General features: G+C 39.7%; 3 protein-coding genes across 13 annotated transcripts; 2 read left to right on the top strand and 1 right to left on the bottom strand.

Moving 5' to 3' along the window:
- Positions 1–28634: 28634 nt before the first annotated feature.
- On the bottom strand, positions 28635–44885 carry rpgrip1l (RPGRIP1 like). Of its 6 annotated transcripts, none has more exons than XM_058408091.1 (26): positions 44737–44885; positions 44220–44321; positions 43713–43857; positions 43270–43580; positions 43079–43187; positions 42446–42589; positions 42238–42343; positions 40751–40897; positions 40557–40630; positions 40333–40472; positions 40137–40243; positions 39999–40049; positions 38953–39132; positions 38705–38822; positions 38174–38626; positions 36681–36823; positions 36000–36363; positions 35691–35899; positions 35461–35550; positions 35258–35323; positions 35017–35173; positions 33730–33827; positions 31127–31313; positions 30102–30186; positions 29616–29752; positions 28635–29066 (listed from the first exon to the last, which is right to left on the bottom strand). In XM_058408091.1, exons 2-26 carry the CDS (start codon positions 44311–44313, stop codon positions 28906–28908), a joined length of 3876 nt encoding a protein of 1291 aa, XP_058264074.1. In that variant the 5' UTR covers positions 44314–44321; positions 44737–44885; the 3' UTR covers positions 28635–28905. The 6 variants fall into 6 exon arrangements, 3 of the variants coding, with proteins under 3 accessions (XP_058264074.1, XP_058264073.1, XP_058264072.1); XM_058408090.1 differs by lacking the exon at positions 44737–44885 and adding an exon at positions 44564–44606 and having other exon boundaries at positions 43079–43184; XM_058408089.1 differs by lacking the exon at positions 44737–44885 and adding an exon at positions 44564–44599.
- Positions 44886–45727: 842 nt separating this feature from the next.
- On the top strand, positions 45728–57959 carry rbl2 (retinoblastoma-like 2 (p130)). Of its 6 annotated transcripts, none has more exons than XM_058408094.1 (22): positions 45728–46085; positions 47153–47283; positions 48042–48242; positions 48613–48677; positions 50773–50901; positions 51019–51179; positions 51499–51563; positions 51958–52129; positions 52562–52725; positions 53024–53136; positions 53278–53381; positions 53886–54023; positions 54123–54287; positions 54688–54781; positions 54886–55116; positions 55481–55737; positions 55850–56026; positions 56121–56192; positions 56277–56376; positions 57027–57271; positions 57356–57520; positions 57654–57959. In XM_058408094.1, the coding sequence occupies exons 1-22, from the start codon at positions 45948–45950 to the stop codon at positions 57825–57827; spliced, it is 3261 nt and encodes a 1086-aa protein (XP_058264077.1). In that variant the 5' UTR covers positions 45728–45947; the 3' UTR covers positions 57828–57959. The 6 variants fall into 6 exon arrangements, with proteins under 6 accessions (XP_058264077.1, XP_058264079.1, XP_058264078.1 ...); XM_058408096.1 differs by having other exon boundaries at positions 57027–57262; XM_058408095.1 differs by having other exon boundaries at positions 57030–57271.
- Positions 57960–63575: 5616 nt separating this feature from the next.
- On the top strand, positions 63576–70309 carry sall1b (spalt-like transcription factor 1b). Its single transcript, XM_058407644.1, has 3 exons — positions 63576–63834; positions 65146–68432; positions 69017–70309. The coding sequence occupies exons 1-3, from the start codon at positions 63774–63776 to the stop codon at positions 69422–69424; spliced, it is 3756 nt and encodes a 1251-aa protein (XP_058263627.1). The 5' UTR covers positions 63576–63773; the 3' UTR covers positions 69425–70309.
- Positions 70310–72089: the final 1780 nt, after the last annotated feature.

Here is a 72089-nt window from a genome sequence, read left to right on the forward strand (position 1 = left end):
ATATTACAAAATAATACATAAAAAATAGCAGAATAATTCATAATAAAAACAATTACAAATGAAAATAGATTTGTTTATACAGGAACATCATACCACTCTGTAGGGAATGGGACTGAGGCTCAGTGTGATTTATAAATGTGAATCAGCTCACAGATGCTGTGTGCTTGTGTACAAGAGGCACTGTGGAGTTGCACTGGACCGAACCTCCTGCCTGAGCTGTTAAATAAATGCTTGGACATTTTCACAAGGATCATATTATTTCTAAATATTATTAATATTACAAACACAGTACATAAACATATGTAGCGTGCTGTATGATGAGTCAGAACGAAATTCGGGTTGTTGCTTATCCAGGGATTTCCACAACATTGGTGTATGATTCTGGGGTTAACGCACATGTATTCGGAAAAGGGATAAACCATCATACATCATCCTTCAATCTGCAGAATGCCTTGCTGTTATTGGCTCCCTGCTGCAGCCCCTGCATAAATATGAATGAGTTTAATTTTATTTAGACATATATGAGAGTATACTGAGACATATGACATGGAAATAAGAGACTTTTTCCACGCCACTGAAGCTGATTCATCATTTGTATAGGAATCGTTTAATGAATCATAGGCAGATTCATTCATACGGCCATTCCATGCCCTCTGATATCTGAGCTCTTTTCTACGTAATTTTGATGACTAAGGACCATCTTTGAAATTTTCACTCTGTAATGAGCAAATGTGAGAGCAGAAAAAAGTCCTGAAAAATTATGATGAAGAAACAAAGAAGCCAGAATGAGGAGCCCATCCTCCACGAGGCAGCACTGGATGGTGAAGCTAAACAGCTGTATTTAGATCATACAGAGGATACCAATGTCTGCAAGATCTAAGTCTGTTGATGATATAGGATTATACAGGACATGTTAGATACATCATGTGCAGGATGTGTCTCTGAGGATGAGGATCATGAGGATCTTGAACATATGAGGCTGCATTTGTCCACTAAAGATTAGGAGTTTGATGCAGAGAAATGTGTGACAAAACACTGATTAACAATATTTGTGGTACTGACCTACAAGCGTATTCCCATGGTATGACCTCAATGAGCAAGAAAGAGTAAAACAATAAAAGAGAAGAAATAAGTGAACGATCATTCTTCTGAGTTATAGGTATTCAGTGAGGTATTTTTGTAGAGTTATAATAAGAAGGGGCAGTATAGAGAGGCATGGCAGTAAAAGAAAGGCTCCATCTGCGTTCTGACTGCAGCTTACACCCCGTATGTGACAGCATTGATTTAAAACTTCTGCAAGTACAGAGCTAAAAGCCACCCTGGTTTCATGCTAACTGACTTCAATAGCATGTGACAAAGAAGAAAATGGAGTGAAACTATGAGCTGCACAGACACAAGGTGACAGAAAATCATTACAGGCATCATCTGTATGAATATTTAATGAAAGGACATTTGGTCTACTGCAGGTGGACAGGAGCAATGTCATCCATTAAGAAGTGGATAAAATACGAGCACGCTCTGTAATAGAACCTTCCTGATCAAACACTGTTTTGTTCTAGCCGTCAGTCTTACGCGACATGTTTCACGTTTATAGCTTGAGGATACGTAACATCGTCATTCTGAATGAAATGCCGTTTACAGCAAACTGGGTCTATTACACACCTATTACATAGTTATTATCACACAGAGAACATACGCATCATTTTGAGGCCCAAACGCAGAGCTCTGTCTCAAAGTGTGTCAAAGTTGTGACAGCCTGTGATAGGACTGCTTCCACGCAGCACGGCTGTTTCCAGCAGCAGCCCGAGAGCCCTCTGATCCATAATGACTTAGAAGTGCCGTGAAGACAACGCAAACATCTAAATAGGGAAGAAAAATATGACAGCGTAAGACGGGACTCTGTGCCTGGGAGTCGTCTTCAGGGCTGCCAGTGAGTGATGCTCTGTCACTCACACAAACGACTGCCATCATCGGCGAAGTCCCAGAGAGCCGCATTTCCTTCTTTATCTAATAGAAAGTAATGACACATACAGGCTGCCAGGCCTCTTTGGCAGCAATTGGGCCCTCTGGGGAGACATTTTGCATCTCTTGCCGCAATAAGAATAAACGCATAGGGGAGTCTATTTGGCTGAGTGTGATGGCTAGCGCGTCACTTATCGCAGCTCAATAAATCTCCATGCCTCAGTGAAGAGATGGGAGCAGTTATCGCATCTCGGCAGAGCTCACGTCGCGCGGGCCTCGATGACTGACGGCTGCGCGCATCATCGCAAATTATTTATCAAGGTAGAAGGAGGGGAGGGGTGATGTGATTTAGCCAGACAAGAAATAAAGGAAATCGAAAAATAAAAGAATTACAGAAATGGGGAAATGAAAGGGAAGGGAAGATGGGAAAACAGATGAACATCTAGAAGGAGAATGTAGACTTGGCGAAGAAGTAGGGCAAATTAAAACTGGCAAAATATAAGATCTCAATCAACAGCATGCTGCTGATCATGCTGTTTTGTCTGAAAGCATTACTGAAATTGAAAACCCGAGTTCAATTCTATTGTAGTCCTTTGCTTACCTTACAAGCTTCAGTGGCATAAAATCTTTCTCAGGCTACAAAGAAATATGGAAGGCTGTGAAATTACTATATTATATGATGCAAAGAGGACCAGGCTTATGTCAATTTGTTATTTTAGTGTCCTCAGATGCATTTTATTGAGTATCAAAAAGGTGCGTTTGTGTATCCTTCATATCTACAGCGACATCCAGCTATATGGCATGTGAGAGAGTATGTGCAGTATAGACATCTGCTTAGCAGATAGAAATGATGCATCCAGGCCTCGTGTTCCCCTGAGCCCCCTGCTCCCAAGTCCTCTCATTACAACCAAGCTGTATTCTCCACCGCTGTCACCTCATGAGGCAACATCTCTACACTAACACCGCATTCATCGCGACCAGTGGGACAGCAGATCTATATTTAGGGGAATGAAGTGTAAATATAATCAGTACTGTCACACACCTCACTGCATTCCCAGGCTTCAAGGCCCATTGATCATTAGCTCCCTTCAAATACCAGGTAGCATTTAATGTCGGCGGAGGGGAAATAATAAGGCTAACAAAGATGAATAATTGATGTGTTTGCAGCTACACATGCAGGGCGAGCTTTTTCATCGTTATTGTTGACTGTTAGGAAGAATCTGGTACTGCCTGTGTCAGAAGAAGAGGAAAATGTGTGCACAGTTCATTATGCTCCAAACAAACAACGGAGAGTGAAGTTCAATCTGAGCGGCTCAGCCAGATAAAAGCAAGCTGTCACTTTGTACTAATGAAATTTTTTCATTTGTTTGTTTTTTCACCAACGACACGCCTCAAATGTCATGTCCACCCAAGCAGCAGCCCCTCATTACTGCTGGTAATTAACTCGATATCTGACAGGACCGCCAGCACTAACCAAACTGAAGCTAGCTCGCCGCTGCTAGGACATGCTAATAAATCAGTGGATGACAGACACGCTACATAATGGGAGGCAGATGAAAAAAAAAAGCAAGAAGAAATGTTGATGTGAAATGTGGTTATCGTTGAATGCAGTAGGGGGCAGAGAGAGAGGATGGGAAACTCTCATATTAATGCTCTCTTATTGGTTGATATGAGGAGCTTTTCACAAGGTGTGTGTCCAAGGGTTGAGAGAGAGAGAGAGAGAGAGAGACAGAGAGACAGAGAGAGAGAGAGAGAGAGAGAGAGAGAGAGAGAGACAGAGAGAGAGTGGTATATGGAGAAAAAGACTGAAAGTGGGGGCGGGTGGGGGAGAGGAAATTACCTGGTGTCATGACCTCGCTCTAGTTCACAATCTAATGATGAATACTAGGCCGGTGCAGCATGGCAGATTATCCCAGTGGGGACCTATAAGCCTTTGGCTTGATTTATGGCATATTTATCCCCCTCTATCTGAGGGATGTCACCTCGATGGAGAGGGAAGGAGTCTGCGAGCAGAAATGACAGGGGGAGAATTATGTGGCCATAATTGTCAATCATCGCTGAATATGAGCTCCAACCCCTTCCGTTTTCATATTGGTGCCGCGATAAAGTTGTCGCCAAAACCATGAGGGCTTCTAATGCCACTGAGAAAGGGAATAATATTCACATCATTCTTTCCCTCACTCGCTGAGAGAAAGGACCTGTGTATGGTATAAGCCCAGAGGCAACCTAGAACCCAAAGCTGTGACATTAGTGCTGAGTATATATCTGCAAATGCTCCATTTTTCATTTTTTTTTGTTTTTTTGGAAGAGCTTGATTAGATTAGATTGGGAATCATTTGTATTGCCTGTCTAGGAGGTTATAAAAACATTAGTCAGTCTGCTGCCTTTAGCTGTGGCCCCACAGGAGCAACGGTAAAACAGAATCGTCAGGGGAAGCACGGGTCAGCGCGAGAACACTGCTGCTCTGAAGAATATACAGGCCACCAACTTCAGGCCTGTCCATCTGAAATCCCATTTTGAGCCATTTCAGCTGTTCAGTCTCAAGCAGGAAATGGTCCCAAATCTATCAAGAAGAAATTCGTATGATTTTCAAGCACTCAGTTTAATTGTTTCTTGTGAACTGGAAAACAGGTTGAAGTTTCAGTTGAAATGATTTCATACTGAGGCAGTATTGATTACGTTATGCCTTTCTGAGAGAAGAGTTCAGATCATTCAGTTCCATCACCTGAGTAAAGATTGCAGTGAAAGAGGAATCCCAGGCTGGAAATTATCTCCATTACTCTGTGCACTCAACTGGAAACCTCATTAAGCTATGTATAATCCTCTTAATCAAAGCCATTGCAAAAAAGAAGCTCAAAAGTGATAGCCATTATCGAAACATCCCTGAACTCCCAATGTTTCTTTTCTCATATAATTAGGAATAAGGTACTGGATAAGGTTCCAGACAAAGAACTGCTCACTCCGTACATCAATATGCTGGCTTAAATGTTTCGGAGAAAAAAAAAAGTGTGAAAGAACATTAAATAAAAACTAGAAGTAATGTTGCCTACGGTCTTGCCTCCTCGATGAGAGTCTGCTTGTGATTATTGCATAAGAGTGTCTCGTCACAGCAAGAGCCCGAATTGTATTAATGCAGCCGCACACCTCTGTATATACAGAGGACCCGCCCGCTTCTGCACTGACAGACCGTACGGCTAATTAAAGCAATAGGTGTGCAGATGCAGAGGGCCGCCGTGTTTCTACTGTGACACATGGCGCAAGCACACAAATAACTAGTCATCTGCCTAGTGCATCTAAGTGCCTTCCTTAGTGCAGCGCTTTTCATTTTTTACACCTGACAGCACAACGATCAGAGCTCATCAGTGGCAGCTGGTTGAGGGAGAGAGAAAGGGAGGAAGGGAAGGGCTTCAGAGAGGGCTGCATGCGCCTTTCGGTAATTGAGGGGAGATTACACGGTCTTTCAACCATGTAGTTGGTCATCACAACCCATTAACCATTTATATTAGATGCTGCTCCACAGTGTCAACAATCGTTTAGAGGACAGATGAGGTTCAACAGACAAAAAGGCCGTTTTTGTAATTGTAAAAGCAGCAATTTGTTAATTATTATACAGAATCCATAGCAATCATAAACATATTAATGACCATAAACAGAGAGGTGCTCTCTCTCTCTCTCTCTCTCTCTCTCTCTCTCTATATATATATATATATATATATATATATATATATATATATATATATATATATATATAAGCTGTATTACTTCCAAAAGTGCTAAATTCACCACCTCCAAACACTGGTCCTATTTTGTGCCATAAAGTATCTGTAGTCCTACCTGACTCTGTCTGTAACACTCAATTGAAATACTTATTGCCTCTAATCTAATACATAAAGAACATTACCTTTGAGTACAGCAGTTTAGCAAGCACTCTCACACAACTTAAACACATCAAATATGTGGTGCCATTCGTCTCATGAAACACACGAAACAAGAATCAATGTAAATCAGTCTGCCCAAGTCATTATTAATACTATAAGAAAGTGCTAATTAAGTTACTCTGGTCTAATGCTTTAACCAAGAGGCTGAAGTACTGTAATCGTGTTTCAGGCAAAGCAGAGTTAACCTCTCAGTGGCTTATTTTCCCAGTCAGAGCTAATCGATTGGAGGCGCTTGCTAAGGTCAAAATGGCCACCCTCTTCATTTCCCAAACAACCTGACCCTGAGTCAGTACACTAATGAGCTCATATTACACAGAGATCAATGGCATTGGATTCTCATTGGCAGTGGATCAGACCTGATTCAATAACACTGAGTGTCTGACCTCAGTCAGAGACCATGCAGTAGATATCAGCGCAATGAAAGAGTCAAAAAGTGTTTTGCAAACTCTGGACATGTGTATCTTTAAGGAGGTTACACACTCAAGGCAGTATTTGTATCTGAGTCTTTGCCATGGGAATCAGATGACCAGAATCAACACATCTCTTTCTAAGGAGAAGCATACGAAAAAGTTTATTTTTCAGGAAATATTATAGCTTTTTTTCTCAAATAGATTTCTATCATATGCTGAAATGCTCTTATAATAAATTATTTTCAATTATGATGCTGCTTGATACTGATGTAGTCCATTGCAAGTGTAAGATTTGGAAGTCCACTGTAGTTATTACCTCTAAGGTCATCGGGAAAGGTAATGAGAAACCATTTTAACAGTCTGTCAAACCCCTCTCCTGTGGGGCTCCTTAACATTCATTAATTAACTCACTAACTCTGTGATAATTCCCGTATTTACAGGGCCGGTCTCTCCAGCATGCAAATACATTAAACAGTGCTACTGAAAGCCTTCGTCTTGTCTGCCTTTTACATCAATACATCTGATACCTCCAATTTCAGGTATATTATTTTGTGTTCTCTGAAAGGTCTTAAAAAAAGTCTGTCTCTGTGAAAATGTAAAATCCTAGACATGAAGTCAAAATCATTATATTGCTCAGCACCAGTGGCCACACAAATTCTGTCTATAATGCTTTTTATCCTTTTACTCACATTGTCACAGCACACAAAAGAAGATAAATCTCACAATTACACCATTTTCTCACCGTCTTCCGTCCTCTAATTGCTGTCTCCATTTTAAGCACTAAAACAAGTGTCGATGTGTCTTTACACAGCATGAAGAAAAAAGAGAAAGAACTGTTAATATAATAAAAATCATACAGTGAATAAATGTAAAATATAGTTCAGCAGAAATGGGGCAGATGATGTTTGAAGGAAAAAAAACTTTTTTCTCCCCTCGCTGTATTAACATTATGATTCTCAACGTTAATGACAAGTGCAGGAGAATGTGAAGTGTTTCAGCTATAACTTTTATCACCTAATATTTTCCTATAAGGCAAAGGTGTCTGATGTACATTATTGTTATTTCTGAATCAAACACATTTATTTCCTTTAAAATAGTCAGAGCTGATGGCACAATACTGCACCAAAAATAAATCTGACATAATATCTATGGAAAAATAAATGTGATGGAGGTTTTCAAAAGTGGAGAAACAAAAAAGCAAACATACAAAACAAGTTGAACCAATACTGTTGCAAAAAAAAAAGAAAGGAAGAAAGAAAGAAAGCTAAGAAAGTTGTACTACCCCAGGGCTCACCTGCACCGTGCTGCCTAAATGGGGCTGATGCATTTTTCAGATGATGGAGGGAGACATGCGCACCCTGGGCAGTGGAGCTCCAGTCTGGCCCTGAGTAAATATAGAATTTGTTATTCAGGGTGACAAGCCTCGTCGCACTATCAGTGACATTTCAATCAGAAAGGGATTATCAGGAATACTCAGACTGTTCCCTGCTTCCAATTCTAAGCTCCAGCCGTTGTATTATGGTGTGCTCTAATGGTATGTTATGAGGTGGTTACGTCCATGTCAAATTGAACAGTCATGGTTATATCAGCTACACTGGCATGGGTATTTTTCTGCCTGGAATTAAACACAAATATAATTGTCTGTGACAAAAGTTATTTAGGAATGTCTTCTGGGAGTAACTTGAAAGCTTCTAGAGGACTCAGGCTTGAAACATGAGTTCAGTTTGTTAAGCAGTTTGATATTTTAAAAATATTTCAAACCTCAACAAGAGAACTTTTATACAGGTTAAAACATCACTGCACATTTCTCTATCAGGTTACACAACAAAACACTAACCATCATTACAGTGCGGTTGAGTGTGTGTGTGTGTGTGTGTATATGTGTGTGTGTGTGTGTGACTCATTACCGTTGATGAGTTTGGCACAGCTGTGTAAGGGGATTAGATAGAAATACACAGGAAGTGTCTTTGACCCAATATTTAGAAGTCGCTGGCCTTGGCCAAACTGACAACACTGAATCCCAACAGCATCTAGCATACTAACCCCACCGGGAGGACAGTCTGTTCACCGATTCCTAATTATACTCCATCTGACACCACTGTCCTCTGCCAACACACACATGCACACACACATGCACGCACACACACATACAGTAGTTCTTACATTAATGTACCCAGTGTTTGCATTAGCATTATCAGAATATCCCAAATAAGTACAGAAAAAAAAATAAGATGCTGCATGGTAGATTTCTCAAACATTCGGTGGCCTTCAGCATTACCTGCTAGCCTTTATAAAAACCAGCCAAAATGATGCTAACATTAATTATACACAGTATTTATTACAAATTGTACACATTTATTACAAAAACACATTCTATATGTCCAAATATCTAACAAACAATTTCTAGTTTTTTTTAAATAATTAAACATTTTTATAATAATAATTCAACAATATTTTTATTTGTATAAATATTTTTCTTTTAAAAACATAATTTTGAATTATATTTTAAATAAATCCAAAAAATATTATATTATATTGTATTACAAATCTTTATATAATATTATATTTTTAAAAACATATATTATTAAATATTTATATGATTATTCATTAATTTACTCTCAGGCAGTTTAGGTAATGCATATAAAAATACATAATTATATAAAAATCTAAATAAGCACAATTAGGACAATAACAAAAAATTGATCAGAAATGGGGAAATTTGTTATGAATTGTAAATGGGCTGAGAGAGCACAGCAATAAAGCTGTAGGATTTAGATGTCGGTTTTCCACCTTCCACCAAACATGACCTTCCTGAGAACATCTAAAGAGCAGTGAGTACTGTAAAATAAGGAGGATCAGTGACGCTTTGGGGATTTTGAAGACTTCATTAATTCCAAGTGCCAGTGTATTTTAGCCCAAAGCATGGCTGCCTCTGCCAGGACGCTCAGACATCGCCATAGCGGCTTTTAACAAGATGATGAGCTAAACCTGAGGTCTAAATTAAAGTCCACATGCACAAAGCTAAGAATATAAAGGTGTTTTAAATGATTTGCATTTTGGAGAAATCCCTCTAAAGTCTCTTCAACAATATACAGGAAGTGACTCTATGCTATCCCTCCAGAGCAGGCTTCATACTATATTCATTGTAAAGGTGACAATAATTTTGAAACTAGTGTTTAGTAGCAGAAACGGCTTTAAAAAGAACTTTTACTGTACAACATCCTTACACATTTGCACTTAAATGTCACTTATTGCAGAGTGAGGAGGATAACCAAGCTCACCAAATGACTAGACTTTTCATTTGGTCTACATTTCTATTCATATTCCACACAGTGAAGCACTTGATGGGAAGAGATCACTTCTCTTTGAGAAATTGCTTTGATAACCACCCTGACTTTTTAACATGGGCATCAGATGCATTCTGCCAACACTTGTCCTCTAAATCCAGGGATAACATGCTCATTGCTTGAGATCCATGTATAAGACAGGAATAATATGCATCTGCTGGTGAGGAGGTGAGTGTACATGACTGTTAAGTCATACATACCATGGCACGCTGGTAGAGCATGTTCCTTGAGATCCCATCTGATTAAAGCTAGTTAGCAGAGGCCGTCCAGCCCTGCACTGTTAAAGCCAGAGTAATTAAAGAATAACAGCATGCCACATCGGGAGACAGCAAATGGCATCATATGTTAACCAGTCCAGCAGACCGAATGAGTGTCATTTGGCACAGAGCAGACTAAGCACAAATTAAGTCAGGATAGCCGTCCTTACTGTTCACGCAGCTACAGCCACCTAGCTATTACTGTATCAGGCAAGAGGGATTTCACAGATATAATGAATGAGATGTATAAAACAGGAGATATTTTCTAATTAAAGGAAATCTCAGTGTGCTGCTTATATATGCTCCAAACTGTGCTTTAAAACTGCTTATACATGGAATTGGCTTTGCAGCAGCGGCTCGTCTGTATTTCCTCCACCGTACTGTATATATCAACATCTTACTCTTCATAAAGTCCTCATTCACAGCTTACATTCCATTGAAAAACTAACTAGCTCCTTGGGATTTAAAAGAAAATGCTGCTATTTGACAGATTTAAGCCAGTGTCCCATTGATTTGCTTCCCCTAATAGACTTCTGCACACACAGGGGGCAGAGTGCTCACTTAACTTCATATTGCACCTAATGGTCAAAAATGGGAACTGCAACAAGTGCTAATAAAGACCAAATGGGGAAAGAATCCTGCTGCCCAATACACATTCTATACTCATGAACATTTTCACTGGAGGAGGAGTAGCGGTCAGCAGTTGCTAAACTAGGCTAGTTTAAAAATTGTCAGTGGCTGACGAAATATTGTTTCATAGCAAATATTCAGAATTAAATCTCCACAAACAAAGCCAAAGTGCATCTACGATGTCCATAGCCATTTCTATTGTTAGATATATTGAGAAAATTAGGAGAGGGATATTAGAGCATGGATAATTTCTGCACATCAGTGTTCCATCATGATGACCTTCCAAGCAAAGCTGAGAAAAGAAAGTGTGTGTGCTGTTTTCAGGGCTTTTGTCTGGTTTATGACATGCAGTGAGGCTGGAAATTTAGCGGGTACAAGTCAAAAACACCTGTTGTATAAAATATAGTTATGTCTAAAACCACTGAAACCAAGCTGCTATACAGTATGCTAGATGATGGTACGTTGTTTATCTCTCAACTGCTTATCATTAGGCTGCTCTAAAAAAATTTACTGGACAGTAACATAACGCACAGGTCAAGCGTGTTAGCCCACCGACTCAATTTTGTTTAATGCTATGCCCTTATTAACGTCGTCCTGTCCAGCCAGCATATATGGCATTGAGCAGCTGCTGGGCTTTCATGCGTTTTGGGTAAAAAATTTTGTACTCACTAATGCATAATGCATTTAGCAGGAATTATGCTCATTATTCATTACTGACTGCATTTGGACATTCTCTACAAATAAATCTTTAATAAACTGCCTTAATCAGGCAATGTTTTTAGCAAGCAACTTTATTGTTGTTTTTTAAAGGCCCAATTATAAACACTTAAATATATTTTCGGTGTCATGATGTATCATGGACAAGTACATGGACCCACTGGCCCCTTATTCATCACAGGGGAAAAATCACACACACACACACACACAAACACACCCATTCACACACTGCGGACAGTTTAGAGATGCCAATCAGCCTACAGTGAGTGTGTTTGGACTGGGGGCAAATGTGATCCACCAATCCATCAAACCGGCTGTGTCAAGTCTCAATAGTGATAATTCACGTTACAATAAAAGAGTCAAAACTACCAATGTTGATAATGACACTTTTTTTAAGTTCTAACAGTTCAGTCAACAAGCAAAACCACCTAAACACACCAAATCAGACATGGCATTACAAATGAAAAGTTACATAATAATATGAAAACACACACTTAATGCAAAAAAAAGCAAGGCTAATTACTTCTGAGTGTCTGTTCCTGCCTGGAAAAGAAGTGAGCTCCAGCAAAGCCAACATTCATCTGCAGACGACATGTTCTGGTGTAAAATTAACGATGTTCGAAGCCACGTCCTGGCAGGAGTGAAAGTGCCGCTACAATTAGCCCTAACGCTGAGATAACAGTGCGCCAAATGGTGCCGTCAGCCCACCGTTTAATTGCCTTGGCACTACTGCCACATATAATCACCTGTCATTACTAACAGAGACTGCATCTGTTTACGCGTCTGTCCGAGGTGCCAAAACGTGCCCATCTTAAGGAGAAGACGGCTTTCGTTAAGACCCAGACAGAGCCCCGAACACACAAGGTCATTCGCTAAATCAGGCATCACACATCTCTCAGTGGGAATAATGCAGACGGCTTTCTCTGAGAGAACGCGTTTCAGACCTCATTCTTGCTTGAGACATTAAAGACTAATTTGTGGCAGTGTAGACAAGCCTGCTTTTTTTTTTTCTATTATCACTGAATAAACCCACGTGCTTCCACGTGATCACGTGCTTGTTTGTTTGCTGCGTACATGAAACAGTAAGTCAGGGAGGTAACGTATAAGCCTATTTGTTTTGTACAACTTTGAATAAAAAAGCCTTTGTCAGCATGACAGACTCTAAAATTCTACCCCACGTCTCAGGCCTTAATAAAAGAAAAGACAAAACAGCCATGTCAGCTTTGTTCCACCCTACTCCGCTTAGTGACAGGCCAGCCGGCCAACATCAGAGCTTGTGGAATGTAGCGCACACACATACTTCACTAATTGACAGATTGAGGGATGGAAGAGGATGTACACACCTGACGAGCAAGGCTGGCACACACACCTGAGTGCCCGTCTCGGGCCGAGGGGGAGAGGATGGGCATGGGCGCTGATGTATGACTGCGGATGGGTGGCACAGCTGTTGGCAGAGCGGGGCACCAGAGGGAAGAACTCACGCCTGCTGGCCTCACACTGCTGATCAGAGGAAATGAGGGGTGTGGGGGTGTGCTGGTGTGTGTGTAATGTAACGTAATGTGATGTAGCTGACATCAATGAGAAATGGATTAAGATTTGGAGAGCAGTTCTCTCTTAGCTCCGCTGTATTACGGACTACACAGCTACAGATGGGCATAAAGACCTGGTTATCTACAGACTGGTGTAGCTTCAGAAAAGTGGACGCAAACTTGCTACTACAGTCATGATGATTGCACACTACACTCTCTCTCACACACACACCATATAAAAAGAGAAGGAGCTTGACCACCATGCATGCTGTAAGTAAATTAATAGAAGAGGACAGCCTGAAGATTGCCTCTGTGGCTTTCTGCCCAGTACCCTAGTAACGACTGGTGTGTGTGTGTGCGTGTGTGTGTGTAAGAGAGAGAGAGAGTGTAAGTGCGTTGCTGTGACAGAGAGCAGTCCTGGGATGTGACAGGCCCCCCTGGCCCTGGCAGCCCCCCAGCTTTGACCCCGCGCCCAGCGATACTCTTCCACAATGCGGCCGCTGACAGGAGCAGCTGTGGCGCGCGGCTGAGATTGATGAAATTTTCATAACTGCTTCCCCCGAGTTCTCCTTCACCTTCAGGATAATTTATGACCCACTCGACAGCCTTGAAGAGACAATATGCTTGCCTTGAAATTAACTGTAACAGTCTTGTAGGTTGTAATTAACAGTGGTTCACAGAGTGAAGGAGGCAACCATAACACCAACTGGATCTGCATGAATAATTGATGGTGTTTCCAGGGGAAATTAAGAGCTCCTAATGTTATTGTTTCCACACACATGTCCACTCTGGTTAAAGTCAAGCCTGTGCAATGTAAATGATAACAATCAGTCTGTGGTCCCAGGGTGCTCCATATCTGGTTATGACAAAGAGGCCGTCGGTGCTGTCCTCTGATCTCGCATGTCATGTGAGAAATTTGCTAAAGAGATTGAGAGAGAGAGAGAGAGAGACCTTTAAACTCCATACATCAAAATCTACCAGACAAAGGCAAGATACTGTTAAAAAATACAGGAGATAATCTCTTTCGAAAAATAAACGTGTAACCGACATGAAGGAAAGCAAAAGCCTGAGCAGATGGGCCTCTCTTCTCTGTTCATTTATCAAACCTGGCTCCAGCAGCCATACCCTGCCTTTGCTCTATTTTCCTGCCCCCCTACATGGCCTAAACCCCCCTCATCGTTTAGTTCAAATGGCCATTATCATGTAATAGGCGCTCTTCAATAAGACGACATCGGTCTGAAACTATTAGAACAAAAACCTCTATGGCCTGCTCCTGTAGTTCGCTCACTCACACTCACCACTCCCACCTTCAACTGGCCTATTCACACCCCACCACTGTCAGGCAGGTCAGAGTAGGGTCACTTCCTGGGTGGGTGTGAATATGTCAGATAGGGTCAGAGGTCAAAGGTTACATGCAGTGGTCCTCCTGGTTCAAGTGAGTGTAGTGAAAGGTGCTGTCATCAGACTAAACAATAGGCGCAGTGACAGGGGTCTTACCGTGTAAACACATTCGAATACTTATCTAGAGCGCAAACTCTGCATACACACAACCTGTAGTGTGATAGAAGAAGAAGAAGAAGAAGAAGAAGAAGAAGAAGAAGAAGAAGGAGAAGAAGGAGAAGGAGAAGAAAGAGAAGAAGGAGAAGAAAGAGAAGAAGGAGAAGAAGGAGAAGAAGGAGAAGAAGGAGAAGAAAGAGTAAAAGGAGAAGAAGAATATGACACTGATATTATGCATGTTTCCCTCTGAGAAGTCCACCATGCCAATGGTGTTGTCTAAAACCTTCTCCAAGGTCTAAAGGTCAACTGACTCTCAAAGCTTTGAGCTCTCACAATCACTAACAACATTTTAGTCCTATTCTGTAGGTAGTAACCGAGAGAGAAGTGAGAGCTGGGTGAGAAACCCGATTCGCCAAAAGCCCCAATTTATCTCAAGGCAAGGTGACAAGAGTTTTGAATACAAACACACACATTGTTGCCTTAAAAGTATTGTCAGTGATCCCTTTATACAGCTAACTTAACCTCCAAACAAGGCATAGACCTCTGGTTATAGTAATCAGCTGCTGAGAGACACGTTTCAGCATCACCACCACTCAAAACATTCCATTCAGCTCCAGCCTAAGAATGGCTCTAGTCACAGCCCGTCTCATGGAGGCTATATTTGCCTTATCTGAAGCTCTTTGTGTTGGCTAAGGCTTCTTCTGGTGTGGTGTTTATGGACAGATGACAACTCCTAGCCTCTGATACAGGTAAGAGACCTCCAAACGACTCCGAGCTTGGGGTGAACAAACGGACATTTAAACAAACTTCTTCATAAGACTACAGAAATTCTAACATTTTTTGTAAAGGTTTTGATGACTGTACAAAATGAGCCCTCACCTGTCCGTTAATAAAAAGGGTGTAATTAAACCAGCATGTGAGCCTGCTTTATTTCTAAATCAGCCTGTAGGACTAAGCAATGTGGGAAGACACACTAAAAATACTCTACAGACCAAAAGCTTGGAAACAGACAAGCAGCTTTAATGGTTTCAGAAATAAAAATAACTAGGCCAACAAGCAAAAAAGTACAAGCTAAAATAAGTTAAAAGACATTTTGCTTCCTAAACATTCCACTGGTGTGCAGTAACACACTGTATTCACTCTCAGAACTACATTTAACAAATCTGATGAGTTAATACAGGTGAGTATCAGGTGAGAATGATTTACACTGCAATAAACAAAATCATGTAGCTGTCTCTTCTTGTATCAGAGGACAGGGGATAATTACTTGCAGCAGACATTTAGCTGAACCCTAAGGAACAGGAACCGAACGCTAGTCCTCAGTGTGAGCTCTGAGGAACACCAGAGATAAGCACAGCCAGAGGATATGTGACTTTTTTGTTGTTGTTAAAAATAAAAGTTCTAGTCACCAGTTATATTTATTGTTGCATTGTTATAATTATTAGCCTTCCTGGTTGGTTCCATGTTTTTATTTTTATAATTTATCACAAAGCTCAGTAAATGAAAAAAAGAGGTCAGCTGATATATATATATATATATTCCTAGTTAACTTGGACATGATGTGTTCTGTCACTGGAAAGCTGAGGAATAAAAAGCTCTAATAAAGAGTCAGTACACATGAATAGTAGGCCTAATAGATCTTATTATAATATAATAACAGTTTGTATTAAAGTTATATAATATAATAATAGACTTCTTATAATAAAGCTGTACTGACTAAACTAGTAGGTTTTCTCATCCAGTTAAAGAAATCTGGTTCATTACAGAACTTTTCTTTAATGACTCTTTAAGCATGTTTTTGTCATTGTTGTAATAAACTGATCATTTCCCACTGCAAAGATCTTTCCACATTATTTCTTCAGTCCTCAGGAATTCCATCAATCAAAAAGTTTTTTTTTAAGAAATCAATATAATATTTTCTGGCACCATATTTTTAAGCTTATACAATGGCACCTTAAGGGTCGCCCTGGAGGAATAAAGCAAAGAACCGCTTTGGGTGTTAGATGAAACTTTTTCTGCAGTGTGCCTTTGGTATCAAACCCACTATTTACAATTCTTATACTAGTGTACATTTCAGTAGCTAAGCTATAGATAGCAAAAATAAAATATAAAGTAATAATCACACTGAAGATATAAAACCATGGCATGATTGGAAACACAGCAGAACCCACCCTCGCTCAGGTCACCCCTCACCCATTTCCCACTGAGGAGGCCTGGGCTAGACCAAAATAACCTTCCCTGTTGCGCTGAACTCTTTCAAAAGAGTAACATCACTTACATCTGTGTCAAAGTGTGCCTGACAAATACAAAGTGCTATATGAGGTGTAAAACATTTGAGAACATGCCTCTGAATGCTAGCGGATATGGGAACAAAAGTGGCTCTCTAAGGAAAAGCACCAACATATTGGTCCAATAAAAGAGACTGGGTCTGCCTCCTATTTGGAATGCTAGTGATGTCTGGGCTTTTCTTTGTACAGGTCTGTAGCCCTCCATTTAACCAACTGTTGCACTCCCGCTCTGCCATATGCTCTGTATAGATGTAGTGAGGCAGAATGAGCCACGTTTTTTTGTTCTGCGTTGGTTATAAAAAGAGGAAATCTGTTTCGGCTTAGTTCAAACAGACCCAGGGGAGGGCCTGCGAAAAATATTTTGACAAACGCCTGTCTCAAGAATTACGACACCACTTGCCACCTACAAAGCATTTAAAGTAGAGAGATATCTCAAAGCTGGGGAAAAGGAGTCACTCCAGTGGCTTTTGATTATTTTACTAATTTTTGCTGGATTTTTAAAATATTTTATCAACTTGTATTACTGTGTAAACTCACCGGTGAAATAATGGACATGCTTTTCATGAAACAGACAGATTCGAATACGAAAAACAAGCACAAAAGCTACCCAATGTCCAGCTGCGTGTGCACTACTGACTGTGTGAGGGAGGCTTGTCATCATCAGGCTGTGCAGCCGTATTGTGTTTGGATGTGTCACCAGAGAGGTCGACTAGCAGACACATAGGTCAGGAGAGCTGAATATCATTCTCTCCTCCTGCTGTTGCATTCAACTGTCATGGGAATGAAGCGGAGTTTGTGCTGAGGCCTATAGAAGTTTTTATTGAGCTAGTGTTAGCCCACCAGAGCGCCACCATCAATGAACGCTATTCAGCGCTTGCCACTGCGTGAGGCACCTCAAAGCACATTTCCTACACTTTGTGAAGACAGCATTTATTTGCATCTTGATTATCGCTGTGTTTCTGGCATTTTGCATAATTCTCACAAGCTAAAAGTTAAAAAAACCCTTCGGCTAACGCTAACCCAGTCCGCCATCCAATAGAGTGAGGTAATGTTAAACTAACTACTCTGTGAAGCAGCACACAGCTCCTATCTTACAAAGAGCTGGTGAAAATCATGTTGACCACTTCACTTCACAAAAGCCACAGGTCATCATTCATCACTAGAAGATGACACACACCGGACTCTGCATGGACCAGCACAAATGTCCAGGTCCTACTGATGCCTGTTGGGAGTTCAGGTTGCACAGGCGCCCTGATTTTATTATTGTGAACAAAGAAATAATTATATCAAAAAAAAAAATGAACAGGAACAGAGTCTTTTGCTGCCTTCTGCCTACTCGGAATTGTTGTGTGTGTGAAAGAAAGAGATTTTGTTCCGTTTTTCACACAGCAAATTAATCACCAAATCATAAGTCTCATTATAAACAGAAAAATATAAACTCACAGATAACTCCATGACTAATGTAGAAGAATTTCTCCGAACGTTCTTTCAGATTCAGCCGCATCGCTGTACTCCGAGTAATCAGCCTGTGATCTCTACTACAAGACAAAATAAATAAAACTTAATGCTTAGGCCTGATAACCTGAGAACTTTAGATTATACTTTCAGTCAAAGTCTAGAAACACATACAAGAGTTCTCTTCATTTTATCTATGAACAGATATCATGTATCCTGGTGGCTTCATGGGGGAGCTTCAAGCTTTAAGGGAAAAAACTTTAAAAATGAATACATAATGAATTTAGTTTTAGGCAACTACGTGTTTAACAAACAAATAAATAAATTCCTTTAAATTTAATTTTTTTTTTTTATACAAATTTCAATAAGTTCATTTACCTAAATTACTTTATGACAAAGAAAACTTCATGTATATGTAAAATACTGTGCCCACTACTGGTAGTGTGTTACTGGTAGTGTGTTACTGGTAGTGTGTTACTGGTAGTGTGTTACTGGTAGTGGGTATATAACAGCTTTCTCTGATTTTTATTTCTCACAGCACTAAAGCAGCAATAAGTAATGGATTTTTTTTAAAGAATCAATTTTACTTGCTTTTTAACACACATGCTGCATCTTTTCTAAATCCTCTCATTGTATCAGTGTCATCATTATGGATTAAAATGTAATAAGTCTTGATTTAAGTGATAAACACACATTTCAAAGAGAAGTAGGAGAAGAATTGCAGAAAGAGATGAACAATATTAAACACTTTTAAAACCCTGAGAATAAATGATCATTTTGTTTGAAAACTCTATTATAGCCTTTCAGATTCAGGTCCATCGCATCATCTTGCTGGTCAGTGATTTTCTCCTGATGTTTTGCTGATGAGTTCTGCTGATTATAAATCATGTGGAAAATTTAGCACTTTGTACATTTTAAAAAGACTTTAGTCCATTTTATTCTACTTTTAATAATCATTGTTGCATTTTGCCCTGAGAGCTCAGCGTGTAGCGTGCTACAGCGTGTACTGTTACTTGTTCCCACGCATCGAAAACACTGACTTCTGCATTACCTTGCTTTCTTTAGCAACTTAAAATCTTTCTTAGCATTACATCATCAGATAATGTTTGCCATTTTCGTACAGTCCATACCCCACACCTGCGTCTCTCAGATAACCTTATGCAAGACACACAAACAAAAAACAAAAGCAAATAGAAGAGGCAACAACAAAAGCAGAGATCTTTAAATGCAAAAGACAAGCCTAACACTCTGCAATTAAACTGTCATATCACAACACAAAAGACAGCAGAGCACAATCAGGACTGAAACAAGAGATCAGTCATCCTACTCTGGAGAGTCTTCTGTCAATTATAAATAGCCTTATTACGGCTGACAACACAAATTGTTTATCCTTGTCTCTCTGCACACAGCAATTACAGAGAATATCACCAGATGAGCTTGTTTGTATTTATGACATGCCAATCATATGGTAATGGTTTGATGTACTGTACGTCAACATCTCCATGGGAGAGCTGTCAGAAGTGTCAGTTTGATGGGAGAAACTTGTGCAGCGAACGCGCGCAGTGGCTGCTGATAAACGCTGACTTTGTGCATGGCTTTAGCCTGGAGAACGTCGGCTTGCTAATGGAACATCAGGTAGAGAAGTGCATTGACTCTCACTCTTAATTAGTGCTTAAAGCTGTCAGGGTACAGGGCTGGCACGAATGCCTAATGACACAGGAAATGACCGCTGCCGAGACTTCATTCAGCTTGACCAGTGGGCGCTTGGGTTAATGTCAACCTAAGCTGTCAACTTTACAAACTTGTGTCTGAATAGAGTAAATATTTGAAATATATCAATATGGATTCAACCTGGCAGCAGTGGACCTGAAATTTCACAAAGAAAAATACCTCACAGTAGTGGTCATTAGCTGCTGGATCACTGTGTGGATAGAACCGAGCACTGGAAAACCATCTGGTGGAAAATAACTGATCATAGTTCAGAGACTCTACATAAACCAAAATAGCATATTGTGGATATGCGTTTTTGTAAACTATTTATATGAACGGAACTCACTGACGGTCACTTTTATTTAATTTTCATTGTATTTAATCTTCCTCGTCTGATGTCAATGATAAAAACTCACAGCCTTCTGATCAGGAGCCCAACGCCACACCCATTCACCTCCTCAAGTTCAAACCCGTTCAGGGTCTGTGACGCGAGACAAAAGTGACGACATGAAGCAGCTCGATGAAGCAACAAATATAAACACTTCACATTCATCTTCACTCAGTGCTTTACCCTAGGTGGGGTTTTGATGGATATGGAACCTCTCCTGAGAAAACTGGCAGTAAAGCAGGAACACAACTTTCCAAAATAATGGAGTTCCTGTTTTCTGAGTGCTGGTGTTCAGTATAGAATGTCTTGGTCATATCACACTCTACAGTGGATTTTTATAAATATTTCTGTTGACACCTAGCTGACCGGGGACGGGGTATTCACAGAAAAAAGGACAAACAAAACAAAACGGTTCGATTTTTTCACAAATATGTTTATATCTTTAAAATTAATGATGATATCAAACCCATTTCTGCTCTCTGAGATGCTCCATGTGTTCATAAGGGTCTAAAATTTAACTTCAACCACAACAATTCTGTAAGGTTATTCCAGCACTGAAAGCCAACAGTGTTCTGACTCCTTTATATCAGTCTTGTGGCGATAAAATAATTCATTTATTTATACTGATCAAAACTGCCCTATAATCCATTTCCATACCGCTAAAGTCCAGTGTACTGATATAAAAAAAACAGACGGCAATACATTGCAAGGTAGCACACACACGCACACACACACACACACACACTCACACTAACACACCTGAACCTGATGTGAGGATCAAACCCAGCTGTGAGGCAGTAACACCTACGCATGAACTGACCGCTCACAGACAGATGTCCAGCCATGTTTGTTGCCTGGATCTGGAATCTCCTCTAGCTGGATTAATTTTCTCTATGCAGATCAGCAGAAGCCTGAGATTACAGACAACATTACAATTTACAATTCCTGTTCAGCAGTCTACGAGGAAGCAAATGACTAAAACAGAGTGCTGACCAAGTCAGACCTGACAGATTGTGTAGTTGTTGTAACATTCTCTCAGTAGAGGTAAATGTCCTAAAGGAAGGAAAGTAGCAGTCAGGGCAGGATGGGACCTCACAGCACTAAAGCAGCCATAAATAATGGATATATTGACTCTGCGCCCTCAGGGCCAACTGGAAACAAAAGGTCTAATCAATCATCCGGGCAGATTTGAAATGATGGCCCAAGCTGCCATAACCAAGCGAAACAACAGAAATATTGAAGAACACCAGGGTGTGGTGTGTGTAAATCATCAGTATTTTGTTGGATAGTGAAATAGTGCTGATGGTCTGAGACTCGGGTCTACAATTAACAACTCTGTTTACTAATCCTCCTGAAATTCAGACTCGTACGGAAGTAGATAGAACAGGCAAAGACTCCTAAGTGGGTAAGAGCCATTAAATTGGAGTCAAATTGGAAATTGGAGTCGGAGGATGACGCACGCTCTCTTCATACTGCATGGTGGAGGGAAGAAGCAGGTGGTCATGATCCGTTTCATAAAACCTTTTGCGAGTAATGATTTTTTTATTGACGAGACCATAATGGTAATATTTACAGGTGGACTGTGTGAATGAAATCTTTAAAACTGAGTAATCTAAGAGAAATTTAATAAGGACCTGCTAAACGTATGCCCTGCTGAATTGAAATCTAAGGCTAAGAACTGCACTGTAACAGCTACATTCTTGTAAGGGCAGTAGGGAAAGCGGTACCGGTCAGATATTAAAAAAAAAAGAAGTACTTTTCCTTCCATGAGTAAAGCAGAAACACAACATGGAGAAGGAATGTGATCTTTCTGAAGTTTCATTTAATATGGCAGTAAAAAAATTTCAGAATAAAGTGCTAGGGAGTAGATGAACATGACTCACAACTGCATTTAACATGACTTTGGCTAAAAAAGCTGTCCCCACACACACACACATGCACACACACACACACATACACACACCTGGGCTAAGCTTGCACACTTCTGCTATGCCACTTCACATACATCCTCTGTGTGCATACCAAAGTAAAGAGAAAAGTTGAGGTACGCTTGTCAAATCCATCGAATCATTAACACATTCCACAACAGACCTCAGCACACACACACACACACACGGGATCAACACCATCATGAGAACAATGAGCAAAAAGGAAACTATATTTGATATGAGAGTTTCCATGGCTGAATCATTAACGAGATTAAATATAAATATTAATGAACACATTAACATATTTCAGCAGACGCTCTAAAAAGCATTTGTAGCAGACATGCTTTATAATCCTTTTTTATGGATTATCTCCTCTGTCTGAGATTGGGTGATAACATGTTTGCAATAAAACAGCTTTCATCATGGTGCTCAGTTCATATTTGCACACTGAGAGTAGACCTGAAGTGAAGCAAGTCTTTTGTTCTTTCTCTTGTTTGTTTATTAAAGCAAGGTACCATGTAAAATCTCATTTCTTGTTGTCTCCGCTTTGTCGACAAGAAATCAGGTTATACATAAAGAAATGTTAAATTAGCGTGCTCAGCATTCTTTGTAACAGAATTAACTGTCTGGATAAATACAATCACAATGCAGCCCTCAATTCTGTGTGTGTGTGTGTGTGTGTGTGAGAGAGAGAGAGAGAGAGAGAGAGAGAGAGAGATGACAAGCTCAAGAGAAATCGAGAAAAAAATTTCTCCATTTAAGCTCAGAGCCAGAGGCCCTCCATCACACCAAGGCGCAGACGGCAGTAGATTTAGAGTGTCTCTGGCAGTTTGAAGACAGATCACAGTATTTACTTAGTAAACTTCTCATATACACTACCTGCCTGACACCTGCCCCAGAAACAACCTGATCACATAAAACTGACAGGGCACACAAACACAACGACAAGCACCGGGCTAACGTTACAGCACCTTTGGCAATTCCAGCCCCGCCATCAGACCTCACTGTGCTCTGTTAGAAGTGTGAGGAAAGTGCTACTGAGGCTCAGGAATGTGCAGATGGACAGAGAGGGAGACGTGTGGGTCAGCAGAGAGGAAAATTAAATTGCCAACAGCTAAACAAGCAAACATACCCAGTTCCCAAAACTAGTGATAGAAGAGAAAGCATTACATTATCCCCAAAATGTCTATTTAAAGCAGAAAAAAACAACAACCAAATAACACACTGTCTATAAACATTTCAATGTCCAGTCTACTAAACTACCAGAAACGGCACTGGAAGATTTCCACAGCTTTACAGCTTCATTAAAAATGCCAGGATCTATGAATATACATACGTCATTTAAAACTGCTCCCATGTCTTCCTGGTATCCCAATTATCTAGCTCAGGTGTGTGCATAAAAAACAGCAAAAAAAATATTCTGTACCTGTCATATTAGCAGGTTACCAAAACATCACCTTTTTATATGATGTTTAAATTTGCTAACAAACTGCATGCAGAGCCATAGAGCCGTACCGTCCTCCTGTTTAATGAAAATCCTATATCTAAATTAACACAAAAACTATTGATTAAAAAGAAAGTGTTAACATTTTAAAGTACATTTGGACAGTACTATGTGGGACATAATCGATGTGAGATTTATCCTGTTATGAATGAGTAATTACATTTTGCTCAACCCTACATTACAGCATCGTTTGTTAAACACAGAAACTAAGAATCTTCAAGAAAACCAAAGTACGTTAGCATGAGGACACAAATCGCTGGAGTGTGTGTTTGTGTGTGTATATATATATATATATATGTATATACATATATAGAATTAGCAGATGATGGCCTGTGATGGTGTATGAGTGCTGCTGCTTTGGGCTCTTCAGGCATCATGAAAGGAATCGCCGTGAGCACTGAAACACATAAGATCTATCTACTTGTAAGCAAAATGGATTTTCAAAAAGAGCATAGCTTTAAGGTATGTGGCTCCAGGGGAGCTAAAGCGCCTCGCTCGCTGAAACACCGGTCCTGTAATTTTCCATGTGCTCCTTTTACTCTCCACAAGGTCGTTGGAGCATTAAACACTACTCGAGGTGTACGTCCGCTTCTTTCAATTAATCACTAACAATGTAGAACGGTCCGTCTTACCAATGACATCTAATGTCTAATCCAAAGGGCACCGGACTCCTAAATTTATTCAGCTTATTCTCCCAAGGTGTGAAAAGGAATACTTATTCACCCATGTAAACATCCCAGACACTTCAGAAAACACTTAACTATTAGTCATTCATTCACAAGAGAATTCTGAAAGAGAAAACTAGAAGAGATTTAAGAAAAGAAAATAATTAAGAAACATCTAGTATTGAATAGGATTCAATTTAATTCTTTAATTGCACTTTACTTGAGCTGCACCAAGAAGACACTGATCCACCGTTCTCTTATTTCTCAACCTGCAATAAAGAAACACAATATATCTGTGAAGGAAAGGAGAACATTAACAGGCCCAACATTATACATTATTAAAAAAAAATTATGTTTGTAAGTGCATTTTCAGCTTCATTTTTCTTTATAGTGGTGTTCATTGTCAAATTCAACACCTGACAGGATTTAAGGCAGGATTTTATTTACACAATATTATACTATTATAGCTTTTGGGCCTGACTGATCAGCCTGTGTACTGAAGTTCATGTATGACACTAACAGGCCCTTAAGCTACTATTTCCTACAGAATAGCATACATAGAGGAAAATGTAAACAAATTAACTAAAAATAAATAAATAAATAAATAAATAAATAAATAAAGCTGACTAGACCCAGAACACGTGAGTCTGCTGCCACCACAGCACATGACGGGTCATAAGCTTTGCTCGGTTAGATCCATTTTTAAATATTTACTAATGCAAATCCACTGGCAAAAGAAAATTGCAATGGATTCCCATTCTCATCACACACAAAAACCTCTGGCACATACCAATCACTGAAGAGTAAATCTCAGGTTAAGCAACCCAGGTGGAGCTGGAAAATTATTGCCAGTAGCTACGCGGGTGGAGAAACAATGGGCAGGTAATTTAAGTGTGGATGGGGGCGAAGGTCATCTCTCTGTAAAGCTGTGTCAGGAGGACAGATGATTAATATTAAGATTGATTTGTCCACCTCTTTGTCCAGCCTGTATCTAAAGAGTACATTGAACGAGAAAATTCATACTGATGCAGCCTGAGGGGAGAGAAAGAGAAAGAGAGAGAGAAAGAGAGAAAGAGAGAGAGAGAGAGAGAGAGAGAGAGAGAGAGGTTCAGGGAACTGTACAGTACACAGAGCCCTGCTTACTGGCTAATACATCACTTAAAAGTGGTTACTCACACACACACACACACACACGATCTAAAGGGGATACACGGACGATGGTCCATCGCAGAGAAAAAAGATTTGGCTCCATCTGATAATTCACAATTAAAAACCAGAAATGTAACACTGGATCCAAAATAAATGTGCTTCAGTGTTCTCTTTTTTCTGTGTAGCAAAATACTATCGATTCCATTCCTCTTTGCAAATAAGATTCTCTCAGGTGGAACACGTTATTGGGTGTTAAGGAGGTTATCTTCAGGAGAACAGTACGTGAGTAAGGATATAGAGTGAGAAAAGCATTGATTAAGAGACAGTGCTTCACAGTTTTTAAGCTCAACACACAATGACTCTTAGTAGTCTGACATTATGGAGTGTAAGTGCTATCAGGAAGATGCTAATGCTTTTAACAGCCTCTCAATAAGTGTATTTTTATGTTAGCCGGAATCAATACGCTTAAACGCTGCTCTGAGAAGCGCTGTCCTGGCCAGACTGAAGGTCACAACAAAATCCTCAACAGGAGACAAACTAAATGTAAGCGTGCTTGAGCACACACTCGTACACTCTCAGGAAAATAAATATTCCACGAGGAACCAGATGAGTCAATCTTTGAACAATGGGCCTGTACAGTAGCTTAAAAACTGTAAAAGTTTAACAGTGAAACAGAGCACGACAGCGCCGAATTGAAGGTGTAATTTTGGAAGTGACATGCTGCGCATATATTAAAGTCTTGTTAATGCAGAGCCAGTCAAAAACCGAGGTCAGAAGCCCCGTGACCCAAGAGTCAGTTACTTAACCCAAGGAATGTTAAAGCTGTCACGCAAAGAGACAGTTTAAAAATAAGGGGCAGGCTAAGCTAAAAGGCACCGGTAGTGATCTATTTAGCTAATTATTACGGTATATCAGGGCAGGTAACAGGGCTGACACACAGGGGAGGAAAGCTGACTGGGCAAGAGGTTAAGAGATTACACAGTGCCCTATGACGGAAAAATCTCCCGCTCTAACGCCTCAGGATCAGTGAGTCGTGGAGAGAGAGAGACAGGTCGCAGGCTGCAGTAGGACAAGAGCGATGTTCACACGCCACCTACTGGCTGCTAGCCGTGCTTTCTGTAAGAACTTAAAAGGAGAATTCTCTGTTATTGACGAGACTGACTCGGATCACACTTTATAATACGTTTACTGCGAAGTATTTTTGTTTATTCTTAGCAGTCGGTATTTTTAATCTTTTGGTTCTTGTACATCACTCAGTTAAACTATGGGATATAAGCTTCACCCGAGTTTTACTCTAGACTCCTCAGTGCAGCTTATCCCAGTACATTTTTTTTTCCTGATGCAAGAAAAAATCTGCCTATATTCCAATACGGAAGCGAGAGAGAGAGAGAGAGCGAGGTCACGTCTTCATGCACCCCTGATCATGTGGTTGACAGGCCTGCAGCGAGGAAGCCCTGGCTGGTGGGCAGCGGCGCACACAGCGTAATGAAAGCCCGAGACAGGCGAGAGCTTCATCCAGTCACACTCAGATGAGTGCAACGCTGCGGCCGGTGCGGGAGCAGTCACTCAAAACCGTGGCGGGCACTAAATACAGGACCAGAGGTCAGAGGTGACGGATTAAGGAGACAGGAGTGAAAGGCAAACATCATGCACCATTGCCCGCAGTGGGCCTGTAGGCTGCAGAAACACGGAAAGAGCTCCTATGCTGTCTACTTAGGCACACGTGTCATAGTTTGAAATGAGACCATTACCAATTCATGAAGAGCCAAAAAAAAAAAGTCCTGACACGAAACACTGCCATTCAAAGTGCGCAGCCGAGAAAGACTGCTGGGGTTGATCAGCACGCTCATACATGAGGTGAGATTTGGAAGTTTGAAGCTTCTGTTTGCTTTTTAGATGGAATGAAAACATGTGAAAGAGAGAAAACTTGAGGTTAGTGAAATCAGCTTAAATGCACAGCGACACTCGCTTCAAACTTGTCATTTGTAGGAATAGTCCCAGGCCAGGCTCATTGGGGATCTGGCTGTAGTAAGTGGCCTTGGTGGAATCAGGGGTTATCCCTGTCATGAAAGTGACATTTCCCTCTTGTAGCTAACATGCCTAATTGAGGACTAGTACTGTACAGTTTCCTCTCAATGGCAAAAAAGCTGAGTGCAAAATGACAGATGGGCCAAAAGAGGAGAAGGGGCCATGAGGGCCACCCACCCGCCTGTCACAGCTGTCAAAGGGCTGTGCTCCAATCATCTGCACATGACAACGTGACCCGCCCCACGTCTTAGCTCTGAATGCCTAATGAGACCACTTGGGACACGTCTTCATGTGTTTTTTTTCTTCCCCGTATTCCTTTTCAGGTGGCAGGATCATTTGCATGTGTTCAGGGTGGAGGTGAACGTCTCAGGGGAAGTGCCGGCCAGCAGCAATCGATGCTATTGATCAGCTCCTGAGCAGAGCTAATGATGAGGTCAGACTAAACACATAAAGAACTCACACACCGTGTCAGTCAATATCACGGATCAGTTAGACCACAGAGACCAGAGAACACTCTGACCACACACTTGCTAGTTTAAACATACATGCATATGGAGCAACAGTGACAGACAAGAACAAAACCTTATACAGAACATCTTTAATAAAAGTGCACCATATAAACAGCTAATAAATATCAAATACATTTATAAACACTGACATTTCCAATTCGGTAAAACAATATCTAGTGAAAGAAGGTTTGAATAAATATGACTATTTGTATTTGTGCTGTGTACAAAAATAATGGTCCTGTACAAAAATATAATTCTATTCTCTTAACTAAAATGTCAGAAGTGAAGAATCAGGTGAAGTCCAGATGAATCCAGCAGAGAATCAGTGGAGGGAGGGAGAGCGTGAACACTATGAGGAAACGTGCGTGAAAATGGGCATTAGCATGTTAAAGAGATGGCTTAAATCCCATTAAATTCAGTTAGATTCCATTCCACATCTTCAATATAAAAACAGCCGTGTGGCACACAGTGTCTAATAAGACTTAACAGGCTTTTCATTAAGCGGTTATTAATGTGCTAAACATCATCAGCACATCAAACTGAGCACTAGAGACTGGAGACCCACAGAGAAATGCTCATATCATAATGAATGTCACACTGTAGGAGGAACGAAGCAAAGCCTTTTGATACTGTTCATATGGAAGGGTATTTGCTATGCCTGTTATTATCGTCTTTTGTTGTTTTAGAGGATTATGTCAAACAAATCAGTTCTGTTTCCTCTGCTTGGAAGAGGCATACTTATTTTTTTTTATACGTATTTTTTACTAATTTCCTTACTAGATGAAAAAACAAATATCTCTAAACATGACCATTACACCCTCTCCCTGCTATGCTTTGATAAAAACAACACAGACTGGTGATTCTCGGTGTGTGACAGCTTTGCACCGATTTTCTGCTGGTTTTATTCACGACACATGCGAGATCCACAATTCTGATGTGACCAAACCCACTAAGGTCACCTGATTTATTCACATCAGGCCTTCTGACTGCTTCATCAGGCTGTGTACTTCTGTTTCTTTGCGATTTGCAATCTTTCCGACTGGAGCTCAGAGTGATCATGGTCTGGATCCTCCATAATAGATCTGAAAGCTTCCAGAGCTTCTACAGTCACCTTCAGAGTCCCCACTACCTCAGTGTTGTCCTGCACATCCACAACTACACACACAACAAAGTGGGTGAGACACAATCATGTGACTGTCAGTAAGCAAGTGAGAAAAATGTAAATTGAATAAAAATACTTCAGGGAGTACTGTTACAGGATATACACAATTTCACTGAGTAATGAACGACACCATTGTGCTACCATTTATAGTTAAATTTAACGTCGTGGAACAGGACAAACGAATTCCTGATATCACATGCATTACAGCAATAACTATAAACTGACTCTCTTTTTCCCCTCTAGTGAAAAAAACCCCATAACCCATAGATTTTATTGATGTTGTATTGATTATAAAAAAACACTCCTTTCATAAATATAAAATAAATATCTTCTTACAGAAACCTTCATTAATGCCCACGCATTTTTCTTTGTTAAATAACATGTTTTATGTTTAATACCATGCTTGTTCACACAGAATGCCATGCACATCCATGTGAATGAGCTGTTACTATAGAAACAGTCGAATATTAGAACCGTATCCGGTATAAAACGTAAAGAACTTGTTTATACAGACAGACGCGGCCGAATACAGAAACACTCACCGTCAAGGCCGACGTCCATCACGTCCCTCTGCTTCTTCAGAATGTCAGAGAGCCGAAAATAGGCCACACCCACATCCTCACACTCCTTCTCCTGCTCCTCTTCCTCAGGTGGGTCACTCACTAACGTGAACCTGATGCTGAAACAACCGGTCACATTCTCTGTCACACAACCAGTTACTAAACTCTGGAGACTAAAATGTGAAGAATAATTGTAATGAAAAATGTTTACAAATACTGGTAAATTGTGCAAATGTTTATAAATACTGGTAAATTGTGCAAATGTTTACAAATACTGGTAAATTGTGCAAATGTTTACAAATACTGGTAAATTGTGCAAATGTTTACAAATACTGGTAAATTGTGCAAATGTTTATAAATACTGGTAAATTGTGCAAATGTTTACAAATACTGGTAAATTGTGCAATTTGTAGTAAAACTAGGCCAATTAAGTACAAAAAAAAAGAAAAAAAGGCGAAAGATTTATACTTCTCTAGCTTTTTGTTCCTTCCTTCTAGTACGGCTCTGAGCATGTGGCGCCTGGCCTGGTTATTCTCCACGTCCACATGGATCACTGTCAGCACAAAAACCAGGCTAAATCTGTTACAGAGTCTTATAATAACAACACTCAACATGGTGAAACCTCATATATCAAGTCACAAAACACTAAATGTAAATAAATAGACAGGGTTTTTTGTCTAATATACAAGTAGTCAGGCACAGGGAAGAATTCTAATAATAATAATAATAATAATAATATATTATTATTATTCACAGACTATTAGCAATAATTTAAAGGAAAAATCCATCCTGAATGAGTTGCAGAGCAATATTTTTAATTGTCCTTATACAGTAATTAATATCTTCAATTTTCAAAAGATTTATTTCATGATTAAATGCAGACTTGACTTTTTTGGTTTAAACCTCTTCCACCTACATGTTGGTCTTTTATCAAGTTCCTTACATTACCCACAATGCCGTTGTGTTGTTAGTGGGAATAAGCTTTCATGTTAATACAGTCAGCCTGTAGATCACTAACTAACCAACTGCATCTCTGCTGAACTTTGCATCCAGCGGACCTCTGTACTGAATTTCTCATTAATATGACACTGCTGGACAATGGTGACTGAGTAAAGAAGCTCCTTGCTCTTTTTTCTCCTCTTCAGCAGCAGTACTGCTAAACTCTCACAGGAATTAAGATATACGGAAATACAGCACCAACTAACAAACCTGCATTACAAGTAACTCACAAAAATCTAAAATTATTTTAGATGTTTCAGAATGGAGGTGTCCTTTAAGGTGTTTGGAAGAGACAGTGAAACATTACACAAGCACAGAGCTCTCACTCGCTAGCTCCTTAACTATAAACCTGCCTATAATAAATCAGATAAATAACTAATGAGTGTATTTTATTATCACAGGTCACACACAGACACACTCATCCTCAGAATTTGACAGAATAAATGCTGTGTGTGTGTGTGTGTGTGCGCGTCTGTTCAGCTGTCTTTGCACACCGTGACTGTAGTTGTAGTAGATGCTGTGTCCAGGCAGAGGTTTGGGCAGTGACAGAGGCGTCTCCTCTGAAGGCAGGTCCAGGAAATTATACTCCACAAACAGCCTGACCACACTAGAGTCTGCAGAAACCCTGGAGCCTGGCTTCAGATTCAGAGACACAATCTCCACACGGATCCGCTCAGATGGCTAGAAGAACAAAGCAACAGCACAGTAGATTAGGTCAGTTGCATAAAACACTCTCCTTCTGACAAGCAGACCATCTTGAGGTGCTTACCTGCTAATATTATTTTACACAAAATTAAAAGATTTAAAAGAAAGTTTTAAAAGAGTATCATTTTTATTTTAATTCTACAAAACAAATCTATATAGTATTCCTGCAAACAGCTTAAACTGTAGCAGCATTACCTGGAACAGTTAACAATAAGAATAATGTGTAGTTGTGCCCCAGTTCCATCTCAGTGCAGAGAGATATCTCCATATTGTCCAGGTCAGATCAGCTTCCAGCAGTGTTAGACTATTAAGAATGATGGCCACAATATAGACATTATCTTTTTCACAGAGATGACACATCGTCCACAGGGAATGTCTGAGATGTAATGATGGATTCACCTGCAGCTATTTGTCTCTGACTTGTGTCAGTCCATCAAGTATCCAAGTCCAGTTTTCAGCATTAAGAGACTTCACCATGAAGAGTGTCAGTTAAAAGAGTTCGGTATAAAAGCCTTCTGTCTTTCTGTATCTCTCATCCATCTCATCATATAGATTCCTTCCCCACTCTCTCCATCACCTATCATTCTGTCTCTTGTCCAGTTTTCCAACTGCAGGATGAAGTCAGTGTTGAGAGACTTTATGGCAGTCGGTTGTGTGATCTGAGACCTCTTATGGGATCGGAAAGATGCTGCCAGTATCACTCATATAAAGATGTTCTTACATCTCAGTCAGGATGATCGATCGATCAATCAATCAATCAATCTCATTCCTGTACAGATCTTTGTGTAGGACTATAACTTACAAACAAGTCAAGCTTTAAAATAAAGAAATAAATAACTACAAATAATATTAGACCAATCATTTTCAGTTAATAAAAAACAAGCACTGTGGCTATTATTAGAGTTGTTATTATTTTTTTTATTTTACTATTATTTTTATTGTTATTATTATTATTATTAAAAAGCTTTATTTAGAAGTAACATCTGAAAGCAGTTTTAAATGTTAGAGCTAAAAATAACTATAATAACAGTAACATGTTAAAATAATATTTTTCTCAATTTCTTTTTTACTGTTTTGTATGAGTTGAGATTGAGATCATGAATATTAGAATTAGTTTTAACACAAATGCTTTGACTAATGTTTGATCAGATCTTCACTAAAAACTAATTAGTTAAAGTTAGTGTTAGTGCAGAAGTTTATGCTGTTTTGTTAAATCATGGCAATACATATTTAAAAATAGGTTTACATTTTACATAAACTACATAAACTTTACATAAAGCATCAGCAATATTTTCAATTGATCAGTAATAATTGATCAGCTCAAGCTATTTTTAGTAACTTAGTAAGTGGAGATGACTCTTTATTATTTATAAATGTACTGTATACTGCTGAAATCTTCTTCTTCTTTGGGCTTTTCCCTTCAGGGATCTCCACAGTGAATCATCTCTCTCCACCTATCCCTATCTTCTGCATCCTCAACACTTGCCCCCACTAGCTTCATATCCTCATTTATTACATCCATATACCTCCTCTTTGTCCTCCCTCTTTTCCTCCTGCCTGGCAGCTCCATGTCCAACATTCTCCTACCAATATACTCACTCTCCCTCCTCTGGACATGTCCAAACCATCTTAATCTGGCCTCCTTAACTTTGTCCTCCAAACGTCCAACATGAGCCGTCCCTCTGATGTACTCGTTCCTAATCCTGTCCAACGGTGTCCCTCCCAAAGAGAACCTCAACATCTTCAGCTCTGCTACCTCCAGCTCTGACTCCTGTCTCTGTCTCAGTGATACTGTCTCTAAACCATACAGCATGGCCGGTCTCACCACTGTCCTGTATCACCTTCCCCTTGATTCTCGCTGATATTTTTCTATCACACAGAACTCCTGACACCTTTCTCCACCCATTCCAACCTGCCTGCACTCACTTCTTTACCTCTTCTACTGCTGAATTGTTATTTTTTGCAAACTATTTCACAAGTTACAGAGTTATTCCATAAAACTGACGTTTTTATTTTAAACTATTCACAAACTGAGTAATTATTAATTTATTGTGACCTCCACTTGGAAAAGTACACATCATTTCATCACCATTTTTATAAGAACCATGGTCCATATACAGGAAGAACTTTAAGCAGTGTGCCAAAAAAATGTTAAAAATAAATAAATAAAATTTACGAATCGTTGACAGCCTCCAACTTTACTTCCTATAACTGAAGTTAACTTCAACATTAGTGAAAGTTGTTTCTCTCCTCAGCTGGAGTCTCATTATCTGTGTGAAGGTCAGCATCTTTCAGCCTATTCTGTGTTTAAATCTTTAGGCTTCTGATAAAACAGCCTGGATGTAAGTGAAATAACCTTGATGCTTTAACAGACTCACACAGGAGTACGCACCTGTTTCCGGGCCGGAGTAGACCGAGCGGGCACGATGCAGTCGTCGCTGTCTGAAAGGATCGATTCGCTCAGATCTGAGCATTCTGCTGGCTGCATGTCTGAAGAAAGAAAGAGAGAACACCACAGCTATGTCGGTCAAAAAGCATGAAGAGACAAACAAGTGATTTGGTGAAGGATTGAAAGCATTACAGCAGTCTCCCCCTCTCTCACTCCAATAACAACACTACCCCACAGGCCAACAGAAGATAAGAGTGACATGCTGGACAACATGACTTTTAAAGAAGGCCTCCTTGGCCAAGGTCAACAGCATTAACAATTATATTGTTGGCTGCCAAGAGACAACGTTTCACAGTATCGGAAACAGCTTGTGCAATATTTATGTTTTTTTTTTTTATCTCACATTGCTGTAAGGTCTTCCCTCACCAAGGCCTGGCAAACAACAGGGTAGGGGCTTTTCCACAAAGCCAGAACACAATTGATTTTCCAAGAATGCATGTGGGATCTAATATACAACAATTCAAACAGGAAGTGTACGAGTGTAGAAGCAAACTGCGAGCATTGTGAAAAATTAAAAACATTGAGAAAAACAGGGGAAAAACAACCACACAGTCAGAAACAGAAATAAAATATCCCATTGAGTGTCCTAATAATTCAGATCATTAACTGACTGGAATAAAGAACATACAACATATGATACTACATAGATAACAGGTTCAGTTGAAGCCAGTATTAAATATAAATTGTCATTGTTTTTAATCCATTAAAATGTTGCACCAGTTGCATATACAGTTTTTCTATAACTTTAAGTTATAGCACATCATTTACACCAATCCATTTATAAACCCTATGAACACACACACCCACACATACAGAAACCTACACCCACAGTAGGTGTAGGTGTGATTAGAACACAATTACGACAGGTATAAGACAGTGGGACAGTGTATAAATGCTAATCAGTCTTTTTTACCTATTTATTCATTAATCATCCCCACCATACAAATGCTATGGCTTCTGTGGAACGACAGGTGATTATGCAGATTATCCATTTTAAGTAGATTTTTATGAAGTTGACTCCACATATGTATCTTATGCACATGATATGGTTATGTGAAACGGAAGTTAAAATAGAAGTATAACTGCTGTGAAATATACAAACATCTCATGTGTGTGGATTAATGTTTAATAAACAGGACCTAAAACCAGACAAAAGTCTGAGACAAAGGTCTGAGTGCAGACGGGCGTGTTTTTTTAATTAAACAGATTAGACCACTTAGTAAGACCCACCATCTCCTGGCTCTTCCAGCTCCTCTGAGATCTCAGAGTCATCAGATACAGACTGAGAGCCGACTGCAAACACCTGACCCTCTGATACATGTGACTCTTCATCATCTTCCTCTGTAACTGCAGAGATCTGGCCCACCCGGACCCCTCGGACACTCTCCTACAACACAACAGCACACTTTTTTCTATCAAAACGCACATAGAGGAATCTAAAATCTAAAACTTTATTCCTTCATGCACAAACCTTAGGTGTTGTAACAGTAGAGGGCTTGTTCTCCTGACCGCCACTGGGGGGAGCACTTCCTCCTTTCTGACAATTGCACACACACAAACACGTCCCATATTTTTGATAATAAATAAATAAATAAATAAATAATGATAAAGCACACTTATTAAAGAGAGGGTAAGGAGGAATGTTTTGAACATCCTACTTTTGATTTCTTCTACCTGGATTTCAGGCTCCATCACATTTGAGAATGAAACTTTTTTCGTAGCTGGTTTAGTAAGGGTACGCAACCTGGGCTTCGGCAAAGGAGTCTAAAATATTAAGTCAGATACAAGGTTTATCAGTTATTTACAACTTTCAAACAAACATTATTGCCTTTCACAATGTATACAAGTACACACTTATTATTTATGCAAAAATAGAGATGTTTTTGATGCTCACGACTGCTCACCGTAGCAGAAACACTTTCATTCACTTCGGCTCCACTCATATCTCCATATTCGTCAGTTTCTAGCTTCATTGGAGCCTCTTTGGTGAAAAACTTGGCCTGCTCTGCTGCTGTTGCCAAGCCAGAAGGAGGCAAGTATGTAAACTTCCATTTTAGAGTCACATCTATGTAGCCACTGGGCAGACCGGCTGGGTCTGTTAGCTCGAATGTACCTGGTAAACCACCATCACATGTAAACTTACCAGAATTACAAGCAAAATAAAAGTACCAAGAAATGAAAAACTATATACAAACTATACAGAAAATCCTCACCAGTGATGGCCTTATCATGAGCCAAAGATATAAGCGGCACGTCGGCTTTGCCGAGGTAGAGCTGATTCTCAAAATCCAAATCATCAAACACGTATAGGGTTAAAGCCTCTGCCTTCAAATATGCATCAAGGTCAGAGTTCATGGTCAGAGGAAAGGTCATGTGATCATCAAACTGCGGTTCATTGGTGGAGGAAAGGATTGGTGTGTCATGGTCAGGGAAGATGTGGAATTTGTAAATGACATATGGACTGGGCAGTGTATGAGGTCCTCTGGATTTTAGGTTACTGCAACATCGTATCGTGATGTAGAGATCATTCAGGTTTCCATCCTTAAATGAAGAGCTGGAAGGAGGGGCATTTAAAGTCTGGGAAAACACATGGCAGTGAGCAACAACTAGAGAAATTGTGTAGACAAATCATTTTATAATTGCTTTGGTAAAACTTAATATTTACTTGACATGATGGACAGGTTACAAAAAGTTATTCAGCAACAGTGAGTCACAGGACTACTTCAATATACAGTAACATGGATTAACTGGAACTGTACTAGAGGGATGAACACTATTCTCCAAGGACAGGTGAAGCTTATGCTGGATCTGGAGCATACAGTATACCGGAAACACTGGGCACAACGTAAACACACACAATATTTCTTTAGTAATGTAATGAGTACTGGCAGTACCTGGATCTGGTCTTTAACAGTGGAGTTGATGTAGCCTAGAGCTTTGACTCGCTCTTTATACAGACGAATGGCTTGCTCCATAGGAACCCTCAGTCTCAGCCAGTAGTCCAGAGCGCCGAAAACCTGAATCTCACCACTGACTCCTGTAGGACAATGCAGACCAGTGCATGCAAAATTAAATTCTGTTGGCATAATTAAAAAAGTAAAGAGGTTGGGTTAGCCCTAGCCCTAGCCCTAACCCTAACCCCATGCTGGAATATTGTACATGAATATAATAGCTCATGACAAATTACAATAAACAGTCTAATGTTTTAAAGTCTTTTCATGTAGACTGCAAACTGGAACCAAATTATACACAAGCTAACATTTATGCTTCCTTTAGGTCTCTTTATATATAATTGATACCTTTAAGCAGCACATTTATCATTTTTCTAGTTAAACAGGCGTTCTAGTACATGAGAAACCTATGTATACATGTGTTCAAACCTCCATGTTTACCTTTTTACAGCCATATCTTCTGTTTATCTCAAACATTATACACTGAAACCACTAGAGGGTGAGTCAGAGTCAAAAATCCCTGCTGGCTCTTAATCATAGTACATTTGCAGATTTTGCTCCATTCTATTCTGCAATGTGTATAAACTCACCAGCCAGTTTATTCATAATGAAGTGTAAATGTGTTCACGCATTCAATTATCCAATCATCCAATCATACGGCAGTGGCACGATGCAGAAAATCATGCAGATACAGGTCAAGAGCTTCACTCCACATTCACATCAAATATCAGTACTGGAAAACATGTTATGAAGACGTGACTTCACAAACTGCTGATCTCCTGTGATTCTCACACACACACACAACAGTTTGCAGAGAATGTTGTGAAAAAAATAATCACCCAGTGAGTGACAGCTCTTACACACACATGTTGATGAGGGAGGTTTGCTGCCCAAAGTGGTTTGAGCTTACATGAAGTCTACAGTAACCTGAAATATCCACTTTGTACAACCATAGTGCACAGAAAGGCATCTCAGAGCACACAACACATCGAACCTCGAGGTGGACAGGACATGACAGAAGAGAACCACATTAGAATCTGAGGCTACAGTGGGCACAGACTCACCACAACAAGACAGTTAAAGAAGAAAAAAAATGTCATCTGGTCTAATCACAAGCTTCAGTAGCAGAGTACTGACCATGCCACAATCATGCTGGTGCTGAGTTTATACACTCTGCTGCTGCCACGTGATTGTCTGATTAGAGTTATGCAGCAAATGCAGCATTTCTTCACAACTTTCTGCCACTGTGGCTGTGGAGCTGTTGAACTCGTAATGTACTATACTGGGTGTGACCTTTTGGCCGATAGAGACAAACAACACACTTGGAGTATGCAGACCAGACATCTTACATACATGTATGCATGCATGCTTAAACTCCAGTATAACACCAGGCTCACCGTCACCTCTAACAAAATGCAGAACTCCTCTGAACTTACCGACGAGCTGCAGGGTGCCAAACACTTTCCCATCCCTCTCCAGCACCTGACTCAGCCGTATCTGTCCTGCAGCTATGGTGCGGAAAGTCAGGCACTCGGCCAGCTGTACTTCCACAGTGATAGAGCTGCTGTGGAGATAGTGCAGGAAGAGATCATCCACCTTCACAAGGTACTGGGAGGTGAAATCATAAACTGGTTGCTGCCCTCGCACCACAGCCGTGGACTGCAGCTCAAAGTCATAAAAGGCATAAGTGCAGAAAGTAGAGGGGTCTTTGTCACCCAGACTGTCCAGAGCCTCAGGACTGAAGCGTGCAGTGCCAAGGTGGATCTCCAAAAGGTTCTCTCCTCGAGCCAGGTGTACCGTTTCATCAAACTCATCAGCCACATCATCGTCTGTGATGTCGGGTCGGAAAACGTGGGCCTTGGTACCGTAGGCAATGTCTTTCAATTGGGCTACATAAAAAAGAAGAATGTTAGGACTGACTGTAAGTATTAGCATAAGCACTATAAAGTATTTTGAGTTAGTCAAACCTTCAAGTTTCTTTATTTTTGCAGCTCTCATGTCCAGGAGCTGAGCCAGTTTCTCCTGTTTAAGTTCATTATCCAGCTTCAGATCATTCATCCTTCGTGTAACTGCTTCGACTTCAGCCTGAACAGTGTGATTTTAGACAAAAACTATGAGAGCTGAATGCACTTAGGCCATAAGGGAAGAGGATGAACAACACAGGAAACACTTTAAAGCTGAATATCTACAGTCTCATGCCTTCCTGATGCTCTACCTGGTAGTCTTTATTGATTTTGTGCTGGATGATCAGCATGTTTCTTGTTTTCTCCAGCTCTTGCACAGTTTCAGTGTAAGTGGCCTGGAGTTCTTTCAGTGAGCGTTCCACATCTATATGAACCCCTTCTACTACATTTTCCAGGAAACCCAACTCTCCATTCCTCTGTGTTTTACGCACCTGAAAGATAATAAAAATGTTAAAAATGTTGTAATGTTTTAACATTTTATTAATGATCTTTAACATCTTTTTATATCTCTTCATAAAAACAATAAAATGACCATATCCAGTATAAACTAAGTAAAGATGTTCTGACCTGCATGAGTGCTGTGCTGTCTAGCAACAGGTTACATTTCTATTCATTTTCTGGGTATTTACATATTGCTAGGTGAAGCTAATTACCTCACCTCTTCCAAAATATTATTCTTGTAAACATACTTGAAACATTTCCTACTGTTAGACACCATACAGTTACACCATTATACGATTATAATGGTGTGGTTATAAACACACTCTATAAAGCCTAAAACTTGTGGACACCTGGCCATCACACCAGTTCTTCTCTAAACTGATGGACCAAAGTTGGAAGCACACACTTCACAAGTTATCTACAATTTCTCTTCACTGAAACACTGTCCTGCATTACAATGCCCTGTCCACCAAAACAGATCTTCAACACATGGTTTGCCGAAATTGGAGTGGAACAACTCGAGAAAACCATTAGGATGAGCTACATGCCAGGCCTCCTCACCCAACATCAGTACCTGACCTCACTAATACCCTTGTTGGTGGAATAGAAACAAATCCTGACAGCCAAGCTCTGAAATCTAGCGGAAAGCTAGGTTAGGGTTAAGGTTAGGGATAGGGTTAGGGATAGAGAGGTTATTCAAGATTCAAAGATTTAAGATTTTTATTAATACCAGGGGGAAATGCCTTATTATAATAGCAAAAAGGGAACTAAAGCTTGAATATGATGAACAAAGAAACACACATGACCACGATGGTAAGGTGTCACATATAGTGTATGTCTGTAATATACTACTTACCTTAATGAGCATCAGTGCTTCACTGAGTTCAGCAGCATCTATTTCACTCTCCTACAAAATTAGAAAGGCAAAATATAATTAGACAAAGACCCCACATGCTCAGTTCCACATGGTTTCTTTATTTTTTTTGAGAAATACCTTCGTAAAGAACTTCATGCGATCTTTTATTTCATCCAACTGTTGCTTCTGCTCCAGATAACAGAGTTGAAGTTCTTTATTCTCCTTTATCAGCTTCTCGTTTATATCTTTAAAAATGTGAAAAGATCATTTTTTTTGTTTAAAAGGGCTCAGACAGAAAGTCAGAAGAAAGGTGAAAATGCAGAGTTTGGTATACCTCTCTCAGCCTGAATCTTGTCTAGGATTTGGTTTTTATCAGTGAGGTCAGATTTCAGCGCCATCTCCAGCTGAGCGATCTGCAGTTTGAGCTGCTGCTCTCTTGTCTTCCACTTCTGTTCCTGAGTAACGTCAAAGGCGCTAACGGAATAAGGACAAACATTTACACCAGGGTCTTCATATTTCCGTTCAGTCCTGATATTCTGTTCAAAATCATTTACTCACGTGTTCATTAATTTGTCACAGTTCTCTTTAAGCAACTCTCTCTCTTTCTCCAAATCCCGAATTTGTTCAAGCAGCTGAAGAAAGAAACTTACTCAACTAATGATTGAAAATATATGTAATAAGTTCATCTGTAGACTTCTGTAGTCTTTCATGACCTCAGAGTCCACTAATACATGATTGATTTCCAACAGTACCTCGGAAGTCCTTCTCTCCTGCAATGCTTTAGTGTGTAACTGATTCTCCAGGCCCAGAATCCTCAGCCTTTCTTCTTTCAGCTGCCCAGTCAGCTCATCCACTTTAGCCATCGCTGTGTCGTGGCTAGCCTTCAGGGTCTTCTGGCTCTGAATACATTCGTGATTCAATTACACATATAACTAAATTAACTTCTTACAAGCCTCATCCTGATGCTAATCATTTCTTTGCAAGCTAAATGAAGTATGTATTTCATCTGGTGAGATAAGGCCACAAACTAATATATATATATATATATATATATATATATATATATATATATTACTGATGATATATCATCAGTAAACACATTATCCTGGTCAGGGTCAGAGTATATCAGGAGCCTGTGTTTAGGCAAGAACCCACCATGGAGGGACTCGGTCCTCGTCAGGACACTGTGCACACACTCATTTACACCTAGGTGCAATTTGGCATAGCTAATCCATCTACTGTCATGCATTTAGGAGGTGGGAAAACACTCACATGGGCATGAGGAGAACATGAAAACTTCAAGAGAGTAAACTGTACTCAAAATCAAACCTGGTGATGTGAAAGAGCAGAACTACTGTCCATCACCGGGCCATTAAGTGACATCTAACTGACTTTACATTGGAAATGCTTACTTAAAAAAGCAACCAAGCAAGTACACTGTTTTTAAAATTATTTTTAGTTAAACACTAGTGATGTGTGCTTCTTATCACAAGCATAAATGGTGGACAGAAAGCTTCTATGAAAATGCCGTACATACAAATTTACCAAGTGCCACAAATCAGGAAGTCACAGCCTCTCTACCACATTTGGTGTTTAGACCCCCAAAGCTTACAATCAGCTTACTTAACATTTTCTCTCTATACTTTTTAAATATTTATTTTAATTTTAGGCCATGTCTTAGAAGCAGACCATAGGGTAAAGGGATAAATAAAATAAAACATTTACACACATTTCCAGTTCCAACTGGGCCCACAACAAGCCAAAACATGTTGGTGTCAGACATCTGAATATATTCTTCCTCATGTTCTTCATTTTTTGAGGTGACAAAAGTTTGTAAGTCAAAATTTCCAACCTACAACTAGGAACAAAAACACAGCAAACAGCTGGATCTGCCTTCAATGATCAAAGACATCATTGTACCAGGAATCTGGAGGTCATGTAGGTGATAATAACACAGTCCCTCTTATCTGTGGTTTACTTAAGAGACCAAGATTGTGTTGTTTTAGTAGTTTAAATGAAACACTAGTAAGTTACACTACACATGCAGCTTCAGAAACACCAAACATCTCTCAGCTGATCAGCTGCACTGAGAATAAGCAGAAAATCACATGGACATTTGTTTTTTAGCCAACCAACTGCTTTAAACTCAATTTGTTCATCTATTGTAAAATCTTAATTAAACAATAATACTAACACTATTTACTCGTGCCTATTACTCCTGTTCTGATGTTCCTTTTACCTCTTGTAGTTGAAGGAATCTTCCCTCCAGCGCAGTGAAAGAATTGCCTTTATCGGCCAGCTGTTTCTGCAGCTTTATCATTTCCACATTATCCTTAATGTTTGATCTGAGAATATATTCAGTATGCTGTTAGCAGATCTCATAGTGTACACACAATCACTTTACTATGTCATACTATGTGTATTGGATAAACAATCTATGGAGGTACCTCTGGCCCATGGTCTGCTGCTCTCTTAGCTGCAGGAGAGACTCCTCGTACTCTCTTTCCTTAATCCGGAGCTGCTCTCTCAACATCTCTGCTGATCTCTCCATCTCTTCCATATGAGCCCTCTGCATTTCTATCACATTCTCCCTTCAAAGACAAGAAGAGCATCTGTATATAGAATTCACTAATGTATATATGCATCATTTAACAGAAAATGAAAGAGAAAGAGTGTGTGCGCTTTGCCATGGATCACATGGTCCCACAGGTAACTGTAATAGAATATTAATGGTCTCTGGTCACTGAACGTGTGAACACTGCATTAATCTGCTGTTCTGAGATGTCAATTTTTTTTTTATTTGTGTTCTCTGTAATGAAAACATTGCCATGGTTTAAAGGATCATCAGACCTAGCACTCGTCCGCTGTGCTTACAGCTCACTTTCACAAGTTTTTCACAAACAATTTTATAAATAAAATGTGTGATATAAGTAACATCTCCTGCTGTCTTTTTCAAGGTTCTCCATGCTGTCTGAATGTCCATAAGCAACTTGACATCACACAGGTCTAAAGATGTCACACAATGTCAGAGGTGTGGATATCAACGTGCATTAGTTTTTCGGATAACGTGTAGAACGTACAGATTACGGATCTCTGAGCGAGCCTCGTCCAGAAGACTGTGTCCGTAGCGAGGTAAAAGCCCCTGTGGGGGTCTGTTGCTCATTTCCCCTTCCACATGTCTCGTTCCTGCTGATAAAACATCGCTCATTTTAATCACTTCTGTATAAAATGTCCCATAAATCAGATTAAAGTGAGTGATTCGTTATAGTACCTCCTCTTGGTGTTACTGGCTGCTGAGGTGGTACAGGCGTGTCTTGAAGTCTGCGCAGTCCTGAGTTAATGCGGGACTGAATGTGACTGTAGGGGGTCGGTCTACGACTCTGGGTCTGAATCTGCTGTTTTGCTGTGAGAAGACGCTGCTTGAGTCCTTCGTTTTGCTTCTCCAGTTCATGAATCTTCTCCTGCAGCTCCTCAATCATCTCCTCCATCTCAACATTCCGACCTGCTATTACATGGCCTGATGAAGAGGTCTGCTCCACACGCTTACGGTCTTTCACCAACCGGATCAGTTTGGTAGCCATCCTGAAACGACAACACATACCCACACACATGCACATGCACACACAAATTTGGCTAAGTCAATGGAAAAGCAAATAAGTCAAATCAGCAAGTCCCTGACTATTTAAGTAACAGACTCAGTAAACAAGTGTGTACCTCTTGATCTTGTCCTCCTGTTTGTGTGAGTGCTGTTTAAGTAGGAGGTTTTCCTCCTGCATGCGCAGGTATCGGTCCTCCAGCTCTTCTCGGCTGATCTTCGCCACAGCTTGCCTGGCTCTGGCATTTTGGGAAAACAGTGACTCTGCAGACAGAATTTTGTACAGATGTGGTACTTGCAAACAAAATTAAACAGATATACTGGAGTGTCCAGAGCTTCAGATATAGGGTGGAAAGTGACCAGTTGATAGAAAAAACTAAAAACACCACTGATTATGTCCAGGAAAGAGTTATAATTACAGAAAATCTGATTTGTTTCAAGATGCAGAATAAATTATGACAGTTTCTTTACAGTGCTGAATATGCTCGTCATTAAAAAATAAATCAATAAACCAGTCAGAGGTCTGACTTTTTGTCGAGGTTGTGTGTGTGTGTGTGTTGTCACCTTCTCTTACACACATGTTGACACACATCTGGAGTTATTCTGTGTGATTATTAGATATTTACCTTTCTCTAGAATGCCTGTTCCAGTCAGGTTTAAGGTGATGTCCCGGACAGGAATATCAGCAGCAGTCTCGTCAGCTGTGGTCAGGCCAGACATTGTGAAATCTGAAGGCACAAATGTGTACTGACCTTTAACATGGCGATAGTCTGTCTATCAGTGAACTACCTTAACTAGCTAATATAGTCATACTGTAAGGAAAATACAGCACTAAATAACTAACTGCATTAAATAAACACTTTCAGTGTGAGTCCTGTTTTCCTATAGAACTATAAAAATAACTTTAATACAGAAAGCCCCGTATTCATGAACTTTAATACTGAACTGAATTAAAAGATAAACAGCTCACTCTTTATCAGTAAGATGCTAGCAGTATAAACCCCGCTGTCCTGGCAGTAATATAGAGGATTTTTTAATGACATCCAGCCTCCTGACAAAGAATATAAATACACAGGCCCTTTCACAGAGGTTAAACACAATAAAATGTAAATATTAGAGGTGTATAATAAGTGAAGAACTCACAGACATGGCATCAGGAACCCACAGTGACCGTTGCTAGCAAACAACTGCCCTTCCCCCTCCCCCTAACCCTCTAGCCGAAAGGCCTGATGGGAAAAGAAGTCCGTTAGCGTTCTTACACTGAGCCCTGAGGGAATATGTCTACATTTAAAACAAAATATAAATAAACCTAATTCATATTAATAATATCTAACATAAACATACATCTGGCGATTAATAATCAGGGTGATATCGAAAGCGAACAAACGTCTTATTACTTAAAAATCCTCTATATCGATGTGTTTACAGTACCGTTAATGCTATGGTCAAGTGCTCCTCGGATTGTTTCTCACTCGCGAACTCGTTATTGCACAAGCACTCAAAATACCTAAAGACCTAACCTAGTGTTGGCTCATTTATTTTAATCTATCTCTAACATTGTCTCCTATTGTAAACAAAAAATATATATAATGAAACTAAACCTGTCAGTGGTTTAATTCTTGTAGCCAGTAATAGGAATAAAAACAAACTACTCACTAGGAACTTTTCAAACTGTTATGTTTTATGTTATGATTTAGTGACAACTCTGAAAGTCCGATATCGAAATTATTTCCAAGTCTCGGGCTCGGGACACCCATGTGTTTGTGATTCTAATATCGAGAATCTTTGTTGTAAATTTCGGAGCTCTTGAATGTAGCATGAGGCATTGCAAAACATTGTTATTGTGTGCCGTTTTGGAGGAAAGTATTATTTTGCATAAGAAACATAATAACTGATTTATATTTAAGTGTATATATGGTCGAATGTACAAAACCGTCTTAAACTGCGAAGTAATCTTTTAAGTTCAAGACAAGAATGATATTTAGGAAGTGAGCAGTGGGCGGGGACAGCATTTCCGTGTCTTCAATAAGCTTTTCTACGTATTCTCTATCGCGATACTATTTACGTAAACTCCACAGTGTCTCCGCCGTTGCAGTACGCTAGTGACGTACGTCCTCTACGTAAAGCAGTATCTGTCAGTCAAAGGGCATTTAAATGGCTCCAGTGTGCAGAAGTGTAGCTCCAGTCTGCGGTACTGAACCCAAACACTCCGGTTCGGCTTTAACTCACCTTCCAGCTCTCTAAATGACCCGTTTTACAACTGCGCATTATATTTGCTAGCAGATCGCTGGGTTTAGATAGCCAAAAGCGTTAAGATCCGTGTAGAAGTGTCTGGTTTGATCTTGTGCGTAAAAATGAACGAGGAGGAAGAAGCTGTGCAGAAGAGCAGGCTGGTGTTCGAGGATCTGTGTCGAGCTCTGAACATGGACGAGGAGGCGAGTAACGGGGCATGGAGGAGCTACGAAAATATCAGCAAAAATTACACTCTAGAGGTGAGAGAGGGCTATTTGCTGCTACCTCGGGCCCTCTGCGGTCATCTCGCCGGTATGGTCATGGATCCTGGAGCGCTCATGTGTCTCTATGCACGTTTAAATGCATCTGTAGGGTTTATAACCAAAACAATGCACCGTGTGTGTGTGTGTGTGTGTGTGTGTGTGTGTGTGTGTTTATTAGTTGTTGATTTAGCGCAAGGGGCTGGATTTAGACCTCCCAGTTCCCCCAGGCCTTATCTCTCACAACACACTGAGCTCTGAACTCATCTGCCCTTCACATGAATTACTACTGACCACTGACCACTTTAAAATCCTACAAGGCAAATGATCTTTTTTAGCACAATTCAAATAAATAACTTCACAGGATTTTTATTACACCAAAAATATCATTTTAAATGCATTTCATCAATGTTTGTATTTAAATTTATATAAATTATGTACAAGATATTAAAGTATGTGATTAATAACTGTTTAAATGATGAATTAACCCCTTAAACTCCCAGGACCTACCTGCGGGTCCATATTACACACTTTTTTTACCTTTTATCATAAGTTTCAATGTAGTTACATTATAATTAATAGTAATTACTGAATGTTTATAATTGTTGTTGTTGTTGTTGTTGTTGTTGTTGTTGTTGTTGTTGATGATGATGATGATGATGATAATGAGAGTAATACTACTACTACTACTACTAAAAATAATAATAATAATAATAATAATAATAATAATAATAATGATGTAGGTTATTTCTGTGATTGTTAATGTATATATTCTCACCTGTACTCTCATGGCATTTCTGTAAGGAGACTGAAGCTCTTATATTTTCTTATATTTTTATGTCTCATGTTCTATGTTTTGATTATCGAATTATACCTACATTTTTCTGTACCACTTTTTCTGTATCTACTTTTGTTATGATGAGGGTGTTGATGATAATAATAATAATAATAATAATACCAATAATACCTATTATTATTATTATTAGTAGTAGTAGTAGTAGTAGTAGAGTTATTACTTCTACTACTACTAAGTACTCTCCTTCGTGGTTTCTGTCTGCCTTGGTCAGGGTAGTGAACTGCACTGGTTGGCGTGTGCCCTGTATGTGGCCTGCAGGACGTCAGTGCCCACCGTTGGTAAAGGCACAGCTGAAGGAAATTATGTGTCCCTCACACGAATTCTCCGCTCTTCAGAACAGAGGTGTGTAAGCTATTTATATGTGTCCCTGCAGCCTGTAAGTCACTGGTCACATGGGTCAGGGATCATAGAAACTCACTATGTCCAGTTTCCCACTGCTGCATATCCCTTCATGCAGAAGTGCATTTAAGCATGACCTCAGAACTGGGATTTTCAGGAAGTCTTTAATCTGCAGCATTAAGTTTAATCTGAGCATTCTGCTGGACACAAACACTTCTCACTCACACACATTCAGTTCCAATAATCATGGTCAGGGTTGTGGTATGACTGGTATAACATCTCTGTAACTGATCAAAATTATAATATTTGACAAATTGTAATTGTTCACTCATAATAACACATTGTGAATTCAAACTTGATCTAATAGAAGGTTTATTCAGATGAAGTCTTCAGCATGAACATCATTTAATGCCAAGGCCATTAACATTATACAGGATATGTACAGTATATGTTACTAATATGTCAACACACCAGACATGCACTCTGTAAACCAATGTCTATCACTTTATTCAATGTTTATAATCGATTAATGAAGTTAAATCTACAGGCTGTCTGCAGGTTCAACATCTCAAATGAGTTTAGCAGCAAAAACACTTGTACTCTAGTCCTTTCTGAATTTACTATTCTATGTATGTATGTATTTACTATCCTAAAATATGTTATTTTGACCATCTGTATAATAATAATAAAGAGCCTGAGTCTGACACTTCACAAACATAAGGGAATGCACATTGAAATGATTATCCTCTGTTCTGCTTTAGTTTGATAGAGTTTTTCAGCAAAATGAAGAAATGGCAGGATATGGCCAGCCTACCAAAGGAATTCCGGCAAAGCACAGAAAAGCTGGAGAGGAACTTCACTGTGACAGCTGTCATTTTTAAGAAATACGTCCCCATATTCAAGGACATATTTAAACCCCCATCTGATGAACCGCCCAGAACACACAGAAGCAGGAAACAAAAGTAAGTCATTAGTGAAAACACTCTGCTCAGCTACTGTGCATGTGCACGAGGATCTAATGTCTAACTTAGTGGCATTAGCCAGGAACTGCTGAAGGTTTCTTGTGGAGTAGCTAATACAGTAATTTCCTTTACTTCAATATGTTTTCATGTGAATGTACAGTCACATGGTTTACAGTGGCCTACTTCTGTTTACTCTAATATAAATAGTGATAAACTCTCTCAGATATAAACTATAAACATCCCTCTGGATTTAATGCCATGTGACGTTCCTAACTCGTCTTTCTATTTCGTCAAGCTATAAACCTTCTACATCCTTACACTTGCTTTTTCATTAGAAGCTTAAGATAATTGTTGTTTCCCGTGTCCTTAGACGACATCCCTGCACCGTGGCTGAGCTCTTCCAATTCTGTTGGGTCCTGTTCGTGCATGCAAAAGGTAAGGAACATGACTCTACTCATACAGGCATTTTAGAGTGTTTGCATTTGGCCCAAGTGCTGTTCTGTTCCCTGCCTAAAGTCTAGGGGAAGACCAGACCTGACCCAGCTCTTCCTATCTGAAAGGGTGGAGAAAACTGGATAAGTGTGTACATAAGTGCAGGTCATGGATTAGAGGTAATATTAAAGGGATAGGGAGGAGCTGGATCAGGACCAGCTCCATCCCCTGTACCTCTGGTTCTGGATCTCGTTTGCTTTGAGAGTTCAGTATGTTTGATGAAGTGCACTCTATGGTGCAAGCTTTGGCACTAAGTGCATGGCAAAAAATGTCAGCCTGCATGGCTATATAAGAAGGGCTCCTCATTCACAGCGTTCCTGCAAGATTACATGCAATACATCCAAAAAGTGCTGTTTTTTCTGCTTGAGTAAAATAATAATAATAATAATTAAAAAAAAGTAAAGAATGAAATGTGAAGAGAGGAAGTCACAGAAGTGATGAAGAGAAGAAAGGAAAATGTGCCGTGGGGGTGCAGAGAGGCAGTGTTTATTAAAAATGTTCCTAGGTAAAGCTTCTTCAACAGTGAAGGGTCATTAGCCATGGAGCAGGTAGCACTAATTCCCATTGGCTGATAGGCAAAAGACCTCGGTTATGTGACTACCAATCATTATGAGGGCCTGTGCTGGCTTGTCTGAATCAGCTACAGGCCACAGGGGACTGACACACACACACACACACACACGCTGCCTGACTGCATTTATTTTCTGTGACCTACTCTGAAACAGACGATGTGTTTGCACAACCCCAGATTAAAGAAGAGCCTGAGAGACTTGAGAGACGTATCCTGCAGCGTGTCTGTAATGGTTGTTTTGAATCATTACATTGTAGTAAGACTTATATGAACTGGTTTATTAGCAAACACTCAGTAGTGATGTATTTATAGTTTAAACTCTCATCTTATTACTCATTTCATCAAGAGTCGTATACTAAGCATTGTATAGCAGCGACAGTGAAAAGTAATGAAATGATATTTCTTTATAAGATGAGAAATGTACATGTGGACATACACCTTGTTCTGTTATGGTTTAAGAAATGAAACCTGTTCTAAGTGAACTGTGATTCAGTGTGGAATTATAAACCCATGCAACATGTTAAGTATAAAATCTAGCATGGAGCATGACATTTCAAGAACAATAGATTTTGACAGCTGTAGAGAGAACAGCAGGGGGAAGAAAGTAAGGGAACTGACCGAGACAATCCTTTTGGGGCATGTGTAGCATGCACTGCTTATCATAGCAACCAGGGCAGATGACAAGTCAGGACATGTCTGTATTTAAGTAGCCAATGGTCTCTGCAGGGCCAGTGGAACAGTCTGGATTTCTTCTTGAGTTGAAATCTCCCTCATTCTGCTGTTGTTGTGTAGAATTCATTCTTGCTGTAGCGTTTTTGTGCACTGCATTGAGGATCCTGTAAGTACATGTCGTAGGATGTGATGTGTGTATGAACTTGGCTGTTAATGACACGTGAATAAGACCTTTGCATCAGTAATAGTACAAGTAATATTAATGCCACTTCTGTACTATAATCTTGAGTTTCAGTTCAGTTCCATTTTATTTGTATAGCATTTTAATGATGGATATTATTATGGATGTTATTATTTAGTAACTGAAAGTGGAATAGATTTTGTTAAACAGTTTTGTGCTGTTTATTGTTTAGAGCATGTTTCTGTATTTATATTATAATTACTGTTCGAGTCTCTGGAGTGTGTCCAGATGAGGGAGAGTGGTTTGGTGGTGTCACTGTCTAAATATTCATCATTTTTTATTGCCGAGGTAATGGGGATTGTAGTCTGGACCCGTGTATGTGCAGGTTCTGGAAATCAATTAAACAGGAAGAAATAAATCTACACCACTCCGCGGAGCGAAGCAGCCTCTCTCCTGCAGACTTTTCCTGTTATGCGAGGCGACCAGGGTCCTGTCCAGCTGATATACAGTGTGTCTGTGTGTGATATTGCTGTTTTAAAGTGTGTTGCAGCTCAGGCTGTCAGAGTTTGATTTGTGGATTAACCCCCCCCCCCATGTCCTGTTGCTTCCTGTAGGAAACTTCCCTATGATCAGTGATGACCTTGTGAACTCCTATCACCTGTTGCTGTGTGCTCTTGACCTGGTTTACTCCAACTCTCTGTTGTGCTCCAGCCGCAAAGATCTACTCAACCCCAGCTTCAAAGGTCTGCAGGCACATGTCCACACACACCACTCACTTTACCATAGAGACAAACAGCATGGAATAACTTCTGCCATATCAGCTTTATACCTCACAACTGTGTGTGTGTGTGTGTAAACAGGCCTTTCTGACGAATTTAACAGTAAGGACTATAAACCAGGCACTGGCCCACTTTGCTTCATAGAGCAGTTGTGTGAACTGCATCATGGAGTTGTTCTCGATGCTAAAGGGGTAAAGGAACATTTCTGGAAGCCCTTCATCAAGAAGCTCTTTGAACGCAAGGTGAGAAATCAAGATCATACAAAAAGATCACATTACCACATGTACCTCATCCTGATCTGATATACATTACAAATGTGATGATAAACTGCTCTAGTGTACATATACTGATAAAGAAAGAGACAGCTGTATGTATTTAACCCCGAGTTATAGTTAATAAGACCAGAGTAAACTATCACATTAATGTATGATGGAAAACTGTTTCACAACACTGTGAGAGATCCGGCACTGAAAATCATGATACTGCTTTGTACAGGCACACTGAGGAACATTTCATAACTAATACTTATTGTCCTTATTTCTGTCTCTCACATACGGCTAGATTTTAAAGGGAAAAGAAGAGACACTGACAGGATTCCTGGATCCTGTTCATTTTGGAGACAGTCTGTAAGTGTTTGTTACAGGATTAAAGATAATTAATCATTTAGTTTATTCTGTATGCTAGGTGTGGAAGACAGTGGCTTCTTGTTGAATATCTGTGTCTGTGTCTCTCTCTCTCTCTCTCTCTCTCTCTCTCTCAATGTCACTCTCTCTCTCTCTCTCTCTCTCTCTCAATGTCACTCTCTCTCTCTCTCTCAATGTCACTCTCTCTCTCTCTCTCTCTCTCTCTCTCTCTCTCTCAATGTCACTCTCTCTCTCTCTCTCTCTCTCTCTCAATGTCTCTCTCTCTCTCTCTCTCTCTTTCTCTCTCTCTCTGTCTCTCTGTCTCTCTACCCCCCCCAACCCACACACACACACACACACACACACACACCCCGGTTCATTTGCTTTTGTGTTTTAGTGCTTCTCTGACCCGGGCGTATGAGGAGCATGTTTTGTCATCAGGTGCTCTAGATGAGAGGATATTTCTGGGTGACGGAGCGAAAGAGGACATCGGTACACCAGGACCTTTTCTGTGTGAGGGGACAGAGAACCAGGACCAGCCGCCCAGCATTCTGCACAAAACCCTCACTGTGAGACACTGCACACAAATTACACACACACACACACACACACACACCCCTATATACACAAACACTACTCTTTTTAAACAGCATGAAACCTGGTCAAGGTCATTTATATATAAGAGGATTTTTTTTACTGCTGCTTGTGACACTGTGATTGCTTTAAAGCTTTAAAAATCCTTCAACAAGAGATTTTACTTTATAGCAACAAGATGAAAAGCTAAAATATGACCAGTTTCTTTATATATTTACAGAATTGACCATGAAATTATGTACTCAGCATATTAAAGTTGTTCATTGAGAGATTAAAAACTAATAAAAAAAACAAAACAACGAAACACAAATAAATGGATGATTATGATTATTATTATTAATAATAATTTAATATTTAATAATAATAATATTATTACACTAAGTTATTTTAAAATGTCTCCTTCACAGGCATCAGCTCTAAAAGTGTCCACTCCACTGACGGGGAGGACGTACTTACAGGACAGTGCCTTTGGAACACCAGTGTCCTCTGCGATGGAAGGCATCACACGTCTGCACAGTCTTCTGTCAGGACTCAAACACAGACCGAGCCTGAGACTGAGAGACATGCTGAAGTAATGAACACACACACACACATACACACATGCACAAACACACACACACATATCCTGTGTGTGTCCTGTGAGATGGACACTGGACATTTATTCCTAATTAGTAAACAGAACACTGGAGTAATAAACAGGGTTTCTAATATTCTGGTAAATTCTTACAAACAGGAGCAGAGACATTATAGCATTATAAGCATCCTGTTATTACTATGTTAAGGAACTGGTTTTGTTGTTTTAACAGCTGTATGATTCTCATCAAAGCACTGAGATTTACAGCACTGGTTTTCAAAATTCTTAAACCCAGGGCCTGTGTGAGGAACCCCAGTGAAGCTATCGCATCCAGACTGAGGGAGATGTCTGAGGTGTTCCTCCAGAGCTATGAAGCCAAGGGAGATGAAAACAGAGGCCTGGCAAGAGGTTTTAAACTCCAGCATGTTACAACCATTTCACAATATTTAACATTAGGTTTAGTGCATTGTTCTGTAACAAACACACCCATTACAAGTATCTGTCTACCCCCCCCCTCTATATATATATATATATATTTATACCTTGCAGATATTGCTGTGAAATACTTTTGCCTAGCTGAGGCACTGTATTATAAGACACTGGAGGGCATCATTGACCAGGAGAAGAGGAGGCTGGGTGACAGTGACCTCTCTGTGAGATTTTTTCACCTGTTTATATAGAATGAGTTTGTTGTTAATGCTTTAGATGAAGGTTTGCTTAAGTAACAATATTTTGTGAATTAATTTACATAAACAAATAATTTCTTGCCATGAAAATAAGGAATGAACAAAGCAGCAGTCACGTTCACTGACATTTAATTTAAGAAAATAGAACTGAAGTTTATTCAAGCCAAATAAGAATCTGCATAAAGTATTAAAAATGTAATGACAAGATGGCTGAACACTGGGTGCAGGTGGAAATATTTAAAACCTCAATTCTGAGCTTTAATAACCAGTTAATCACCACAAACATGTTCCTTAAGGTGTTGATTCAAGTCAGTCGGGATTGTGGGCTTCATTTTATTCACTCATGAACTTTATTTACTCAGGTGTTTAATACTTGGCTTATATAGTTTATTATTTAAAAATAATTATTGTTTTGTAAAAATCCTGTGATTTTTGTGTGAATATCTAACTGAGTGCCCATGTCTTCTCCAGAGTATTCTAGAGCAGGACATGTTCCACCGTTCTCTGATAGCCTGCTGTCTGGAGATTGTCATCTTCTCCTACCATCCACCCGGTGAGTTCCAGTGGGTTCTACGGATCTTTGACATTCCACCTTACCACTTTTATAAGGTGAGTCCATACAAATGTACAGTAACATTCCACACCATCTCAGAGGTATACATCTGAATAGATTTACCTGACTCTTTCTCCCTCTCTTCCACTCATTAGGTGATCGAGGTGCTGGTTCGGGCGGAAGAAGGTCTTGTCAGGGAGGTGGTGAAGCATCTGAACCATGTGGAGGAGCAGGTGCTGGAGAGCCTGGCCTGGAAAAAGAGTTCCCCACTCTGGGAGAGCATTAAAGGGGCCAAAAACCGTGTGCCTTCCTGTCAGGAGGTGAGACTGAACACCTGTTTCTAACCATGCTTTCTTGAAAATGAAAATTTCTGGCCCAGACATTCAGGACACACTGAGTGGACAATCATTTTAAACAGACAGCTTTAAATAAATGTTTTAAATGTTCTAGTAATCTGCTAATGTGACACATCATTAGCATGTGACTCCATTTTTCACACTCTATGCAACAATATAAAAATAGGAAGAAAACAGTGTTTAATATTCAATTTTTATCGCTAAAAATATTTTTTTATGTGTAACAAAAGTGCTAATTTTTGACCATTTTCAGCCAAAATATTTTGTTTCCTGCTAATTAATAACTAATTAATGTCGTTTTATCCAAATTTCACGTCTGATGATGTGAATTAAAATCCTTTCTGTTTGTGGAACTGCATGTTAGGTCATGCCTCCTCAGTACCTGGAGGATGGATCTGGTGACCTTCACACTCCGAAAACTAATGAGCTCAGTGCTAATACTGCAGGATCAGGAAAAGGTAAAGGCGTGTAGGACAAACGAATCACTGAAGACACACAGTGGAATAGTATACTCTATACTAGCAGTCTGTTTACTCCTGTTCAATATGCTTTAATCCTCCAGGAGTGGCCTCCTCTTCCTCAACTCTTCACGAGCGCTACAGCTCTCCACCCACAGGGACAGCACGCAGACGCCTCTTTGTGGATTCAGAAATGGCCTCTGACCCTCCTGCATCGACCCGGGTCAGCCAGCCCTCGTTGGTCAGCACAATACCAGCGGGCCAGACCGTGGTCACTATGGCAACAGCTACTGTTACTGCTAACAACGGACAGACTGTTACAATACCTGTGCAAGGTGCAGTGAGCTATTCAAGTGCTGCTTTAATTGGATTATGTGCTAATAAAAGATATAATAATTAAGTACAGTACTAATAAAATACTGTCTCATGGTCCAATATCGACAAAGGACAGTATTTGTTGTTTTTGCCAGATATTTTGTTTTAATAGAGTAAAATCCACTGTTAAATCATCTAGCTACTATTTCTAGTAATTCTCAGTAGAGCAGAACTAAGTTATTAGTACAATAATAAATACAAAATAATATAAAAAACATATTTTCATTAAGATTGACGAATGGTTTGTTTTTATTATCATAACATGTCCAGTTACAAGCATAATAATTCTTTAGAGTGAGAACAAAAATGTGCTCCTCTCTGCAGGGATAGCCAATGAGAACGGAGGCATCACGTTTATCCCAGTGCAGGTGAGCGTGACGGGACAGAGTGGACCAGGACTACAGCCTCTCACTGCCCAGGCTCTGACTGGCTCACTGAACACCCAACAGCTGACGACCACCATGCCTGCTGGCACTGTTCACACCAGCCCTACAGCCAGCAAGCAGGCCAAGATGAGCCCTCAGCAGGGAACACCGAACAGAGCGCAGAGAACAGGCTCCCTCTGTCTGTTCTTCCGCAAGGTGAGCGAGGACGTCGAGGTTGTATAAAGAATTCGTCGATAATACAATAAACTAATGACTCAGCTTAGTTTACATACATTCATAGCATGTCCTTTTCTGACCTGTCTATCAGGTGTATCACCTGGCCAGCGTACGTCTCCGAGACCTGTGTGTGAAGCTGGACATCAGCACGGATCTGCGCAGGAAGATCTGGACCTGCTTTGAGTATTCTCTGGTGCACTGCACTGAGCTGATGATGGATCGGCACCTCGACCAACTGCTCATGTGTGCCATCTACGTCATGGCTAAGGTGCGGGAGAGAAAGCAAACCAGAATAAAATGTAATGCAGATGTGTTTTCTTGCTGCTTTGCTTCACACAGTCTGTTGCGTGTGGGTTGAACAGGTGACCAAAGAGGATAAATCCTTCCAGAACATCATGAAGTGTTACAGATCTCAGCCTCAGGCTAGCAGCAGTGTAAGCACAGTATCACTGGACAACATAAAATATACTGTAAAAGCAGTGCTGGTGATGATGATGATGATGATGATGCTCTTCCAGGTTTACAGGAGTGTCCTGATATCAGGACGAAAGAGACGCCAATCGGGCAACAGTGACAACAACAGACAGAACTCTCCACCTGACGGAGGGCCTGAACAAGGTACACACACACACACACACACACACAGTTTTATCCACACAGCCATCTATACATCTAAACGACATCTTTATCTGTTCATTATGTAGCTGTGTTCTAATGATTTTATAGCAATGCATAAATTTTATGATATAAAATATAGATAAAATCCTTTCAATTTTTATCATTATATAAAATATTTACATAATTACAAAAGCCTGTTCCTCCTTACAGTAAGTTTAAGTGCAAATAAATGGACATAAACTGTGTGACACAACAATATATATATATTTTATTTATTCATATATTTATTTATTGGTTTATTTATTTATTTTTCAAAAATAGTAGAAGCCATTTCTAGATGTTTCTTGATAAAATTATACTATTTCGAAAAATCATGTTTTGTCTTTTTTTGTCATTTTTGCTCTCAAGTAAACATAACCTCTATATATGATCCCTTTGATTCAATATTATATTATATTATATTTTATTATATTATATTATATTATATTATATTATATTATATTATATTATATTATATTATATTATATTATATTATATTATTAATGTACTTTGAGTAAAATACTGATCCTCCTCTCCTAAATGAAGCTGCTCATCCGTGGTATTTCAATCTGAATGAAAATTGGAGATGAAAAGCATTTTGTCTTCCGCAGCAGCAACAAGCGGAAACAGCAGTCCCGTGTCGATGCGCTCCAGCAGCACTCTGCCTGTTCCTCAACCCAGCAGTGCTTCCTCTACACCCACACGCACACCCGGTGCAGTGCCAGAGCAGGAGGAGGAGGAGGAGGAGGAGGAGCACGGGGATCTCATTTGTTTCTACAACCAGGTCTACGTCAAACAGATCAAACTGTTTGCCCTGCGCTACTCCCCCAGCTCACCTAAAGCAGGGGTGGGTGAGGTTTGTGTTTGTTCTAGGAGACTGTTCTTTTAACATCCCTTTATTAGAAGGCTTATCCTCCGTAATGATTTGTGATGTGTGTAGGCCGAGACTCCGCCTCTGTGTCCATACCCTTCACTCCGGATCGGTTCACCACGCAGGGTCCTCCTTTCTCACAACCACTCCATCTACATCTCTCCCCATAAGACGGACAGTCCGCTGACCCCCAGAGACAAGATCTTCTACTACATCAGCTCAAGTCCATCAAATGTAAAGCATCACACTGACACGTGAAAGCACTCACTATTACACACACATATTTTTATCCTCTATGTCTGGTGTGATCTCTGTACCAATACTTTTACCTACAAAGTTAATTCTTCCTGCTCTGATTGTCTCTCAGCGACTGCGGGAGATAAATAGTATGCTCCGTACCGGAGAGACGCCGACTAAGAAGCGCAGCATGGCTCTGGAGGAGGAGCAGCAGTCTCCTGCTAAGAGGCTGTGCCAGGAGAACCACAGTGCTTTCTTCCGCCGCCTGCAGGATGTCGCCAATGACCGCAACAACTCCCATTAACGCAGACAGCACCACGTAGCCCATGTCTGAACATAATGAATGACAATAAATTTCAGGAAATGTCCATTTTAAGAAAGTGCACACAGCCAGACTCACCAACATACGCCAACACGTGAGCATGAGCATGGAGCAGACACCATCATGGTGCAAAAAACCCACATTTAACCAACAGCTTCTTCTGCGCTCAGAGCATACATCTTAATGCACCAATTTAACAGCATTTTTAAATACATTTTACAGAAATACCTACAAACGTGCGTGTTTATAATTCTCTACCTTTTGAATATAACTAAATATCAATATCATATACTTTAGATAAGTTTAATATTCATGTTAGAAAAAAGATGATATACTTAACAATGGATTTGTGAGAAAATCCTGCCTTGCGTTTGTTCTGGCTTTAAAAAGAAAAAAACAAAAACAAAACTATTTTCATAAAAGAAAAATTTATAAAGTATTGTGACCACAGTTCCTGGTTTCTTAATTCATTAAGAGATGATTGTGAACACTTTTATATGTGGAAACTTTTCTCTGTGTATTTGTGATTTATATAGCTAATATATTTATGCTATTTTTCTAACTTTAGTTAGAGAGATATCAGTTAGAGACAACTGACATGTTCATAGAATAAACATTTTAAAGTAATATTTATTTTTCCTCTGCCCTGCATGTATGTGATAACTGTTTAAAACAAACTTAGCATTTTTTTCTTCTCACATTTATTGTCATTATTCGTGATAAGTGTGCTGTTTCTGTTTTCTTGGTCTCAAATGTGGCATCATTACAGTCCATGTGTGTGTGTGTGTGTGTCATGTTAAAGGGCAGTCCCATTTCCAGTAAGTGCCTTTTATATTTTTGACTTTAATGGACTTTGTACAGCTAACTCAGAGCTGATGTTATTTTGCTCACCTCACCTGGCATTTAGTAAAGTAAAGAAACCACACCAACTCATGAAGGTGCTCCATGTTTGTAAACTGCTTTACAGAATGTCTTAAGATCCGATCACAAGTGTGTGTGAACTGTAATACAAGGAGAAACGTGTCCTCCAGTGAGCTTTCACCACTAGATGGTGTCCTGTTCTTCACTACTGGTTCACTGCTTCAGCAGATCTACATGCAAATAGAGTAGATGGTTTTATTTTGGCACGGTTTTGCAAAGCACTGGTGCGTGGGGCTTCAGGAGATTAAGCTGCAGGGAGAAATCCCCGACTGGGTTCGAGTACACAACAAACCTACAGCAGCGGTCAGAGACTAGAGCATGATTTACACTGTCCATGTAAACAAATCTATACAGATACCTCAATCATTTCACTCCAGTATGAGTAAAAGTACAGATAAACGTTTATATATTATTAGTGACGTTGACAAATACAGTTAGGAGTACTACACTGTTTAATAAATCACTACAGCAATAAATATATTTTAAAACATTGCTTACATATAATGCTACACAATTTGTTGCTTATATTAGGTGTGTAGTGCTTATTAAAGGATCTACAGTATTTTGGTGTGGGTTACCATATGGAAAAAAATACAACAATGAACATAAACTTAGTAAATATTTCATTATTTTCTGTCACTGCTGAAACAGAGGAATCTGGAGTGTTTAACATCTTAAATCAGGTTTCTTTTTTTACACTTTTCTTTCATGAAATTGTATTTTCAAACTGGTGTAGGTTCTTTCAAAACCCTCCTTTTATTGCCATATGAGAGAGTGATATTTAAATTAGAATAGAAATAGTATTCCTCATACCTGTGTTCTCTTCCTCAGTTAATGGTCAACACCTCAGTATGATCTAATTCACCCTCACCAGTATCTACAGGAATAGCCAGTGCTTCCTACAGAAAGTTTCTGTGTCCATGTACCGAACCACAGGTGTATATAAATCATTATTCTGAGCATGGAACAATACAGAAAAATAAACAACAACATATTTATTTTATTTTTGTAATCATTTTATATCATGGTGATATCACCATGCAAATGGAATGAAAATATCCTTCTGATCTTCTGTCAGATCAGGAAATGTAAATCATTTCTCCTAGAATACAAATATCTATAAATATAAATCTAAAATAAAACACCTGTTGTTACAAAAAGACTAGTCTTGAACAGGTTATCAAATGCGTGAAGAAGAGCCGTAATGGTTATTTGTACAAGATTATGACAAAGTAATAAGAATACATTTGGTTAAACCCAACATTCTTCAAAACTCAGTTCTTCCCTTTATAGGATCTAATAGAAAGCTGTTAAGGTGATGAGCAAGTCACTGAGTAAGACTGTGCTGAGCCTCACTTTAATATGAGAAGTCATCACAAGTCTGACTATCAGTGAGTCAGTGCTGCTGGGAAGTGTAGCCTTTGTGTGTGTGTGTGTGTGTGTGTGTGTGTGTGTGTGTGTGTGTGTGTGTGCACGTGTGTGTGTTTGTGTGTGTGTGTGTGTGTCCATACTGCTGGTCCAATATATCCTCTATGAAAGACCCACATATCTGAGTGTGTTAGTCAGTGTGTGAGGTCACTGTCTGAAATATGACCACATGCTGTGATTTCATACCTCACTCAGCTCATTCATTTGAAGTGCACTGACCTGTTGTTAATCAGTTTTGCTTCCACTCCTGACTAAACAATACAATGCAATTTTAATAGCTTATTCTGGCTTCCACCAAAATTCTGTTTGTAACTGTATTTATCTCTATAGATGCCTTCTGTTTTAATATAAATATGACCTTGAAAGAAAAGCACCAAGGTTATTTAAACACACCACACCGGTTCCCTTCTGTGGGAAATAGCAGTGGAAGTGGGAGTGCAAAATTACAACTCATGATAAATATTTAGAGATTTAAGCATAGATCTAGCTGATGTACTGGGATTAAACCACAATTATGAGAAAGCCTTTTACTCGAGATGAACCACGGCTATCTGGTTTATAAGAGGAGAAACCGCAAGCTGGCAGACGAGCTCTCACATGCAAACACAGCCACATTCCACATACAGTGCACACGTGAAATATCTGACACACATAATAAGGGTGTGTTTTTTCTGTCATGGTGTTATAACCTTAGCCATGCAGGAGGCCTGGAACAGAACAGAGGCTAAGCTTTGACGTCCTTCCTGATGTGGAAACACTCAATTATAGAGATTTACACACACATGCCTTTAAACATTTCCTTAAAGGAATAACTGAAGGATTGAAATAGATTAAACCTTTTCTAGCTCTATGTTGTTTGAAGAAAATTAAATATAATTCTGACTTATTGGTTTTCTTTATAAAAAAAACATGATAAATCAGAGGGTGATGTATGTAGTGTAATAAAAGACACGAGATTGAAAGAGCTTTGCTTTAAAGTGAAAGATGCCAAAGAATGACATAGATGGAGTTACTAAAGAAATATTTATTCTGCCATTCCTTTACCTGCCAATCTTCCGAGCGACTCGTCTCACTGGCAGCTTTACTAGGCAGATTTACTGCATCGTAAGCTCGGGTCCTGCCGAACATGCCTAACAAACCATAAATATGAACTATATTCATGTAAACAGATGCTGTGACGTCGCTTACACCTCCATGGTTGAGCAACATCTGAATTCCTTCTTAAAAAATGCAGGCAAAAACGTAGAGAATAAACGTAAACTGAGTGTCCTTTTGTTGTTGTTTTTATTTGAAAGAAGCATCCACCTTTGTGTAACTCTATAAAGTGTCTTAGAGAGGTTATGAAATTCCTAAGTTATTTTAGTAGCCCTCTGAAAATTGATGAATGTAAGTAATGGACTGTGTTGAATGTTTTAGGATAAAAGTATTTCATTGTTTAGTATTTTTGAAGACTTCACCTCGCTCCATCTGATACTTTTGTGTTGAAATAAAAGGACCGGTCTTTCAGAAGCTAATGTTTGTTGGTTTGTTTTGCTTTTTTACACAATCAAGATATCTCACTTCACAATGAGATAAAGAAAATGCTAGAGACGCCATGAATCTCAGTGAATCAGTTATTTATCTAACTATGAGACTTTATTTAACTACAAACTGAGGAACATTATAACATATATAACAGTATAAATGAATAAATCTCAGTATTATTTCACTGAACCCTCACTTCAGCCTGCAACATATTTTTGCATGAGGTCATTCACTTGCATGTGTACAAGGCTATAGTTATCATACAGGAATAGAAACAGTGTGAATCCAGGGTTTGTTTATAGGAAATAAAGGTGTCATTTTGCCACTTCCAGTCTGTTGTTACGGTCCCCAGGCAAGGCAAAGCACTGCTCCAGCAGAGACCTTCATATCTAATGACTGTAAAAGATGACTCATAGGAAGTAGTGAAATACACCTGGCTCTCAGACACACACACACACACACACGCACACACACACACACACACACACACACACACACGCACACACACACACACAGGCACATGCAGTCACACACGTATATTAATATATTTGACCAGTATGCTGTAGAAGCTACCATAAATCAGAAGATCCAGTTGACAGTAATAGTCATGTTTATACTCCATCAAAGGCTAAAGGAAAATTCCAGACTGATTAGGTAGTCCGTTTGGGTCAACAACCTATGTCCATAGAAGTAAAAGATGATGACTGACAGTACAAAAAGAAGGCTTATGTTTGCATGACAGAATTGTTTCATAAAATGTCCTTCTTTCATCATATTACACTCTCATATAATTTTGTTCCTGAAGTACTCTGAAACTAGTGAAATGCCGGGATCAGTTAATGATGGATTGCTGCCTCCTCGTTGCTGACTCAGATTCAGCCAACCATTGCCTTCTGAAGTTTTGAAGTTAAACAAATATTTTAATGGGAAGGAAAGACTATTAAAAAATTTCACAACTCCAAGTTAGTGTATTCATAATTCTACTTTGAGAAATCAGCTACAGCTAGAATCCATACTGGGAAAGGACAGAAACACCACTGGCCAGTTAGAGGAAAATAATCCCTGCTTTGGTGGCGTGATGCGGTCCTGCTGGAGTGGACTTATTGTTACCCCCCGGAAATGGACCCTTCTCCAACAGCGGCATGATGCAGCAAAGTTTTATTCTCCTTATACCACATAAATTTGTCAAGGATTACAATTTATTTTACTATTTTTTTTAAGAAATTATTTTCACTTTCACATTATGGCATCTATAAACAACAGTCCCATAACAAGTTTTTCCTATCTCTCTTCTCAAGAAAAAAACAGCTTGTCATTTTCCCAAAACACTGGGAAGTGTTCTCCTCTGTCCTGAAGCCTTTACAGCGGTGAGAAGCTTACTGAAGTGGAGACTTCTATAAGCATCTCCGTTCAGAGAGCTTCACTGATCGGATGTCTTTGTTAAATATTGTAAAGATCGTATGTAAAGTCACCCACATGTTTAAGCCTTTAATTACAAGCAGCACTAATGTAAGAGCTTCTGTCAGAGAAAACACCTTCTGACTCAAATAATCAACAACATCTTGTATAATCAGTTTATTAAATTGTGCTCTTTGTGAGTAAGCTGCCTGTCTGAATGGGACACACGATGATCACAACAACTAGAACTCAGTCATGTGGAAGATCTCACCTGAAGGATGTAAAGCCTTTGTTTTGATCATGAGATTTTACCAGCCTCTGATTCATGCAGGTTTAACCACCCAAACCCCGCCTCTGTGCCCTACCGTCCAATGGGAATCGGGGTGGGCGTGGCTCTAGCCCCATCACGCTGTCAAAGAACGCGCACATTTTTGATGATGTCCACTCTCGTGGGTTTAAACACTCATCCCTGGGAATTTATCTGGACAGGGTTTTAGTTCGCGTGCAGTTTATTGTAAACAGCTTTACAGTTTAAAAGTGTTAAATAAGGCAGGAGTAGAGTTTCCTGTTGGTCAGTAAATAGTTTTATTGTGAGTTTTGGGAGCGGGGAAATTTGAAAGTGTTCAGTCCGCTCTTCTCTGCTGATGTGTGACCGGCATGTCGCGGAGAAAGCAGGCCAAGCCGCAGTGTGTCCACATGGATCCTCCTCTACACCTGGGTAAGGGTCACCACAGCGATCACGTGACTCAAGGAGATAAGAATTTACAAAGAATTTACGATTTGCTTTCTCTCTCTCTCTCTATCTCTCTCTGTTTATCTCTCTCTCTCTCTCTCTCTCTCTCTCTCTGTTTATCTCTCTCTCTGTTTATCTCTCTCTCTTTCTCTCTCTCTCCATGTGTCTCTCTCTCTTTCTCTCTCTCTCTCTCTCTCCATGTGTGTGTGTGACTCTGTCTGTCTATCTCTCTCTCTCTGTCTATCTCTCTCTCTTTCTCTTTCTCTCTCTCTCCATGTGTGTGTGTGTGTCTGTCTCTCTCTCTCTCTCTCCATGTGTGTGTGTCTCTGTATGTCTCTCTCTCTCTCTCTCTCTCTCTCTCTCCATGTGTGTGTGTCTCTGTATGTCTCTCTCTCTCTCTCTCTCTCTCTCTCTCTCTCTCTCTCCATGTGTGTGTGTCTCTCTCTCTCTCTCTCTCTCTCTCTCTCTCTCTCCATGTGTGTGTGTGTGTCTCTGTCTGTCTATCTCTCTCTCTCTGTCTATCTCTCTCTCCATGTGTGTGTGTGTGTGTGTGTCTCTCTCTCTCTCAGTTAATGCTTTAAACTTCTCCATGTTTTCGGGAAACTCAGCTGAGAATCTTGTTGTAATTGTTTGCTGCCCCTGTAGTGAGTGAGAGGTGTGAAGGACCTGAAATGTTGAAGTTTACCTGAAATGTTTGCTACAGCCTGAAATGTAGCTTCCAGAGTCAAAGCTATTAATACTGATTTATTTTCTTTACGACCAAACCAGCAAGCCATGATCATGAAAAATAATGCATAGATTTCCAGCATTTAAGAAATTGCATTATTTAATAGTTATTAATATCCAATTACACTAGTGTTCATAATACATCCTCATAATATTACATTATTCTGAATGATTTTTCCAAGTAGTAACAGAATATTTATTAAGGACTGGTCAGCATGCTGGAAAAAAAGTATAATAAAAGTGTGCAATCATGATGATTTTCAAAATGAGAAATTAAAATTGATCTACAGATATGTTCAGAGGACAGAGAAGAGGAGTATGCAGGTTATTGGAGAACATTTACCTGATTTTTCCTTTTCATTTCTTTTCATTTCATTATACCAACCTACATTAGACTATTTTTATGATATGGAATACCTGTGGAAACAAATACACACCATGTTGTGTTGTTATAAATGATAGTGCCTTGTTTTGGGTAAACAAAATTGACATTGAACAGTAAGATTATTTAATATTCATTTGTGATTAAAGTTTTATCTAACAATATATTTTTTGTCTTGTTCTCTGAAGATAATGCAGACTTCCACCTAAACAGTAGCGTCTCTCTGCCCTGTGACGTCCACGTGTGTGAGAATTGCTGCGCTGAGTTTTTCAGCGTCTCAGATCTCCACGAGCATCAGATGAACTGCTCTCAGGATCCGCTAGTTCTGATAGTGAGTGAAGATGGAAGTACGACCTCTCCATCTTCATCTTTCACATTTAATTCACCTACTCACAGTACAGACGACCAGACAAACAGCACCGCTACAGACGATACTGAAGGATTATATGACAAAATACTTGAGGAAAACAGAAAATCATCACCTGTGTCTGACTCCAACAGTGACGACGTCAGTCATTTCCAATCAGATATTGAGAACAATGTAGAAAATCAGACTGCATGTACTTCCACCCTAACTTCAGCATACTCCACAGTTCTGCCTCAACCAGACTCTTTACCTGAACCAGGTACGTCGTCCTCCACCAGCAGCAACGTCGTCATTGAGAATTTAGGAAGTACAAGGGTGGCTGTGGCTCAGTTCCCTCAGGATGTGCGTTTGAATGCAGTGATTAACAGCACCGGTCTGACCAACTGCAACATGACCATCACAAGTCTGATCGAGCGACTGATCACTGTGCAGCAGCAGCAGGTGCTGCAGCTGAAGCTCATTGAGCAAATTCGACAGCACATATTACTGTTATCTGCCCATAATACGGACACATCCGCACCCTCCAGCACCTGCCGAGGTACATCAGAGATTTCTCAGACCGGCCTTCTGATAACACTTAGCTCACACCTCTCCCAGCAGCTAGCGGAAGCTGCAGGGCTCGCACAGAGCCTGGTGAGTCAGTCTGCTGGCATTACCAAAGTCAGACAACAGCATGCCGTATTATCCAGCGGTCAGGATAGCACAGTGCTCTTTAGAGTCAGAGATCTGGCAGATACAGATAAAAGCAAACTTGGCATATATCCATCTGAAAAACAATCTGACCATGACCATGATACATTTCCTACACAGCTGAGTGGCACAAGTCAGTCACCGTCCCCTGTTCCAGCTGACAGCACACCAAATTTAACGAATAATCTCAATCTACCTCATAGTCCTAATGGAAACAACTTCTTTAAAAGCTCTTTGCCAAGCATTGGGGCAATTGTAGAGGACTTGAATGCCTTGACTGCTTTAGCTCAGCAAAGGAAGGGCAAATTGCCCAGTATGACTTCATTTGGACACAAAAGGCCTTTTGATGAAGGTTTGTTTAAACACAAATGCAGATTTTGTGCCAAGGTATTTGGAAGTGACAGTGCTTTACAGATACACTTACGATCCCACACGGGAGAAAGACCATACAAATGCAACATATGTGGGAATCGCTTTTCAACACGAGGAAACCTTAAAGTTCACTTTCAGCGCCATAAAGACAAATACCCAAACATTCAAATGAATCCTTATCCGGTTCCAGAGCACTTAGACAACGTTCCAACAAGTACCGGCATCCCATATGGTATGTCCGTGCTGCCAGATAAGCCTGCCTCCAAGTGGTTAGACAGCAAGCCATCTGTGACCAGCCTACCTGGTTTGTTGTTAACTTCATCTTTGCCAAGTCTTCCAAGCATAATTAAAAGAGAAGCACAAGTGGTACCAGTTGGCAGAGCTGCTAGTCCTGGCGTTATTGGTTTAAATGGGTTTGAAATGTTTGAAAACAGAAATAAAGAGGAATCTGTCAATGATCGTTTTCCAGCAGTAAATGGGAAATATAAAGAACTTAAATACCTGAGCACTCAAACATATCTAGACTCCTCTGGAAACGGTTCAGAAGATCACACCAGTCGAGACAATGCTTCTAACCTTACAAATTCATCAACCCCAATCCTGCATGAGGACATCAAACCAGCACTTTTTGGGGGTCTACCAGATTGTATGGACACTTCAGAAACCACCAAGCTGCAGCGATTGGTCGAGAACATAGACAAGAAAAACCCAGACCCCAACGAGTGTATGATCTGTCATCGTGTCCTTAGTTGCCAGAGCGCCCTCAAAATGCACTACCGCACACACACAGGCGAGAGACCGTTCAAGTGCAAGATCTGTGGACGAGCTTTCACGACCAAAGGCAACCTCAAAACGCACTATAGCATCCACTGTGATGTGCCACCTGTGAGAGTGCAGCATTCGTGCCCCATCTGCCAAGAGAAGTACACCAACGCCATGGCTTTACAGCAGCACATACGCATGCACATGGTGAAACAAATCAGCAGTGTTACCCTCCCAGAACGTGACCAACAATCACTGGAACATCCTGATACATGCTCAGTAGAGGAGAAGAACCTGGATGAGAACCTTTCAGATGAGTACATGGACATAACAGAGGGTTTTTCCACCTCTCAAGATGCAGCATCTTCCCAGGACAGTTTATGTTCATTTCCTACATCATCATACACTGAAGCAGAGAAAATAACACCAGACAATAATAATAAGTATTTACTAAATGGCAAGGTAGAGAACGTGTCAATAGATGAAGATTTTTTATCTTTCAAGTCATGTTTCGGTAACGAGCACGCTAGCCAACGATCCAAGAGCCCTGTTTGTCCTGAAAATTCATATTCCTGGGACTCTTTTCCTAAAAATAGCTCAAAGGACAGTAACAGATTCTCAGCTTTTGAGATTCACCAGAAATCATCAGATGCGGAGCTGAGAAGTCTCTTACAGCCAGATTTGACATTTAACTCAACACCTGCTGATCTGCTAAAAGGAGGAATGACCATTAAGTATAGTCCAGGTGAACAGGGAAACTCTAAGAACAATGCATGTGATGTCTGCAACAAGACGTTTGCCTGTCAGAGTGCCTTGGATATTCACTATCGCAGTCATACCAAAGAGCGACCGTTCCTATGCACCGTGTGTTACAAGGGGTTTTCCACCAAAGGGAACCTGAAGCAGCACATGCTCACACACCAGCTGAGAGATCTACCTTTACAGTTATCAGAACAAGCCAGAGAGAATTTTGTTTCTTCACCGAATCCCTCTCTGGGCCACTTAGTTTACTCAAAAATAAAGATGGAGGTCAACAGCATCTTAAATAAAGATGGCAGAGATGCTGTAGTAGGGATGATGAACTCCTCAGCTCCTTCACTGACGGCTCTATCAGCACCACCGGCTCCATCCCGGAAAACCTTCAAGCAGCATTTCTGCCGCACGTGTGGGAAAACCTTCTCTTCCTCCAGTGCTCTGCAAATTCACGAGAGGACCCACACTGGAGAGAAGCCTTTTGCCTGCACTGTATGTGGACGTGCATTCACCACCAAAGGAAATCTGAAGGTACGACCACTCCGAGGTCATTTCTGCTCTATTCATTCTTTCATTCATTCTTTTATTCTTTCATTCATTTAGTGTCTTCTATTCAAATTGTCTATATAATATGTTAAATGAAAATCTTAATACTGCAACACAAATTAGAATTTAATCTTTTTTTATTTCTAGAGGAACACTCAAAGACACTCAAAATTCAGATTATGTATGTAAGACTTTTCTGGCACATATTTGCAAATAAATAAATCAATAAATAAACAAACAAACAAATAAATAAATAAAAAGGGTTGCATCACCAGTGAGTGTACACAGAAAAGTAACTTTACAAAAAAATAACTTTTATGGAGTAAAAAAAGAAAATATTTATGAAAAGTAGAAAAAGAAATATTGTGTAAATGAGAACTTTGTGTAAAAGTGTAAACACTCCTAAACGTTTATATAAGAATATTACCAAGGTTATATAAAATAGGTAATATAAGGCTTGAATGACTATAATAGTATAATTCTCCATAAACAGCGTGTTATTTACTCAGTCCTGGCTTGTGTGTTGTGGATTTTTAATTTTTTGTTTTTGTTTTTTTACACTCTTCTAGGTTCATATGGGAACTCACATGTGGAACGGTTCTCCAGCCCGCCGAGGTCGCAGGCTCTCTGTAGAAGGCCCTTTTACTGTTCTCAAATCCAATCCTGTGAAATTTACAGACACGCTGCCAAAAGAAGCGGTCAGTACCAGCGAGTGTGTTGGGTTCTGGAATCAGTACGTCACAGCACCTCTCAGTACCGGCTTAGCGCTGAAAACCAACGAGATCTCTGTGATTCAGAACGGAAGTATACCACAGGCGTCCCTTTCTGATGGACGTGGAGGAAACTCACCTGTTGGTGGACTCACAGCCAGTCTAGACAAAACCATGAAAAGAGATATGGCTTGGACCGAGAGGACTGGAGAGAATGGGCCGTGTGTTCACATGACACCCTTTATCGAGGAGAGTAGTACAGATTAATATGACTTAAATCTTTCTTCTGACAATAAAACATTAGTTACCTGACTACAGTTTATTCTGTCATGAATACACATTATGCATTTTCAGATTGTTTAAGGATTTACTCTGGTGTGATTTTTGCTTTTCTCTTCTATTTGTTAATGTTTTAAACTTGGACACAGATTTTGTCGATATTTTGTCGTTATATACTCAGACACTTTCACATCCATCAGCTGTGGGGTTTTTAGAGTAGATTTTATACATTTTAATCATTTTATAAATGAATTACTCTTAGTAATATTCATTATTTTTTATGGATATTATTTATTATAATTGAGATACTTATTTAGAGGTTGGTATTGATATTTAGAGTTTTATGAAGTAGGCTCTATCAGTGTTTAACAATTATTCAGAGGGCTTCTTCTTTTTCTTCTTCTTCTTCCTCTTCTTCTTCTTATTATTAAGTACTAAAAGTATTAATTGTGTTCATATTTTTTACATATTTGATCCACAAATTATTACACAATAATTTACATTTTCTTTTGTATTTACTGTGAATAAAATTTGATACATTTGGTGCTACAGCAGGTTTTTGCAGATTGTGTGTGTGTGTGTGTGTGTGTGTGATATTTAATATTATTGTACTATGTCAGAATGTATGAACTGGTTAATGGAGTTTGTATGTAATATATCTGATCATTAGGAGTTTTTGTTTTTCTTCATGTTACCCCAAACGTTCTGTCTGTTTCTGTACAAGTCCGTGTTTGTTATATGCCTTTACTAAGAATAACACTTAACAGCTTTAACATAATACTGCCAGTGTTTCCACCTGCACAACAAAAGTCATGCCCTTTCACTTATGCTATAAATCTGGGTCACTTTGTGCTATAATTTACATTTCAATAAACCCACTAATAATAAGACATTGTGCTTTACTGAATGATCTTTGCCGATGTAAGGTGATAGCTCTCATGCTACCTTAACAGAATAAAAAGCTCTATTCATTAGAAAGGTGTACCATTCATAGATATCAACTACTCTGTCTCATGCCTTAAAAACACCATGTGGTCAATAGTTGCACTATTTTTGGTGGATTAAGATGATTCAGAAGTGTTCTTGAACAAATGACTTCTTCAGTTCATCTTTTTTACTTCTGTTCATTTAAGAGAGCAAGGAAATCTAGCCTATGATGTGGTATTCTCCTTGTCTTATAATATTTAAAAATATTTTCCTGAGATATGAACTCTGTGCTCATTTCTCCACACTGATGTTCTAGACAGGAATTCAAACAACATCAGATACAGCAGACTCATCAAGGCCATCACTCACTCAGGTCAGCCAATCCACCACAGCTCCACAATCCCACATACCAAACCCTGTGCTGAATGAAGTTCTGCTTAGTGAACCATCAGCCCCAATTAAGTGTTGCTCCTGGTGGTAGCGGCCAGCTGACGGGGAAACCCAACACCAGCTTGTGATCATTAGCATTATAAAATGAGCAATCAGCTAGAATGAGGCACAAAGGCTGGAGTAGAAAACACGTCCACTCTGTTCATCAGATCCATATCTGACTCAGACAGATGGGACGTCATGCAGCAGACTGAGCTGAAGCATCTGAATAAAACACAGGATGGCTGGTCAGGAAGTGAAATGACCATGCTTTTGTACACCTTCTCAGTTCTTGAGGAAATCTGTCAAATGCATGAACTGAGACATTGGAGACATTTAATATATTTTAATAGTTTGGTACAATAAGGATATTACTTTTTATTCTGTGTTTTCATTCTTATTTTGTGTTTTAATGAGTGCTATAAATAATAATAATAATAATAATAATAATAACAGTAATAATAATAATAATAATAATTTCCACTGAATATTTTGCTCTAATTCTATTAGAGATGCTCTGGCCCTGACAGCTTGTTGTAAGGACGCGTAAATGCCAAAAACAAAACAAGGCTTTTCCAATTATCACAAATTTCTCTGGAAAACTGCTGACATCAGCGTGCTGTTTACAATGCAAAGAAAGCAATTCCTTTGTAAGCATTTTCCGCATGATCATCACACTTTTGTTAGCCTGACAATGGAAATATTCAATAACAGACGAACGGCCAAATCTCCACCAGGGCTTAAACCTATCCACCCCAAACCCTACTACTGATAACACTGTGATTATGGCTTTGTGCTGGCTGCACGTATGGCTCAGATCATATCGGTCATAGAAGCTTAGTCAGTTGTTTCACGGCTGTGGGTCAGCCTGTGCCTGCTGTAGTGAGTTCCAGAGAGAAGAGCTGGCTTTGTAACTTTCTATTTCAATAAAGTAGGTTTATAATACTCTAAAGCCCATCAACTGTTCTCTGCATATGAAGTTTCTGATGTTTTTATTCCAAGGTAATGAGTATTATTATTATTATTATTATTATTATTATTATTATTATTATTATTGCCACAGACCATTCACAAGTATAGAGAACAGCAATTAAATAACAGAAACTACATTTCTATGTAACTTATGATTAAGTGTTAAATAAGTGTTCTAATGGCAGTCACAATTAGTGTTCAAATAAAGACAGTGTTAGTATAAACTGTCAATAACAGACACACTGTGAGTCTCAAGCCCTGAATTACACTGATAAAGGCTTTACCTCTTCTGATTAGATTAGATCAGGATTAGTATGTTCCACAC

This window comes from Hemibagrus wyckioides, linkage group LG14 (assembly GCF_019097595.1).
Source record: "Hemibagrus wyckioides isolate EC202008001 linkage group LG14, SWU_Hwy_1.0, whole genome shotgun sequence".
In the NCBI taxonomy this organism is placed as follows: domain Eukaryota; kingdom Metazoa; phylum Chordata; class Actinopteri; order Siluriformes; family Bagridae; genus Hemibagrus; species Hemibagrus wyckioides.

Bases quoted from the DNA above. Each gene is read 5' to 3' on its own strand.
- rpgrip1l (XM_058408091.1), bottom strand. From the start codon at position 44,313: ATGTCTGGCCTGACCACAGCTGACGAGACTGCTGCTGATATTCCTGTC. The intron at 43,581-43,712 runs GTACACACTTGT...TTGTCGTTTCAG, and splicing joins CAGGAGGACAAGATCAAGAG to GATGGCTACCAAACTGATCC. The intron at 43,188-43,269 runs GTACTATAACGA...ATGTTTTATCAG, and splicing joins GCCAGTAACACCAAGAGGAG to CAGGAACGAGACATGTGGAA.
- rbl2 (XM_058408094.1), top strand. From the start codon at position 45,948: ATGAACGAGGAGGAAGAAGCTGTGCAGAAGAGCAGGCTGGTGTTCGAG. The intron at 48,243-48,612 runs GTAAGTCATTAG...CCGTGTCCTTAG, and splicing joins CACAGAAGCAGGAAACAAAA to ACGACATCCCTGCACCGTGG. The intron at 52,130-52,561 runs GTGAGACACTGC...TCTCCTTCACAG, and splicing joins TTCTGCACAAAACCCTCACT to GCATCAGCTCTAAAAGTGTC.
- sall1b (XM_058407644.1), top strand. From the start codon at position 63,774: ATGTCGCGGAGAAAGCAGGCCAAGCCGCAGTGTGTCCACATGGATCCT. The intron at 63,835-65,145 runs GTAAGGGTCACC...TGTTCTCTGAAG, and splicing joins GGATCCTCCTCTACACCTGG to ATAATGCAGACTTCCACCTA. The intron at 68,433-69,016 runs GTACGACCACTC...ACACTCTTCTAG, and splicing joins CCACCAAAGGAAATCTGAAG to GTTCATATGGGAACTCACAT.